The following is a 72,089-nucleotide window of genomic DNA, read 5'->3' as shown; positions in this document are numbered from 1 at the left end:
GTGTGAAATGATCCTCTGTGTGTACAGGATCTCATACACTTGTATGAGACTAGGCATCTTGCAGTGCCTTTGCAGGGTTCTTGATTGCATGGAGAAGTTCTTAGGCATGTACACGTGTATATATGTAGATTCATTTCAGATGATGTGATGAATTTGCATTGGTCGGGGTGGAACTGCCGCTGTGATGCTATCCACACACTGAGCCCCTTCTGGCAGGAAAGGGCTTTAGGGAAAGTGGGGAAGAAGGCTGCTAGCACTTACCTCCCTGCAGAAGATCCCTCTTCTCTTCCTGGTGGTGAGGCAAATCACCTGCTCACATGATTGCTGGTAGCAGCCGGCAGCATGGAGGGTCAGGATATTGGAAGTGGCGCCCCACTACTCTAATGCACTGCAACTCCTCTAATGCACTGCAACTCCTCTAACGCACTGCAACTGGGGCTGGCGGAGGACCAAGCAAATGAGGTTAAGAGAGCAAAATGCTCTCTTAATCTCACTTTGCACCAGGGCTCTGCAAGGGGGTTTGTTGGCGGCAGCCCTTTGCCTTCCACTGCTTCTCACAAGCATCTAAGAATGGGCTTGGCAGCCTTAGCCTGCTCTTGGCTGCTCGTGAGAACAGCCATATGTTCTTTTCGCACTGCAAAAGGGGCTGAAGTCTCACTCATAGGCCTTACCCAGACATTTGGGACACAGACAAGGATCACTGAGCTTGCTGGCTGCATGGGACTCGCCACTCTGTTGGTGCTTCTAGCAAAGGTGGAAGAGGGTCAGTGTGAACGAGGCTGTGCATCATCGCAGCTCCTAATGGTTGCTGGGAGCAGTAGCAATGACGCACAGCATTATTCACAGAGCCACTTCCATCTTTGGTGAACCTCACACATCCAGAAAGCCCACATCCTTCTTGGATGCACAGTACGCTGCACTGTATATAAGCCCCTGAGAGCATGTATGTGTAGTGCACATAGGGTGCCAACCACCCCCATACCCACAAGCCTGTGGGGTACTGGGTTTTGTTGTTTCTGAGGTGTTCATTGTAGGTTCTCTGGTAGCATATGAGATTTTCAGTGAAAAACAAGAATCCACTCTCATATGCTACCAGAGAATCTACACTCAGAACACCACAGAAACAGCAGAACCCAGCACCCCATGGGTTAGCAAGCCTTCCCCTGGCCAATGTGGGGTCAGTAAAGAGTGGGAAGAAGCAAAAGAGCCAATGCGGAACAAAGAGGGAATTGTCAACAGGTCAGCCCATGATTTAGGTCACCAATCAGAAGGCTGGAAGGGTGGGAAATTCGAAGAGATGTCAAACACAAAATGGAGACTGACTCAGAGATCACCACAAAATGGAGGTCCGAAACAACAAAACGTTTTGTAGCCGAAACAGGGGCGTTTTGTTTTGTATACAAAACTTTTGGATCTGGAAAATGGGTGTTTTGTTTTGTCTACAAAACACCCGAAACAGGCTGTTTTGGGTACAAAATGTTTTGTATCCGAAACATTTCGCACATCCCTACTGGAAATAATAAAGCAGCAAATAGCAGTGTCAAAGAAGATTAGCAGATATGAAGCCCGAATTACACAACACAGGCAGAATCTCCAATTCCAGTCGAATCAGAGACGTTTCTACCAAAGCATAGAAGGAGAAACTGCAAGAAACATAGAAACACCAAATAAAGAAGAAACAGTGCAATTCTGGGGGAAATTATGGGACAATCCAATAGATTATAATAAAAAAGCAGGCTGGATGAAAGAGGTCAAAAAATGTAACCAACAAATGCAAGATCTAATAATAACACCAGAATTAATAAGTGAAAGAGCAAAGAAAATTAAAAATTGGACTGCACCAGGTGATGATGAACTGCATGGCTTTTGGCTTAAACACCTAACAAGCCTTCATAAACAACTATCAAAACAGTTCAATCACATTATGCAAGGCGGTGATACTGAATAATGGCTAACAACTGGGAAAACTCATCTCATCATGAAAGACCCAGCAAAAGGTGCAGTTCCAAGTAATTATAGACCAATAACCTGCCTGCCAACCATGTTCAAATTATTAACTGGAATAATAGCAGATGAAGTCATGCAACACTTATTAACTAACAAACAGCTCCCAGTTGAACAGAAAGAAAATTGCCCGAACACCAGAGGCATAAAAGACCAGCTGCTGATTGACAAAATGATTTTAGAAAATTGCAAGAGAAGAAAAACCAATCTAAGTGTTGCTTGGATTGACTACAAGAAAGCCTTCGATTCATTGCCTCACACATGGATACTAAAATGTTTAGAAACAACTGGTGTCAGCAAAAACATTCAGATATTTATTAAAAAAGCAATGAGCATGTGGAGTACACAGTTAACAATCAGTGGCGAGACACTTGGACAGGTTAGCATTAGAAGAGGCATTTTCCAAGGGGACTCACTATCCCCTCTGTTGTTTGTAATCGCCATGACCCCACTTTCACAAATACTAAACAAAACAGGCCTCGGATACCAAACATCTAAAACATCCAGTCAAATCAACCATCTGCTGTACATGGACGATCTGAAGTTGTATGGAAAGTCCCAGTCAGAAATCGAATCACTGCTAAACACTGTCCGTATATTCAGTAGCGATATAGCAATGGAGTTTGGACTAGACAAGTGTGCTGCATTAATAATGAACAGAGGGAAAATAACAAAAACAGAAGGAATAGAACTGCCCAATGGAAGCAAGATCAAGAACCTGGAAGAGAAAGAACCTTACAAATACTTGGGCATTCTCCAGGATGATAACATTGCACACACTGAAGTTAAAAGAAAAATTGGAAGTGAATACATCAGGAGAGTTAGAAAAATCCTCAAGTCCAAACTCAATGGCGGGAACACCATACAAGCCATCAGGGTGGATTTGATTTAAATCAAACTGATTTAATTCACGATTTAAATCACGATTTAAATCACTAGTCAGTAAGGCTTGATTTAAATCATAGTTTTCTACATAAAGACTAATTCTTGCTGGTATAACTTTAATATGCAAGTAGATGAAGATTTTTAGAATAACAACTTTTCATATTAGTTTTTTTTATCCCCAGTTTAATAGGTTAATCATTCATATTTGGACAACTTTTCTGTTGTACTTAGGAAGGAGAAAAATAATCATTACCTTAATAATAACAATTTAAATAGATTTATTCAACTGAAACAATAACATTACAGCATATGTTATTTGCTTAAACAAACATCCATATTTGTTAACTAATTTGGCTAAACAAAATATATATATTTTAAGAAACTTAGACTGTCAGCCCAGCCTACACATGAAAAACTTAAATACTGTCCTCTGTAGCTCACTCGTCATCTTCATCTTCTTCTTTGTTCATAATCTGGAAAAGAAAAACAAGCTTTCCTGCTTTATCGGGTCCCAAACGATTTCTCAATTTAGAATGAATGAGTCCAAAGGAAGAGAATATTCTTTCAGCGCCTGCAGAAGAAGCTACTGCTGTTAAAAGTGAAATCATTACTTGAACAGTCTCTAAATCCAAGTGCTTAAGTGACTTCCACCAGTTCACTGGTGTGACTTTCTTTAAAATATCTTCAGCAAACATATATTTCTTGAATGGTTCCCCCTTAGCTTTGAAGTTTATTATAGTTGGCATTACAGATGGATGATTGCTGGATACCCATGTCATAGCTAACTCCTCTTCCTCAGCACTTAAGTTTTGACCCTGGTACTGGATATTGACAATATTTGCCAAAAAATGAGCTGGAGACAGTACTTGTCCCATTCGGTTTTTTAATGCTTGTAATTTAATTCTGTCCATGTGTAGTTCTGTTTTTAAGTGTTCACTCAGTTCCTTCCAAATTTCAACAGCATCAGCAATAAAACAGCTATTTTTCTGTATTTTGTTTAAAGATTCAGAGATGGGTTTCAGGATGCTCAGCATATGTTCAACATTTCTCTTAAGCCCAATGTTGAGGATTTTGGCCGTGACAGTGCCATCTATTTTATCTCGATTTTGTTTACAAACTGTCATCAGAATAGGCCAGTTCTTGATATACTGCTCAAAACAGTCCACCACAGAGTTCCATCTAACATCTTGTGGGAGCGTTAGCTTGGTTCCACCCATCCTTTTCAGAGCTGCTGCAGCAAAGTGATTGTTATGGAAGTATTTAGCAATTTCAACAACATTAGTCTTTATTTCTGGAACACTTAAGTCTTTGGCTAAGAGGTGCAGCAAATGAGCACTGCAACCATATGTTATTAGCTTTGTATTCCCTTCCTGCTCTTCTAAATTTCTTCTCATCTTGGATACATTTGCAGCATTGTCTGTGACCAAACTGCGTACTAGACATTTGAATTTTTGTTCACATGTTATTATAGCTTTTACTGCCACTTCTTGTAAGTATTCTGCTGTGTGTGCATTTCCTGACGTATCAATTGTTTGTGCAAGGAAGACTTTCCCTTCTTCTGTTGTTATACAAGCACATACAATAGGATCATTGTGGACATTACTCCACCCATCAGGTTAACAATTCTACCCTCCAGAGCTGTTGCACATTGCTCCATTTCTCTGTCATACACTTTATCCAGCAGTTTCCCTGCAACATCTGCTCTGCTGGGTGGACTGTAACCTGGTCTCAGTGACTGAACCATATTAATGAAATGTGGGTTCTCAGTCAGACGGAAAGAAGAGTTCGTTGCATAAACAAACTGGGCAATTTTTTCATCAATTAACTCTTTTTCTAATCTGCTAGTTTTTATCACAAACTTATCTATGGTGGTTCCAGGAGGGAAGGATTTTTTCTTTCTTTTAGGTGATAGTGATATGTGGCTGTGGGTGTCTGATGATGATGCTAATGAAGCACTATCCTGGATGGATAACTCTGAAACTGTAGAACAGGAGGATGGTGATCTTGAAGGTGGATAGTTTCCAGAATCCATGAATTCCCCTAAACAAAAAAGTCAATGCTGTTATTTTATTGTTTATACAATTTCTGCTTATTGTACACAGCACTGCCCCAAAAGGAATATTTGCTTTTCTTCATAACTGTACCAAATGACAGTAACATGCAGTAATAATAAGAAATATAATTTTGCTCAAACATGACAGTTCAAGGCAGTCTTTAGAAATATTATATGATTCAATAAAAATGTTTACCAACCTGAAGATCCTGCCTGTTCAAATGTGTTTCTTTGGTCATCTTCATCACAGCACTTCTCATGATGTTGCCTCATTCGGGCCACCAGGCCTTGCATTTCTTTGTTGCAGTGTTTGCATTTTGCACGCATGCCTGCCTTACCGATAGGTAAAGGAACTTCATTAAAATATTGCCAAACTGGGTCTCTTTTACGGCCTGCTGCCATTATAGGTTTTTTCCTCCAAGGAAAGAATGTGATAAACCTCAGGTCATACACACAAAAAGATCCAAAGACTTGTCTGTCTGTGGCTATGCAGTATTGTGCTCAGAAAGTTTCACTTTCATTTTGTACTGCTTGTCTGCTTGCCCCTCCCTCCTCACACTTAGTTTCACTTTCTTCTTGTGCAGATCTATTCCACTCCAAACAATCAGAAAAATATTGTTTCTATTCTATTTCACTGAACTTCTTGAAACTTAGCACTGAAGGGGTTGATTCTGTATTCATAGGTTTGTAGAACAATAGGATTAAGGTCTTTTTCTCAACTCTGTTCATGTCATAACATTTTTGCTGTGAAGAAGAGGCATGTGATCTCTGCTGAATCAAATTCAGTTTTGAGAACTGCAAAAGTAAACCAAGCATCTGTGATAATATCTTGTAGGCAGAGAAACTGCCCAATAATCTTACAAAAACCTCTGGAAGAGCATGACATTGTGAATGGATTAATGGAATTTATTTACCAAAAAAATTAAACATATACAGCCTTATTCTACATAATTAAAAAACTAATCTTTATTTCATGATGGAATAACCTTTGGATGGTAATATATTTTCCTCAAAAAGCATTTTGTTTAAAAAAATCCGATTTAAATCAAAAAAATCCGATTTAAATAAAAAAAATCTGATTTTGTTGATTTTTTTTAAAAAATCATTGATTTTTATCCACCCTGCAAGCCATAAACACCTGGGCTATACCTGTTATCAGATACACTGCAGGAATAATAGACTGGACCCAGGCAGAGCTAGAGACGCTGGATCGTAAGACCAGGAAAATAATGACCATCAATCATGCTCTGCACCCCCACAGTGATGTAGATAGGCTCTACCTCCCTCGCAGCTCAGGCTGAAGAGGAATGCTACAAGTCCATCAAACAGTAGAGGAGGAGAAAAGAGGCCTTGAAGAATATATCAAGGACAGTGAAGAAGATGCACTTCAAATGGTCAATAACGAGAAACTATTCAACACCAATGAAAGAAAGCAGGCCTACAAGAAAGAACAAGTCAAGAACCGAGCAGAAAAATGGAGAAATAAGCCCCTGCATGGTCAATATTTGCACAATATAAGTGGTCAGACATCACCATGGCCTGGCAATGGCTTAAGAATGGTTACTTGAAGAAAGAAACAGAGGGTTTAATACTGGCTGCGCAAGAACAGGCACTAAGAACAAATGCAATAAGAGCAAAAGTAGAAAAATCCACAACAAAAGCAAGTGCCGCCTTTGTAAAGAAGCAGATGAAACCGTGGACCACCTAATCAGCTGTTGTAAAAAGATTGCACAGACTGACTACAAACAAAGGCATGACAAGGTAGCAGGGATGATACACTGGAACATGTGCAAAAAATACAAGCTACCTGTAGCCAAAAATTGGTGGGACCATAAAATTGAAAAAGTTGAAGAAAATGAAGATGCAAAAATATTATGGGACTTCCGACTACAAACAGACCAACATCTGCCACACAATACACCAGATATAACTGTAGTCGAGAAGAAAGAAAAACAAGTCAAAATAATCGACATAGCAATACCAGGGGATAGCAGAATAGAAGAAAAAGAAATAGAAAAAATCACCAAATACAAAGATCTACCAATTGAAATTGAAAGGCTGTGGCAGAAAAAGACCAAAATAATCCCAGTGGTAATTGGCGCCCTGGGTACATTTCCAAAAGACCTTGAAGAGCACCTCAACACCATAGGGGCCACAGAAATCACCATCAGCCAATTACAAAAAGCAACTTTACTGGGAACAGCCTATATTCTGCGACAATATCTATAACAATTGACAATAAAATTCTGGCATCCCAGGTCCTTGGGAAGGACTTGATGTCTGGATAAAACAAACCAGTCAATAACACCTGTCTGACTGTGTAAACAAGAAATAATTTGGTTAAGATATCTGGCAGGACGTGTGTTCAGAATTTGATTTCCAGCACTACTCCCCTTGGAATGAAACTTTTGTCTGTCTGCTGTTCTGCATCTAAGATTCTTTGGGTAACCACCAACTTGGCCCGATCGTAGCCCATCATTGTTAGTACCTGCGGTGATAAATGGGAATTAGATACATTCCCTAAATGAGAATGCACATTTGAACAGAAACTGCTTACTTATGGCCTAAGAAAGCAGTTTCTGCTCAAATGTGCATTCCCATTTAGAGATAAATCCTTCCGCAAGCATTTTCGGAGTTAGCCCCAAAGGACAGAAATTTAGCTTGTGGCTTAAACAGTTTGGAGGGCCTGGATAAGGTTACTATGATGCTCTAAAATGTTGCTCTCCGGGCCAAATGTTGCTCTCCCATTTGCAAAGCATGAGGAGATCCTTTGGAGTAATGAAACAAGAACTCCTTATTGGTGGGGGAGCGAAAGGGAATCCTGTGGTAAGCCAGGAAGGGGGAAAGACAGGAACTGGCATACCCACTCTCAAGGGAAGGGAGGGTGGGGACCTGCTGCCCCCCTCTCTCCCCCCACTCCTATGACAACTTTGCTCCCAGCCCATCTACTCTCTCTCCCTCTCTTCCTCATCTCTCTGGAAATGTGTGCCATCTCTCCTGCTCTCCCCAAATGGAAACTCGTAGTTGCCTCAGCAGTAGCACCATGCAGCCTCCTTCACCTCCTCAGGCACTCCTCTAAGTCCATACTCCTCCTCGCTTTCCTGGCCACTTTTGCATGCCCCACCCCCACCCCAACTCGGCAGTTTCAGACTTGGGGCAAGAGGAGCCACCAGAGGGAAGGGGAGAGAGGCGAGGAGGAAGCAGAACACTTTGGAGGATAGCGAGGACAGGTGGCCTCACAAATGCGAATGGAATCAAAAAACCAAAAGCAGCACATGAAAATCGGGATGCACCCCTGTGCAAAAAACCTGGCTGGAATTTTTTTTTTTAAAATCATTTAGTGAGCAGGATGGAAAAATTATTCCATGAATGGAAAGGGGCAGTAAAAATCAGTAAATAAATGGGATTACACAGAAGTAAATAATTCAGTTCAATGGGCTTCCTCTTAACTAAGTGACCAATCTCTCATCACAGCCAGCTTAAAGTTGCATTTGCCCCCCCAATAGAATGCAGAAGGAAGCAACATGGAAGAAGAGGCACTGCTGCTGCACCGTGCAAAGGTCAGGCTGGGGACAAATAGTCACACACTGTGATTTGAACTGTCCACACCACACTGCACTGCACACCACACCACACCACACCACACCACATAAATAACAGGGCAAGCCTCTAAAAATTGAAAAAATACAGCTACTTTCCTGCAACACATTTACAACGTTGCAGGGCAACAACGCTTCAATCAAATCTGAAACAAGGCATGGGAAATATGAACGGCACCCTATTGAGAGTGCAGCGACTACAATGTCAAAGCACAGACAATATGGAGGGGCACTTAGTGGACATGTTGTGAAACTGTTGCAGCGCATAATCTGGAAAACACCCAGGTAGTTTTCCCCCATGCTTTTCAAGCACAGAACATGTGTGAACATTCTTAGAATCATCACTCCATTGAAAACAATAGCACTTAATTTAGGGGTGAGTGAAGGAATTAAAGTTCTAAGGTTCCAGTTTTATGTTGGGGAGTGGACATCAGGACTGAATTTCCTAAACCCCTAAATGTTCCAGAAAACGAGCAGAAGATGGGTTTCAGAGCATGAGAAACCAACCCATTGCACACACTTGGAAATTATATATATTAGGTAAGTTGTTTGTAGAATTTGTATGCTCTCAAGAATTAATAGGAGTATAGGAATGGAAATTGTATCAAGGCTATATACAAATAAATCATGCGTATATCACCTAATCTCACCTGTTAATTTTCATTTTAAAAAGAATAAAAAGAAAGTCAAGATCAGGAAATAGCTTTCAATGAAATCAGAACTCTAGAAGGACGCACACTATCATTATGCTGCACAGCAAAATGTAAATGATAATAACTTGCAAAAGCTTGGGAGTAGTCTATTATCTCAGTTCTATCATCCCTCCTCCTTTCAGGGTTTTCTGAATCTGAACATGTGACTCTTAACTAGTGCTAATGCAGTTAACGCCTTGATATGAAAACTGATTAGAAGGCTGGCTTTCTATCTGCAGATTCACTCGCTAGCTCAAGGTCATCTGAAAATTGAGGATTTTGGATTTATAAATATCTCTGATGGAGCGACACATCTTTATAGTAGAAGGTTAAGACATCAAACCCCAGGAGGGATTCAGTTCTTTGAAAATGACATGTGACTCCAAGATTTGCTTGAATTTCTTTCTAGTAACAACTTGGGATTTAGCTACAGTGTATTTCATACCATTTTGTAGAACCAGAGATTGCTTTATTTTCTTGCATAAATAACACAGATCTCTTGTACATTCCCCATTTCTTCCTTTAAGCTACAAGAATTGCAGCAGATCTGAGACTTCTGAGTACATATACTTGATTAAAGCTGCATCGTACAGTGGGAATAATAAGGTCTAAACTTCTTATAGACCTCTCTCATTAAAAGTCACCTTCAAAAGAAAACACACACAAACCATTCTTTCTCCCTTGTAATCAAATGGCATCTCATAACCACCTAACCATTTTTAATATCCCCTGGACTCTACTGTATTATGCCAAGGCTCAGACACTGTCAAGGAAAAGAGCCTACCGTCGTATTTAAAAGCAGTTATTGGGACAGGTTTTACAGGCAGTGGGCTAAGACAATTCAGAAACAATTGCTTATGTGATAGTTTGAGGATTTGTCCCTGTCAAACAGTTAATATTGCTCTAATACATGAAGTAGGCCGTATAAGACGGCAATAATGAAAAATGTCAGGAAAGACAATATCAATTGTTATTCAACATCCACATCAAAAGATTACTTTTTTGTCAGTAGCTTTCAGAAAATGTATTTTCCATCAGATCTGATTGCGTTCCTCTTTGAAGTGCTCCATCCTCCTGGTAGATTTAATGTGACATCCAGGCACTTTTTAGTCCCTGGGCCTCTGAGGCGATTCAAAGAGGCACAACAAGCCATCACAGGTTTATCCTCAAAGGCCGACACTGTCTGTCTGATTTATTGTAACTTTAAGAATCATCTCCAGCAAAGCATGAGCCTTCCTTACCCATCCGCAGCTTCAGACTTTTATCAGTTCATTGGTATGCAGCCTGTACGTCTTGGAACTGAGAGCCCTATAGCCACTCATGGAAAATGCATTCCCTGCTACTAATCCTTTTTATCTGTAAAGTCTGTATTTTTTATGTATAAGTCATTTTGGGTTATCATAAAATATACATAATTCTCACTTCCCCCTCCCTTCCTACCTAAGAGAGAGAGAGAGAAAGAGAGAGAGAGAAAGAAAGGAAAGGAAAGGAAAGAAGGAAATGGGAATGTATAATAAGTGATGTGCTCTTGGCGACCTTATCACCAAGGTTTCTAAATAAACAGCTCTCTTTATGTAAACACTGAGGGATGTAAAACCGTGATTACGTTCAATAGGGAATAGGAGGGTTTCCAGTTTTGTTCCTTGTTTCAAAGTGAAACACTGAGATAAATCATTTTAACCGTGTTTGGGAACAGCTTTCTTTTACACTTCATCGGTTTGTCGGGCCTAACAGTCATAGGGCTAAATAGTCTTTCATACTTTCTCTTCCATTATACACAATAGAGCAGGAGAAGCACCTTAACAGTTTCCCATTTGGCTGACTTGCTGACTGAATTCGTGGCCATTCTAAAATATTCACATCTTTATCTGAGACAACAAGAAGGGACCTTTTCCGGTTGTCAGCCTTTCCTAATTAACATAGGCATAGAGGCAGAAATTTAAATACTCCAGCACAAACATAAAATTAAATAAATTATATCTATATCATTGCTAGGCTTTCATCAGGAATTGCCAGGATTTTGTACCTTTAAAATTTACAAAAGAAGGAAAAAATCAGTTTGTCTCAGCTTCTCACATCAGAGATGCTCTGAAATATTTGAAATATTCAAATGCTGGGGAATATTTCTGATTGTGCAACTCTTAAAGATTTAGATGCCCTCTCAGAGTTTGGAGTTGGCAATGTATCACCATTTTGAAGGACGAACCACTTCAAAATGAGCCCCCCTCCCCCGAGCAATAGAAAACTAGCATATCAAGGAGCAGGCTTGCTGGAATTCATTTCCCTCTCCCGCTTGTTTTCAGGGAGCGTTTCAGCCATGGGAGAAGATTACTATAGAATGCCCTGCTGGCATTCTGGAGTAGTTCAATACAGAGACTCTACTGCTATGCTTTTTCTTAAGAACATGTAGATCAGCCCTGTAGCTTGTTATCCAAAGAAGCGCCTTAAGAACCTTGATGAAATGCTATTTTGTTAACACAGGGAACACAAAGTCGGGGGTAGGGGCAACAGAGTCACTAGAGCCGTACACAGAGAGCATTCCTGTTCTTTTAAACAAGGTGTATCAGAGGGAGGTTTAGCAGGAGAAACTTCCCCACTTTGTTGCAGTGACTTGGGGTCAAACTACACATTACATTAATATAGCACGTTAATTGCGGCCAATATTTGTGCAGAGGTGCTATATGTAATGCACCTTCACAACATTAAGTAATCCTGCTGCAGATGGGGGAGCAATTTTTTCTGATCTTTCCTCTTTCCAGAAGTGCTGTTTTAACACCCATAAATATTTCCTTGAGGACTATACAGCCTCTGGTATAGGCTATATGGGTGAGTGCATATGAGTTTGTTTTAAATGTACTTCTGCATAATGAAACTGAGATGCAAGCAATGGAAATAAAACTATAGCTTTCCCTGTGATCATATCTATATTTCATCATGTGGGGGCACGTTTATAACCATCTGTATAACAATTAGATATTAACCTTGTCTGACAGCTACCTGTGAAATGTACAGTATTATATAAAATTAATCTTAGTTTTAGGGGAATTACAATTTCATAGTTTTTGGTGAGTGTCATAATTTTAATAGATAGTCCTACCATCTAAGATCTGAAAAAGATAATAGGTGGCCAACTATGCTTCATTCTCACATTCTAATATCACAGTTTCAGCCCTTTCCCTCAACTCTCGATGGTCATCCATCTTTTTTCCAAAAATAGTTCTTAATTTTTTCTTTCTTTATAGAATTATATCAAACTTTTGTAAGTTTATCAAGTGTGCACTTTTTCATGTTTTTCACAAGGCACATTCCACTGACATATTAATTCAGCTGAAATGATAATTGTAAGAGTGTAATTGCTAAAACTGCCCTCAGCCATTTTGGAAGTGTGGTATACAAATCAAATCAAATAAAATAAAATCAATCAATCAATCAATCAATAGGATGAGCACAGATCAACTATCCTGGATAGTGTGTTTGTTTCTTAAACGGGCAACCAGGCTTCTGACAATAGGAGGCAAGCTGGAATGTGATAAGCCTATCTCAAGTTAACAGCAACTTCTGCTGCTTGCTTGAATCCAGTTCTGCTTTGAGCTTTTCAATAGCCTTTCGTGGGTGGACACATCCATCTCATATGTATCCACTCAGTCATCTTCTATCAGTCTGTTTTAGTCTTAGATTCTTTCCCACTCCCAAAGCTTAAAACTGGTTAGCCTGTGTTCCTGTCATCCCCACAGTAAATCATTCTGCACCATGATCCAAAGTTATTATCACTGTAGCCCAATAGATCTAATTCATCTTCCACAATTTTGCTCATCCGCATCTATGCTTCTCCTTCTGTTCATAGACCTTCGTCTGCATTCACATTGACTCAAGGGACACTGGCTGACCTACTGCACAAGACTCAAGTCAGTTTAGGAACAGAGCATTTGTGCCGCTGCGCAAGAGTGCTCCTGTGCCAGACTGCACAATTGCTTAAATGCAGTTTTGCCAAAAATATTGCAGTTATAGAGAAAAAAGACAGTCACAATGGATACAAAAGAAGGAATAAGTCATATTGCCAGGGCCCTCAGAGTGTCAAATCAAGCCCTTCGTTCAGCCCCACCATTGACACAGATTCGGTTGATGGGAGGGGACCAGGGATAGGACTTTTCCAGTAGTGCCCCCCCCCGCTTTGGAATTCCCTCCCACAGGGGCTTTATATCATTCTCCTTCTTTGACTAATTTTAAAAAGAACTTCTAAAATTTTCTTTTTAAAAAGAAGCATTTAAAAACTGGCTGTAATTAGGTCTCTTGTATTAATTTGTTTTTAGTCCTGACTACTGTTTTACTTTGTGCATTACTTACATTATTTGCTGCAGTCTTATTGTGGTTTTTAACGTTGTTTTATTGTGGATATTATGTTTTTACTCTTTTATTGTAAGCCGCCCCGAGCAATGATGTGCTGAAGGGACAAGATATACAGTAAATACTATAAACAAACAAACAAACAAACAAACAAACAAATAAAATATCTATCCATGCAAGTGATAAAAAACATGGGGTGCAAACTCCCCCCCCCCCGCATTTAGGGAGTGCCTTCCTTATTCTACTGAACTCCCCCCACCACAACCCAATAACCCGTAAGGCTCTCCAGATGAGCAGTGTTGAGAGCACTGAGGGGGTTTGCGAAGAGAGCGGGCTTGGCCTGCTCTCCCTGCACATGAGCAAACAGCTTGCCCTGGGTGGCTGGATCAGCTGCCCACATGATTACTGGCTCCATCACAGAGCCAGTTGGGGTGGTGGGTAAGGGGGCCTCCTTGTCACCGGAAGTCCCAAAATGCCCCACGTGAGTGTGCAGGGCATTCTGGGGAGCTCCCTGATGCCAGGAGGCTTGTTGTAGCCCCCCCAGCCGAGGTCTCCTCATGAGTAGCCATGGTGTGGAGCCACGCTGTGGCAACACATGATCCTCTCTGTCTCTGATCCAAGTTATCTCCTCTCCTGAGGCACAAAAGCAATGACTCTCTCTGCCTCCAAGCAGCCCCTTATATATATATATTGAAAATCCCTCCTTTGGCCTCCCCTCTCCCTACTCCCTCCCCCCAGCCAATGGGGGCACAATTGCCCATGCCAACCCTTGATTTAAAAGACAGCAAGTCGACCAAGAAGCAAGGAGATCTCAAGCTAATCAGAAGCCAGTGCCAGGAAACCAATCAGGAATCAGAAAACACAGAGACAAAATGGCATCCTCTAACTAATCGATTCACAACTAATAGGGTGTGATTCGATGTCAAATCAGCCCTTTCATTTAAGGGGAAATTCGATTCATGAACAAATCTGTCAGTTGCCTCAGATCTACGGTGAATCACATTGCACATCCCTAGTGTTTAGAATCCTACTTTACCTTCCTTTCACAGATGCAAGCTTATTACTCCCCTCTCTCTATTAGGGATGTGCCTGGTCTGGAGCAGTCCGGACTGGCACCGAAGGGGGGCCTTTCTTTTAGGGTGGGGAGCGCTTACTTACCCCTCCCGCCTCTTTGCCCCCTCCAGTGCCTGTATTTTACTGTGTAATTGGGGCGCTGGAAACCAGCTGCCCTCGCCGCCGCCCCGGCGAGCGGATTAGGGCCAAAAGTAAACTACTGCTGCCGTCGCCTGATCTCCCTCCCTCCCTCCCAGCCGCCCGCCCGAGTCCTCAGCACATGTTTTTCCAAAAAAGAGAGGAGCTTGCGAACAGAGCTCCTCTCTCGGCAAAGTCTCGGCTCCAACCGGGGCCTTGGGCGCGCGCGCGCCGCAAAGGATGACTGGGAGTTCCGCCGGAGGCCTGGTCTACCCACCGGCAGGGGAAGAGGCCGGGTAGACCGGGCCTCTGGCGATCAGAGGCCCGGTCTACCCGCTGGCAGGGGAAGAGGCCGGTAAGTCCGGGCCTCAGGCGATCGGAGGCCTGGTCTACCCGCCGGCAGGGGAAGAGGCCGGGTAGACGAGGCCTCCGGCGATCGGAGGCCCGGTCTACCCGGCCTCTTCCCCTGCCGGCGGGTAGACCGGGCCTCCGATCGCCAGAGGCCCGGTCTACCCGGCCTCTTCCCCTGCCGGCAGGTAGACCGGGCCTCCGGCGGAACTCCCAGTCGTCCTTTGCGGCGCGTGCGCGCCCAAGGCCCCGGTTGGAGCCGAGACTTTGCCAAGAGAGGAGCTCTGTTCGCAAGCTCCTCTCTTTTTTGGAAAATCATGTGCTGAGGACTCAGGTGGGCGGCTGGGAGGGAGGGAGAGCGGGCGACGGCTGCAGTAGTTTACTTTTGGCCCTAATCCGCTCGCGGGGGGGCCGGTGGGGGCGGCTGGTTTCCAGCACCCCAATTACACAGTAAAATATGGGCACTGGAGGGGGCAAAGAGGCGGGAGGGGTAAGTAAGCCCTCCCCACCCTTAAAGGAAGACCCCCCACCCGGACCCGAACCGGCCAGGTCCGAACCGGTCTGGACAGTTCGGAGGCCTTTAGAATGGCCTCCAGACCGGTTCGGACACACCCCTACTCTCTATGGTTCCCAGGTTTTCTGTGTTGTATTTTCTGCTTCAAACACAGCACCTTCCCATAGATACAAGTACATGAAATGATAGAGTCATGCACAATGTTCAGCTGTTGGAATTCTTTTCCGAAGCAGAATTGAGAGATTTGGTTCCTTTGTCTTATATGGAGACATGTTGACCTGCCTGCTAGCATGAAGTACACAAATTAAATGGGCATGTTTTGAGATCTCAGGGTGCACCCCGGTTATATATATTAGTAAAAGGGCTTGCAGTTTGCAAGCATTCTTCCAAATATCAACTCCTTATCTCTCTTTGTGACTCAGTTTCCTACCTCTATTAGGTTTCATTGGCCATGCTTTTCAATGGGAATGTTTCCATGCATTTTCTGGGAAATTAATGCATTTTTGTGGGGTTTGGTGGGTTTTTTTTTTTTTTAGTTTGGGCAAGGTCTGGAACCTACCTGAAAAAACTAGATAGATGTTTCTATCTTTTATGTGTTGGTCTGGGAGTTTCATAACAGTGAGTGATGTCCCAGCTGCTTCAGACAGACAGACTAGATAGATAAATAGATATTAGTGAGCAATATTGCGAGCTCCAAACTGGGGAAACCCTATTTATAGGATAGAATCCTCACAATTTCCAAGCCCACAACCCCAAGTTTCTGCTGAAGAATGAAAAGACAGAGGGGCTATTCTTACGATCACAAAAATCAGGCTAGGAAAATCCTAGCCCGATTTTTGTGATCGTTAGAACCACCGGGCTCGCAGCCGAGCCCGGTGGTTCCAGAGCGGCTAACCCACTCCTGTAGACCACCTCTTAGCCCGGGTTTGCGGAGCGAGTGCTCCGCAAACCCAGGCTAACTGCTCGTGAGTAGACCCCCGGCTGGGAGGCTTAAAAGCAGCCTCCTGGCTCGGGGGTCTCCCCAGTATGCCCTGCACGCTCGCGCAGGGCATACTGGGGCTTCTGGGGGCTGCGCGGCCCCTGAGCTCCCCAGCCCCACCAGCTCCGTTTCGGAGCTGGCCATTGTGTGGGCGGCCGATCCAGCCACCCAGGGCTCCCTTCCCGCTCAGCAACTGAAACCGGGTCTCACGGATCGTGAGACCCGGCTCAGAGAGGTCATTCACACAATCGAAAACTGTGTTCTACCCAGGTTTGGAAGCTGTGTGTACTCCCAATTTTTGATTGTGTGGAAGCAAGGTTAGAGGAAAACCTGGGTAGGAGTGATTGTGTGGAAGCAAGGTAGGAGGAAAAGCTACCCAGGTTTTCCTCTAACCTTGCTTCCACACAATCAAAAATTGGGAGTACACACAGCTTCCAAACCTGGGTAGAACACAGTTTTCGATTGTGTGAATGACCTCATAGTTTTGCAGCTGTAAGTGGGGTGCTAGAAGGTAGGAAGAGAAGGCAAGGACCAGGGGTGACCCCTATGCCTTAATTGACATGCCTGGTGGTCTGTCATCTCGCAGACCACCTTGACCTCTCCTCTCTTGCAACCTCTCTGTGTCCACCCCCAGCCTGACTGGTATCTTCCTGGGCAAAATGCTCTGTCAGATCCCAGCAGGGAGAAATGTGAGGGGAAGCTGACTGAATGTGACTGAAGAGGCTGTAAATGGGGCTTTGGAACATGGGGGAGCAAAGACAAGGGACTTGGAAGGTAAAACCTTTTTTTCTTGTCACAGCAAAAGAAAATAAAAAAAATAAAAAATCATGTTTGAAACTCATCCACAGTTTTTCACATTTATTTTATACCAGAGAGTGGGTGAAACTTGTAAACAGCACACTTGTCTTGTAACAGCATGTATTCCACCTATGTAAGTTAGTGTGACAGAGGTTAAAAGATCTCTATCACAACTCTCCACCTCAGGCAGGAATAAAAAAATTATGCCAAAAGTAAGTTCCGCCTGCATAACTGGATGATCCAGTCCTGGCCTCTCTCCCGTTTACAAAGCAAACTCTATGGTTAAGCGGGGGGCAGGGGGACACACTACGTTGCAATTCAATCATCTAATCACATGATAGTGACTATCCCATATTCTAAATCCTACATTACATCTAGTATTTAAATCCAGCATGTATGGTTTTCCATTCGGTTATCTTACGTACACCAGTAGAGGAATCTAATCATGCGCTGAAAGTAACCTGAACTGGCCCATTCTTGTAGATTTAAAAAAGGGCATTTCCAGTTTGTATATGTAGTCAGGTCTTTTAGAGAATGCTTGTATTGCCTGGCCTCACACAAGGCAAGATGCTTTTTTCTGATTTTTCTCAACATGTTGCCCTTCCTATTTATGATTCTTTGAGAGGGGAAAGGCATTTTCTAGTATTTAAAAAAAATTCTTTTTGAAAGCCCTCCAAAGGTGACAGTTTAGGCAGATACAATATCTTTCATTCTTGCGTATGTAAGGCTGTTGGTTTACTTCAAGATGAAATATGTCACTTCTACAAGCATCTTAGTTTTGTGATCCCGAGTCAAATAGACTGAACTGTTGTTCCCCACTTTTAAAAAGTAGATTAATATTGTGTCTGTGGAAAATTCAGAAGGATTTTGAAATTTACCTCCTTGTATACTGTATATCTTCATTTGAAGTGCTCTTTTTAGAACTATTCTGAGACACAGTTGTCAGAGTGATGTAATAAAGGCAAATATCCAACCAATAATTGGAAGCTAAGTAAACGAGTATGTTTAAGCACTATTGTATGCAGGGGAGTACATTAAAGTAGATCTAAAAGATACTTTAATGGATTTAACATTAGCAATCAGACCTGAGTTCAGTATAAATCAAACAGCATTGCATCTCTTCCTAATGCACACCCACTCATTCATTAGCATCATTCAATGTAGATTATAAATATTAGTAGTGAAAACTTCAGTACCTGAAGAGTCTTTCCTCTAACACAGCAATAATTGAACAATAATGATGACAGCCTTATTTTTATGAATCACAATGACTTGTATTGATTTGTACTTGGGGACTGCAGAAAGCTTTTTCAGCCAGTTTACAACAGGAAATGATTACATTATCAGACAACTAATAGGGAGGGGGTTGAAGGAGAAGACAGAATTGACTACATGCTGATGTAAGCATTAGGCCTTTTTCTTACTAAGCACCAAGCACTAAATACTGCAAAACCTTTCTTATCTGGATTTCCCAGGTTTTCCCAGACACCCTATTATGCTGGCACCTGTTAAGACTCAGTCATATGACTCTGGGAGCTGATTTGAGGCAGAAGAAGCAGAGATTATACTCCTTACCACCCGGGATAACTCTGCCGTACGCGAACCCACAGATGCAATGTGCGCCAACCAAAAACGCTTTTTTGCTGCATGCACTGCCATCGCGTAGGTCTTCAAATGGGTTCTATACGGCATCCTGTCAGATTCGAGCCGAGTTCTTCTCCACTTGCGTTCCAGTCGCCTACCAAGCCATTTCATCCCCCGCAACTCCTCCGTGTACCAGGGGGCCATCTTAGCAGCATGCCTGGAGGGACACTTAGGAGCAATAATATCTACTGCCCTGGTGAGTTCTCTATTCCAGGTTCCCACCAGGGCATCGGCAGAATCACTGTCCGCACCAACATTGAAACCCTCCAAGGCCTTTTGGAAACCCGCTGGGTCCAGCAGCCTTTTTGGGCAGACCATCCTAATAGGTCCATCACCCCTGCAGGGGTGGATTGTGACCGTGATACCAACCTTAACCAGGTAGTGGTCCATCCATGACAATGGGGCAACCACCGTATCCCCCACCCACGTAACACCCCCCTGATCTGAACAGAAGACCAAATCCAGTATTTGGCCAGCAACATGAGATGGTTCAAAAATTAATTGGGATAGGCCCATAGTTGTCATGGCTGCTTTGAATTCCTGAGCCGCACCAGACAAGCCAGTCCCAAAGTGGATATTGAAGTCCCCCAGCACCAAGAGCCTGGTATAGGCCTGGTAGGATTGGGACTGAAATGGAAGTGAGGTTCTAGAATGTCTGGTTTATAGATCTTGCAAAAATCATGGCAGAGGGGAATTAAGGCCTTCCTAAGCCCACCATCAGGAATGATCAGGTAAGTGCACATATATTAAACAAATATCTATTCTGACCTCAGCCAGTGTTGGGTAAATTGTGCTGTCTGCAAATTGGAGGGAAGCAAGGTACTCACACATACATACACACCAACCCCGCTCCCCCCCTGCAAAAACTCCTGCAGAATGAGTAAAATGTCCCTGGATGCTCCAATAATAAATGAAAATGTTCTTTTATCTACTAAAGATATCATGTTGTTGTATTCTTCACTGCCTTCTCTGAATCAAATAATAGAGTTTCTTCGTTATACAAAGTGTGTTCCATAATTTAGTTGTATATGTGATATATAATTTTTACTTTTATCATAAGTTGTTAGTTTTCCCATTTTTATTTAACTGTATGCACAGTTGTGATAACTCATTTTAACAATACTGAATGTGACAGATTATAACATTATTATTTGCTCATTAAATAAATAGATGCAAACATCTGCCTAAAAACAGGCCACAGTCATCATGCCCTGATTTCTGAAATCACCTTACACTTCTGAGGTCCCTGACCTATTGATAGGGTAACCACCATTTTGTCTTCTGTGCCTTTGACAACAGTATGAAGTACAGCAATTTAGCTAGTGAAGCTTTTTCTCCCACTCATCTCCATGCCAGAACATCTGTTAAGTTTCTCTGTGTTGGGCTATTGTTCAACAGTTAGTTTTTAACCCAGGAATACGGCCAATAAAAAGTTGGCAAGCCTGCTGATAGCCTCACAACTGTATGTATTCTAACAGTTGTTGTCCCAAGAAACTGGGAATATCCAGTCCCTTTCACACTTGCCAAATAGGTGTGTGAGGATCACTCCACTAGGGATGGCCCAAGATCTGGTCCCTGAAGTAGGGATCCACATGCTTCACCCTCTCATCATCATTCCTTCACCCTGCCATGAGGCAGCAGCAATCTGTTGTACTGAGTCAGTAGGTAGGTAAATAGCCATTCCCCCGCCCCCCTGCATTGAATTTGAAGGGGGGAAAAGAGGGGGAGAGAGATGAAGAGGAAGGGCAGGAAAGTGGTGGGCGAGAACATTTCCTCTCTCCCCTTTTCACAGCAGTAGCAGCAAGTGGGTGGGCAAATGAGCAGATGCAATGGAGTGGCAGGATGCTTCTTCACCCCTAATATTTGCTGTCTTATGCAGCCTGCTACAGCTCACTGCATGAACAGGGTGGTTTGCTTCTCTCCCACATATAATGCTATGTAAATCCATGGTTCTTAGATTTAAGACAATTTAAGCTCACTACAGCTTGATTAGTTTATGGATTGGCCTTTTTATTTTTCCAATATTAGCACAATTATTTGCAAAGTAACCTCCCTGCATAGTCTTGCAGCCTTTTAATTTGGCAAGAAAGAATGTCCTTCAAGTTGCTAAGACAAGAGTAATTCAAACTATACGTATAACACAAATATTTCTTTCTATATAAGAGGGTGAGCTATAGGGAATGTATTGAACTCCAGAGTGGATAGCATGATAGGTCAGTTTCATCTTCTTCACTAATGGTAAAGGTAAAGTGTGCTGTCGAGTCGGTGTCGAGTCCTGGCAACCACAGAGCACTGTGGTTGTCTTAGGTAGAATACAAGAGGGGTTTACCATTGCCATCTCTCGTGCAGTATGAGATGATGCCTTTCAGCATCTTCCTATATCGCTGCTGCCTGATATTGGTGTTTCCATAATCTGAGAAACATAGCAGCGGGGATTCGAACTGGCAACCTCTGGCTTGATAGTCAAGTCATTTCCCTGCTGCGCTGCACGACTTCCCTCTAATACAGGGGTTTTCAACCCTTTTAAACAATTGTGTGTTGGAGATGGACTTGCAGTGCATCAACCTTTTGCACCAACTATCCTAATGACCACCGGGGCATTGGGAGTAGAGATAGTGAGTAAGGGTCTCCCTAACTGTTCTACCCCTCTCCACTCTATGACCCCTGATCTGACTCTTCAGCACTTCCTGTGCGGAGTAACAATCCTTCCTTTCCTCCTGGAGAGCAGATGGAAACATCTCTCTCCCTCCTTACCTATTCATTATGTAGTTCTTTAGATTAGTTTTAGGTCTTTCCCATCCAAGTGTACTTAACCAATAAATGTTGGGAATTCTCTCTGGTAAGAGATACCCTTCTATTACAGCAGAGTGCACAGAGGCAAAACACAGCAGAGTGTGCCCAGGCATGCGTGTTTGCTGACAGCAAAAGAAACTTGGAGCCAGTTCATAGTTTCAAATCAATATGAGGAGTTTTTATTGGAGAACTCCATTCTAGATAGGAAAGTGGAGAGATAGAATCTCTAATCTATCTATCTAGCTGGATGCAGAGAGATGCTGTCTGCATCTCTGCACAGCACACATGGTGCAGAGAGAGAGAGGCGAGCGTGTGTGATAGGGAGAAGAAGAAGGAAGAGAGGAAGGGAGGCAGGAAGTAAGTCAGTCCCTGAAAGTAGCAATCTACATATCAAAGGGATAGTGTCAGAGCAGTAGATAGGAGGAATGACCAATGTCTTGACCCCTCTAGCCCTCTGACTCACTATTCTGTCCCACTCTGTCATCGAGGCATGAGGCAGCACAGAGTTCTTCACTTCCAACAATAAATACTTAGTGTTTAGTTATCAAATCTCTTTATTTCGGTCAGTGACCAGCATGAGTGTTTAGTTCTACAAGGATATCCATGTGTTTTCTCTAAACAGCTGCAACAACTAAACCATCCTCTGCTATCTACTCTGTAACTGGAGTGTGTGCCCATTCCTTAGTGCTCTGCTGTTTTACCCACTGGGGTAAAAATTAACAACCTCTAACAGTGTGCCCCTTCTGTCTCATGATCTGATGTGATATAATAATATAATATAATATAATATAATATAATATAATATAATATAATATAATATAATATAATATAATATAATATGCAAGCAGTCAAGGATTGGGACGCACAGAAGTAAATACAAGCCTTTGAATTAGGCCTCCAAACCCCAGACCTCTAACTCTAAATGCTAGTTGATGCTCAATGATAACATCTCCCTCACTGCTAAGGCTGTTAATCTGGCTGAGGGGGTGTGCTGAACCTCAGCAACTAGCTAGCCAATCATAAGGAGAGGAGGAGGGAGAGATGCTGTCTGATACTCCTCCTCTCTCCCCCTCTCCTGAGGACTTCTCTGCGTGCAAAATGAATCATCTGATGGGGAGCCAACGGCATGGTGTGCCAGTGAGTTGGCGGATGTGGTAGGGCTCTGTGTCCCACCCACCCCCATGCAGTTTGCATACCCCCAGTTGAAAATCCCTGCTTTAATAGAAACAGTGCTTGAATTACAGAGGGAGGGGGGATAGGGGGTCTTTTGTGATGGCTTCTTTAGCTAATATTTTTGGAAGATTGCAAGGGGGGGGCATGATTTGGTTAAAACTTCGGTTAAAAAGAAATCAGGGTCTGGATCTTGTGGATTTTATTAAGGGGCCTCTCTCTTTTGCCCCATACTTCAAACACCAAATGAAAGGGGAAAACCCTAAAATGACAGCTATAGCAGCAGGGGTGTGTGTGTGTGTTTGTCTGTGTTGGGGCCTTTCAGAATTAGTGAGTCTGTCGTTTCCCCTCAGATTTTCTGACATATAATTGAAGGCATGTGCACTTGCCTTTAAATTATATGCTGCAGGAGAAAAATAGTTTAGGACCTTGCTCTGCTTTAAATGAGGGTTTACTTGGGTGAACTATGCTTTAAATGGAGTTCCATGTGCATTAACTTTCCAGTTTGTTTTCTGCTGTGAAGCAAAGAAATGGCTGGAGACAAATGTGTCTACTTAATGCAATACTTTATGTGTGTGGGTGAAAATGCAGTAGGATGTCGACTTTATCTGGCTCCTTTGGTGATATATTGCTACTAAATAGCAAAGGCAATGTAACATTCGGAAAATATGTGATCAATTACTGTGGAAAAAGCACAGAACTCTTGATGCTATCCCATCTTCTGCATGTGCATATGTGAGCAAGAGTCCCCCCTCCATATTCTGCATCTCTCAGAGGCAGAAAATTAAATAGCCCCACAGTTAAGGATTCAAGGCATTTTTACACAGAGAGCAATCCTAAAAAGGGAGGGGGGGCATTGTCTATTTCTTGGTTTTATTGTCTTGTTTTTGTAAGAGATTGTAAAAAGTCTGATTTTAAGAAGGAAAACAAATAAAAACGAAGTTGCTCATGCAGTTCTACTCCGCTGAAACTGCACCATTATTTTAAAAGAACTAGCTCTCTGAGAATCGACCACAAATTCAGTGTATGCTTGCAATTTTGCCAGGAAGTCAGGAATTTGCCTTTGTATAAGGCAGATAAAAACAAAAAATGTTTTGCTAACATTTAATAGTGTAAAATGCCATGTACATAGATTGTGCTACATAAATCACTGATAATCAATTAAAATGTATGCTGTTTGGACACATATCGTTGTGGGTTTGGCTGGCTTGATCATGGCAAGTGAGTAGATGTTTCTTAATGTCTGTATCTGGTGTCCTTTATGGGCAATCCATCTGGAAGAGTGGATGCTCAGTCTTGTGCTCTGCAGATGGATGTGTGAGGGTCAAACAAGACATGTCAGTATATGTGTTGTTAACTTGAAACCATGAGAAATGTAATGGTGGAGGGTCTGATCCAGATTGGGACTGTGGTGTGGGGGAGGATATAGACTTTCTTTTTGTGCCACAGTCCTGATCTGGACTGGGGCCCAAATTGCTATTTGCCTCAAGAAAGGCAGCTTCCCTTGTGGGGCAAATAAGAGTTTTGGTGGTCTGATTTGGATCTTTTTTCAAGAAGTACAAACAATGGGAATATGTTGAGCCTTTAATGGCATGGCTGTTTTGATTATGAGTAACAGCAGTTTGCTGTTTTTGAATTTTGGAGAAAGAGATAGAGAGAGCTGAAGACCTTTGAGTTGGCTGAAAGTGAAACACCTTAAGGTGAAGTGCTTCTCTCTTTTGGGGGATTTATTTTTAGGAGTCTGCTTCCATATTTGTATATTTGTCAACAGAGCAAGTATTTCAGAGACTTCATAATTCTTACCCCAAAGAAACAGATTTTGTAATCCTCTGCAGCATTTACTAGAGTAAGGCTCAGTGGCTGACATCTAAAGTTAGGATGCAGCAGGAGGCCATGTCCTCAGAACTAAGGCTTCTCAATCAGTGGAGTGTGTTCAGTGGGATGGAATGGTTTTTGTGGATCTCCGAGGCCTCCAGAAGTTCTCTATGCCTTTCAGAAATATGTCCCTGAGGGTTCTGCAGTGTGCTTCACTGCACAGGAAGTCTCTGGCTCCATTAAGAGCAGCTCCTGGTTGCAAGGACGCGGCTCCTGCTGTGTCCTCAGTATGTTGCTTTGGATGTCAGCTGCTGAATATAGTGGGTATTTACTATATAGATAAAATATATAGCTTTCTTTTGAGTCAAGATGCTTCAAATTGCGCGGTATACTTGATAACGTTGCTCTTGGAGCTTCTCACACTTCAGGAAATGAGAAACACATAAAAATATTACTCAAGATTTGTTTTTTGCAGAATTCTTGGAAGGCAGACAAGTGAAGAACAGGTGATACAGAAGCAACCAGTCATCATTATACCAAGATGGGTTCCCCCCCCACCCCGGCCTAAAAGTCCTCTATGTTAACTGAAGTTATATGCCAGGCAATACCTATTGTAAATTACATTAACTGAAACTTACATTGCAAAGGAAGGGACTAGCTAGGAAAGGTTAGAGAAATATACAGTGGGAATGCAGGGTGACTTGAAAATATTGCCTAACTTTAAGGGGCCTGGTGAAGCACCAGCAAAGAATTATTATTGGGATGGGTAGCACTTATTTTAATATTTTGATTTATAGGACAACATGGTAATAAATTCACTAGGAATAGAAGAAGAGGACTGGGTTTTGTTACCTTGCTAGATAACAGCTTACTGCTGAAGCAATGATAATTCTGTACATATGTATCATAGGGCAAGACTCAGAGATGTTATTTTTTTTAGCAAGCTTGTTTTGCAATGATAGAAAATTATGGTCCCAGAGAAAGCTGATAGTTATGCAACCTGCAAGATTGACTGCCATGTTAGATCATCATTCCTAAGTTGATGTGCCAGGTGGGTTCCCTTCTGTCAAGTGTTGTCCCTTGTTTCAGGTAATTGCAACCTGATAAATGTTAACACATAAGTATTCACTAGGCAGCTTCAGGTCTTCATTACTTGCTCCTCCTCTTGTCATGTTATCCAGACAGCCTTATGTGACAGTTGAGCATAAGATGCTTAAAGCACTTTAAAGTGTTTATGGATGTCTGAGGAAGTTTTGTCTGGGTGAGGGCTGATGTTTTCAGAGGAGAAGGATGCTTTCAAATGGGAACAGAAGTAATGAGAGAGACTATAAAGATTCTGACTAAGATTCTGACTAAAGATTCAGACTAATGAAGTGCGTCTGCAACAAAGGAAGCTCATGCACCATGTGCTGCATTTCAGACTAAAGTTGTGTGGGTGCCCATGTGTGCCTGGAGTCAGTCTTTTGGCAACCACCAACTCAACGGCACACTTTACCTTTACCTGAAGTGCTCTGTGCCAACTGAAAATATGTCACTGATGGTCATGCAGCCCTTAGGGACATGTTTTCAGGAGGCACAGAGCACTTCAGAGGGAAGCAGAGGTTGGTGAAAACCGAGCTTCCTGAATGAGCACCTGCGGTGTTTTAGTCTGGAATACAGTATGCTGCATTCACACTTTGTTAATCTGGATGTCAGCCATCAAAGAAATGTGTCCATGCAGATGGATTTGTGAGTGTCAAACCCACTGAATTAGTGCAGTCCACATAGAAATGGTGCTAAACATCTCCAGCTCAAATCCATGTGTATGTGTCTGTGTTCAGATCAGCTGTTTTGTTGTATGAGAAGCTGTTGAAGTTCATACTGCATCTGTCACGTCTAAGCTCTATTTCTTGTTGGGTTTTCTGTTTTATTTTGGGGTGCAGTGGTTTGTACTGCATTAAGAGGCTTTAATGTGATTGGTCAGGATAGTGCGATTTTCTTACCACCCTCCCCACTTGATGATTGGGATATGGTGTTTAGCAATTTCCGAAGAGCTATCAAGATAGAGTATATAGCTTTTATCAAGCAAACCACTTTTCTCTGCTTGAAATTTTGTATGGAGGAAGAGCATTTTCAGGAAACAGATGTCCTGATAGAGGGCGTTACAGAGTATATATAGAAGCCAGCTTCCATGTTCATATCCATAACTGGATGAATTCCATGGTGCTTTCTTTGAAGATGGTTCAAAAGCTTCAGCTACTGCAGAATGCAACCAATCACTTGTTGCAGGGGCGTAACTACTATTAGGCAAGGGGAGGCGGCTGCCTGGGGGCCCCCACGCCTCGAGGGGCCCCCGCAGAGGCAAGTCACATGACTATATATTGTGAAGTGTGTGTCTGTGTGTATCAGCGAGGGGCCCATTTTAAAATTTTGTCTGTGGGCCCACTCCAGCCTTGTTATGCCCCTGACTTGTTGGATATCACCTGTTTCGAGACATCTACCTTGGCTGCCATTTCATTTCCAGGATCAATTTAAAGAGCTGTTTTTGGCCTTTAAGAAACTGAATGGCTTGTGTTCCAATTATCTCAGGGATTGTGTCCTCTTTAATGTGAGTTGTGAGCAATTAGACTAAAAAAAAAAAAAAAAAGGTAAAAAAAAAAAGGAACTATTTCCCCCAAACTTAGAAAACAGCTTAGTTTTTCCAAACTCAATTCCAAGCCTGTCACAGTCCATTAATGCCATTTGGAGTGGAACAGGGTCTGAACCTTCCTCAGCCCCTATGAATGTCTAATGCTGTCTCCACTCACCTGTCTCTTCTCCAAGTCTCTTCTTCTCCCGCCCCCACCCCCAATTTTTGTTGGTTGCTTGACTGCATGCCATACGTAAGGAGCACAGGAACATGTAGTTTTCCTAATATGGCTATCATGTATCACAGTGCTTATTGTGTCTAGCATGCAACGGTAGCAATGTGTAAAACATCAAAGAGGAGATTGGGGTGAGAGATCCCCATCCCTTCTTTCCCTTCTAGAGCAGCAAAAAGGATAAGGGTGTGAGAGGAAGCTTGGCGGCAATGGGTAGATGAAGGATGGGAGGGAGGGTACAAGTTCCTTTTCAGCTTGGATTTTGATTTGAACTAAAAGAAAGAAGATCTAGGCCTTTTTCTATCGTCTTGAAGAAGGCATTATGAGTATGCCTAGATTCGTAATATGAACTGTGCTTGGACAGTGTTCAGACCATTCACGAATACAAATACGAATATGACAAATATTTATATACTGCTTTTCAACAAAAGTTCCCAAAGCAGTTTACATAAATATAAATAAAATTTTTAAATGGCTCCCTGTCCCCAAATGGCTCACAATCTTAAAAAGAAAAAGAAAAAGGAAAAAAAAAGCAGCCTAAGAGAGACACCAGCAACAGCCACTGGAGGGATGCTGTGCTGGGGATGGATAGAGCCGGTTGCTCTCCCCCTGCTAAATAAAGAGAATCAGCACTTTAAAATGGTGCCTTTTTGCTCAGGTTGCCATGGATGACTCCTATATGAGTCACTCTGGCACAAGAGCTTGTAGAGGTCCCTTCCTGTTCCAGGTCATATTTTGGGGGAGGTTAGATAAGCCACCAAGGAGAACAAAGCAGTCTCAGTGGCAACCTTGATCTCAGGAATTGTTTTCTGAAAGTGATATGTACAGCCTCATCTCTGCTGTCTTGAAGATAAATTAAAGATTTTCTTTTCCCAAAGCCCTTCATTTATTGATCTGCTTTATGCTATTTTGCTCCTGTTCTGTTGTTCCAGTAGGTATTTTATTTTGTTTCAATATTGCTTAATATTGCTTTTGAATTTTTGTTCACTACTGTGAAATTTGCATGAATACAAGTATGAAAATCTTTTAGATTTTAGATGTGCACAATGATGAGTGAAATGAGGAATCTCATCCATGGGAGTACTTATGAGCATGGTACCAAGAATATGCTCATTGCACTGGTCTAAACAACATGGATGCTGAAGTGAGATCTTAATGTAGGGCTCAAATGTTGGAGAGTTTGGTCACTACTATTCAATTCTATTCCCTAAAAAGTGAGATTTGAGGCCGAAGTATGTAAGACATATAAATAAAAACTATATTAGTACCATGTAAGAAAAGATTGAGTATGGGGAGTAGCAATGCAAATTCCTCTTTTCACTTCTGCCATCACAGACTTCAAGAAGTTACCTCTAGGGCTGAGGTTTATACACTGCATTCCCCCTGAGGTGCAACTGGCATAATGTATTCAATTAGTGCTAATGTTGTTATGATAGGCTTTTGGAGATCACTAATCCACATAGGAACAGAACACACAGTCGGAAGATGATTTCTAGTCGCTTCTAACCCTGGAGTGATTTGAATGACTTGGGAACATGTTTGTGTCAGCACATCACTGCCATCAGCCTTTGCTCCCAACAACAGGGAGACAGGTTTTCAATCTAAACCTCTGACTGGATGTATGATGGATTTTATTTTTTTTAAGATATGTTCAGCATTTTCCTGACATGGGTTCTGACAGGAATCCAGCCAATGCCATGAAGGATGGAGGTAGCTTGAATAAGAACGGGTTGACCTTCAGCAGAATGGAATGCCTGTGGGGAAATTCCTGCATATAAATTCATGTTAGCTTGATAATGCTTTTTTAATTTCTGAGGAGAATCAAAGAGTTGACGGCTCTTCTGCAGTACGAATGACATATGTCCCATCAGGACCTTGCTGAAGGGGTGGGTGGATGCTTGAGAAGATTGGACTTTTTTCCTGGTGTCTTGATTGTTAAAATGACAAATACTTGATAGGCACCTTTGCTCTCACATGAGAGTCTACGGGTCTCTCTCTCTCTCTCTCTCTCTCTCTCTGAATCTTCTTACCTGTATCTTGTTCTCCTGTCAGTGGATACTGTCCTTGAACTACACAAAACCTTGCAAGCTGTGCAGTGAGTTGAGTCGCTTACCTCTGTTTCCAGAGAAGTTTATCTCCCTTGACAAGGTTTCGCTAGTTTTAGTGGCACGGTTAGTGACAGCCCATGCATGCAGCAGCATGTGACCTGAGCTGCTTGCATCAGACTGTGTAGTCGTCAGAACTGTCACACAGTCAGAACAAGTTAATTCAACATGAGGAGAGGTGCAGGCTGTAATAATATCAGGCCTCTGGAGAGGGTGCTGTCATGCAGTGTGTACAAACAGCTGCCCCGGCTGGCTGCTTGCTCGTGTGTTCGAGAATGCAGGGTGACAGGCAGCAGGATTCTTTACAGAGAGTAACTTGGCAAATGTGCATGTTAATTGTCTGTCTGCTTGGTGGGAGAGGTCACTCCAATTTCTTATGGTTTGGGAAAGGTGCCTTTTGCTTTTTGCCTGAAGAGGTATGATGAAAGGTCAGAATATATTTATTATGAATAGGGTAGTGTAAAGACGGGTCTTAAATTGTTGTCTTTGGCCTGTTCTACGGATGCAGTTCAGTTATGCATCTAAGACTGCAACCTTTCTTTAAGGCTGCAGTTCTGTGCATTCTTGCCTGGGAGTCAGTCCTATTGACATCAGTCAGACTTCCAGTGCGTAATTTCTAGATAAAGACATAATTTCTAGATAAAAACACTTAAGTCTGGAAATGTCACTCTCTGATTTAGAGGCCTTGGGCCCTAATCGCTAGCCATTCTCTGCCATTATTCTGTGCTACGAAGAATGCACTCTGTTCCTGCTCAGAGGCATTCTTATCCATTCTTACCAAGTATTGTCCAGAACTGAGCCCTGACTTTGAAGCAGATGCCAGGGCTGAGCCTGACACAAGTTAATTACTCAACTTGTTTCCAAGTAAACATGCCTCAGCTTGCACAGTATTTAATTTCAAAAGGTAAGAACCTTACAGATGTTACAGATACAAGTGGGTGTAATCGTATTATAACTGGCAAGGAGAAAGTTAATAGAGAAGAATGTCTCTCTCAGTAGTAAAACTCAGGTTCTCCTACTGAAATTGATTGCTTATATTCACAACAGACTAAGGGACAGAGTTTTCACACTATACACCATTAATTTGAGTTCATGACTACAAAGTGAGGCGATGGCACTGGGTATACTACTTTATCTGGCTCTAAAAAAGAAGAATTAAACAAGTTCATGAGGAGAGGTCTGTCAATATCTATTAGCTATGAGAACTAAATGGAATTCCCATGTTCAGAGGCTGAATGGCTAAGTCTCAGATGCTAGGGATGAATAACAGAGAACAGCCATTACTGGGATGCCCTGCTTGTGAACCATGAAAGGCATTTGGCCACTGTTGGAAACAGAATGCTGGACTAGATGGAAAGCTCAGTATGAAAGCTCAGAAGCCAAAGTTAGGCTGGCCAACTCTTTCAGTGGTCAGGCTATAGGATTTCAGCATTCCACATAGTTTTTCCTTTGCCATGGATATTGTTTTATTGCCCTTACTGTTTGTGTAGTCACCTTAAGTGGTGCAGCAGGGAAATGCTTGACTAACAAGCAGAAGGTTTTCGAATCCCCGCTGGTACTATATCGGGCAGCAGCGATATAGGAAGACGCTGAAAGGCATCATCTCACACTGCGCGGGAGGAGGCAGTGGTAAACCCCTCCTGTTTTCTACCAAAAGAAAACCGCTCCAGAAGTCAAAAATTGACTTGACGGCTTGCTTATCCCTACACTCCAGTCCTTCCTTCTCAGATCTCTGCCACCATGATCATTGCCAAAATACTCTCAAAAGCTTTGCCACCATGTATTTTGGAAGCAGAATAAATGATGGACATTAACTGCAGACATGCAACATGACTTAATTTGTAAATTTCATTATGAGTGCAGATCATGATTGTTCCTGACCCAGGATTTCAAATTTTTGGTACTCCAAATATTTAAAGTATTAGTCCTTTTCAGATGACATGTTTGCATTTATTAAATGCATGGCAGGGAAGACTGGGATCATGACTGCTGGTCCTGATCCACTCTCCATTCAGACAAATGTGTGTATAGTAGTATGGATGTAGACACTGTACATGGGATTGGGGACCTGCCTTTTGCAGGGGTTCCCATTCCACAGAGAACCTAGGTGCATACAACTCCTATTTACTAAGGATCTATTGACAGCTTCACTTTAATGTATGGAGATTGGGAGAGAGATCGACAGGTGTGATTCAAATTCTCCCTTTCATGCACTCACTGGATGTTTTGAAAAGGCGGTGGATGGCACCTTTCTCAAACCACCCAGTGACTCCATAGCTGTTCGGTTATTTGAGCCCATGTTTTCTGGCATCTTGTCTGATACTTTATCCACCGGGACCACATGAGTTCTTAACACTGGTTCTATGCTTTTGTGTATTTTAGTTTTTCTAGCAACATTCCTCATGGCAAAAAAAGATGAATACTTTGTCTGTGCTTTCTTTCTTTTTTCCCCTTCCGGAAGCAATTGAATCTAAGCTCCAGGTGCCATTAAAGAACATCTAAGTGTATTGACCTTAGCAAATCCAGCATCTTTGATGCCAGGAAAGCAATTTCTATGAGATGAACAGTTTCCAGCTCTTGATAAGAGGTGAGGAGGGGCTACTTCTTGTATATGAATAATTTCTTACAGAAAAGTGAAAGCTAACCATTCATTTTAGGCAGATGAATTCTCTTATAATGTAGATATTCCTTTTTAAAAAGAAATGAGACCACTGGTAAAGAATCTGAAGCTTCATAATTACCTGATCAAGAATATCCTAAATTAAAATATAATGAAACAAACAGCAAAATCAGAAATGCCCAATTCAGGAAAACCGCAGTTATGAGTTTCTTTTGGTACAAAGCCATTTTCTTAATTGGTTGGATCAATATTGATATCAGAATTAAGATGTGAGAACAGCAGTGCAGACCAATAGATAATTTCCCTGCATTCAAATTATGCTTCATAGTGGAATAGTGTGAATACTTTTGACAAAATAAGTTCAAAAAACCTTAAAATGCTCACCTGGCACAATGGTTTTCTCTATAGAGAAAGCAAGGTAATTTGGGTTTCAATGAAAGGTTGTCTTTTTAAGAGCTACCATGAGCCCCTGGTGGCGCAGTGGTAAAACTGCTGCCCTGTAACCAGAAGGTTACAAGTTCAATCCTGACCAGGGGCTCAAGGTTGACTCAGCCTTCCATCCTTCCGAGGTCGGTAAAATGAGTACCCAGAATGTTGGGGGGCAATATGCTAAATCATTGTAATAGAGAGCTCTGGCTATAAAGCGGTATATAAATGTAAGTGCTATTGCTACCAAGGGCAGGCTGTTTAGAGATAGAAATACTACTATCCCACAGGTATATGGGAATCCATATGGATTTTTCATGTTCTGTGCTAATTTTGATAGATCCTTTCAGTATTAAGTTTGCTGTGTGATGTCAAACTGTATGAGACACCTGTAAAAAGGGTTCTAATGTAATGCAACTTTGTTCATAGTTATTTTCTAGCCTCTGAATGAATGTAGATGACCAGTTTGCAACATGGAAGGGTTTTCTAGAAACATGTTGTAATTTTTGTCTGTCACTCTTGTGTGGTATAGCTTGGCATCTTTACCAAATGTAAAGCCTTGCCCAGATTCCTATGTGGTTAAATAATCATTTGTATGAGTAGTCTGTTGTGCATTATGAGTGGCTTTTAACTCCATCATCCATGATTTGTGCTGAGAAAGACAGGAACATACCTTGCTGCTGGTAGCATTCATCTGCAATGGAATGAAACTCTGGAAATGAGGACCTAATGCCTGACAAAGTGCTGTTGACATCTCTGATGCAATTATGCATTATGCAATGAAAATGTTTCCCTAAAACCTGTTCTCCTGAATGTCAGTGTCATTTCCCATAAGAACCATAAGAACAGCCTTGCTGGACCAGGCCCAAGGCCTTTCTATTCCAGCATCCTGTTTCACACAGTGGCCCACCAGATGCCTCCGAGAAGCCCACAGGGGGTGAAGGTTTGCCCCCTCTCCTGCTGTTGCTCCTCTGCAACTGGTATTTAGCAGCATCTTGCCTCTGAGGCTGGAGGTGGCCGATAGAAATCAGACCAATGTTCCCTCTAACAGGGATTCCCAGATGTTATTGACTACAACTCCCAGAATCCCCAAGCAAAAGCCACTGCAGCAGGGGATCCTGGGAGTTGTAGTCAACAACATCTGGGGAACACTGTCTCAGACTAGTAGCCATTGATAGACCTGTCCGCCATGACTTTGTCTAAGCCCGTTTTAAAGCCATCCAAGCTAGTGGCCATCACCACATTCTGTGGCAGAGAATTCCATAGGTTAATTATTAATTAATTAGAATTCCATAGGTTAATTATATAGGTTAATTCAATTGTAGTTTAGTGTTACCACCAGAAAAGTATACTGGCTAACATACGCACAACCTTTAGTGCACACAGTAACTCATCACACACACTGTTGTACATGTGCGCTCTTGTGCACACACAAAAATGGCACAAATTGGAAATAATGACCATATTACCACACAACCACGTTTGCACAATTTTACGTGTGCACAAGAGCACACTTGCGCAACTGCATGCACGTTGTGTTATAGTGTGCATGGAGATTTGTGCAGTAGGTCAGCTACTGTCCCCATTCTCATCATGATGTGTGGGTGGAGACAGAGCCAGGCCCCTTTGAGAATGCATGTCAGGGTAGCAATCAGCAGGACAATGCCGGGACTAAAGCAAGAACAAAACAGAACAACAGCAGAACACCTTTCTGCAGATGTCTCCTACAGTTTTATGAGAAAATCAGTTTTCATTTTTTAAAAAACCATCTAGCTCTCACAGTTTTAGAAAATGATTTTGAAAATGAGAAAACATAGCTTATAAGCAGAAGAGAATGAAAAAAGAAAGACCCTTTTGCATTATCTGAGAGACACAAAAAGAGTGGGTTAAAAACGTGTATCTTACAGAATATGAAATATGTCGAGCTGCTTGGTTTTAGGAGGAAGACAACACTAGAAAAGAATTGCCACAGAAAAATTAAAAGTGAAAAACTAGTGGGCACATTGAATAGCATTCCCTGCTACTGCATGGAGAAAAAAATAACAGAAGATGAGCTATTATAGATGTTATGCCAAAGGAAAAGGCAGGCAGCCTTCATAAAGTGGCTATAATTCTCAAAGGAAATGAAAGTGTATAGCTCCAAGTACCTAGTAATTTGGAGGCTAATTCTCCTTCAGACTTCAGGTCAGTGTTCCTAAAGTTTCACATGTATGAATCCAGCTCTCAAAGGGCTGGATAATGATATGTCTGTGCAAAGGAGGCAGGAGATGGCAATAGTTTCTCCCCTGCTCTCCCAAGTACAGGCTGAGAATGACTGCAGTTCTCATTTGAGTAACTGCTATTACCACTTCCAGTCTCTCTGCTGGCTTCACGATAGCACCAGGAACAGAATGGATGCACTGGAAAGCACACAACCCAGAATCACAGGGCTATGACACCCTTTTACAACAGTGTGTCCCATGAGCTTCAATTTATTGTGCAGCTTTGATCACAGCATTACTTTAGAACACCATAGTATAAATCAGTCTAAATGGCTATTAATTTGTTTTGCAGTTCAGAATGCTTTACAATTCTTATTTCATGCAGCCTAGAATCAGCTCTGTGTGGCAGTTCATTATGAAACGTGTTGAAAAACAGTCTGTGGATCCTGCAAGCGACTTGCCCAAGGCCAGTGGCCACTTGCCATCTGACAGTGGCTGAAATGAGTGCCAAACCTTGGTCTCCCTGGACTAAAAAGAGTCCAAGCAGGAAAATCCTCCAGAGCTTTCATGAATCCATTAGCATCCATAATCCTCAGGGGATAGACCATCCTAACTAGTCACCATCCCTGCAAAGATCTCTTAGTCCAGTCTTTACCAAGTAGTGGTCCTTCCATAACAACAACACTACATGGATGTTCCTTTTGAATTGAACCTATATTAAGTCCTGGGTTGTTTTCGTGTAAAGTTGGAGCATTTATTCTCACTGACCCCCATCTCTGATCCTAGTTTCTTGCTCACATGGAAGATTCCACCGCGAATCAGAGCTGACTTGATCAAATCTAGACAGATGGCAGGTCTCGTTGCAGCCCCTTGAGCAGCTGCCTCTGCTGACAAAGATGCTCTACGTCTCCTCAGCTGAAAGAACAAGAGAAGGTTGGCAAAGCCATTGAATATTTCATCTGACATGAAGTGATGAAGTGATTTTACAACTTACTTATGGTGATTAAATTAAATGGGTTCCCCTTCATGTATATTTTATCAGTTGCTTGACTTTCTTTTCTTCCTTTCTTGGCCCCCTTGCCATTCTCTCCAGCTGTCTCCCTTCTCCCACTGAGACATAAATTGTGTGCGTTTGTGTGTGTGTGTGATCTGTGGAAAGACAACATATACAATGATATATTCCGGATGGATGTTTATTGTTAAGCCCTTGCCTGAACTAGGAGGGATGTTACAGTACCATATATTATGTTATGGTGGTTCACTCCCCCCTCCACCCACTGCTCTTAGCCTCTAGCCATTTAGAAAGCACTCAGAAGGTGTAGGGAAGTTCTGATTTAAAAAAAACTCTGACGCTTGTGCACTACTGCCTTGTCAATGTAGATCATGTTCCAACTGATCAAATCAGCCCTTCAGGCAGGAGCTAGTAGATAGCTCTCCTCTTTCGCCTGCTGCTGGAAGGCTTTAGCAGAGTGGGAGTCGGAGCATTTTCTTTAGTTCAGCCTCAGTATGAAGCTACTGGCAATTTTACATTTGCAAATTAATTAAATTCACATTCATGCATACGTGTAATAGCTGCTTCCCTTCCCCCTTCAAGAGAAGGTGGCAAGCATAAAGACAAGAAAGCTGACGTATCCTTCCCTGCTGCTTTTTTTCCTTTTGACTCAACACACTCATGATATCTGCCAGCTGCTGAACAGCTGTGCAATAAGAATGGAAGAAACAGCTGCTTATAGTATAGAGACAGAGATGTTGTGTGGCTTTCCCATCCACAGGCATTCTATCTATCTATCTATCTATCTATCTATCTATCTATCTATCTATCTATCGGATTTGATTTATATACCACCCTTCCTAAAGTGGCTCAGGGTGGTTTACAAAAACAATCAAAAACACATAACAAAACAATTAATTTTTTAAAGAAATATTTAAACCAGATTAATATTAAAACTTTGTACTTTGCCCAGAAAAAGTGCCCAGTACAAAGTGCTGGAAACAGATTAGCAGCCACTGAAACTGTTTAAGAATAGGCATAATATGATCTCTCTGGGATACCCCAGAGACCAATCTGTCTGCCACATTTTGGACTAACTGAAGTTTCCAAACTACATACAAAGGTAGCCCTACATAGAGCACATTGCAGTAATCCAACCTGGATGTTACCAGCTTTGTTTTCAGGTCATTTCCCTCAAGGAATGAGCAGAGTTGTCAAATAAATCACAGCTGGTAAAAAGCGCTCCTGGCCATAGCCTCAACCTGAGGCATCAGGTGAGACCTGGGTCCAAGAGCACTCCCAAGCTATAAACCTGTTCTTTCTGGGGGAGAGTAACTTCATCTAGAACAGGAAGTTCTATCCTGTCTTTCAGATTGTGACTCCCAACAATGAGCACCTCCATCTTGCTTGGATTCAGCTTCAGTTTATTATCCCTCACCCAGCCATTACTGCCTGTAGGCAGGCATTTAAGGGGCTAATGCCATTTCCTGATATTGATGATAAGGTAAAATAGATTTGGATGTCATCAGCATATTGATAACACCCAGCACCAAACCCCCTGATGACCTCACCCAGCACTTTCATGTAGATGTTAAAAAGCATTGGTGACAGAATGGAACCCTGAGGGACTCCATATAGCAGCTCCCATTTTGCAGAGCAACTGTCACCAAGTGCCACCATCTGAAATCTACCCGAGACATAGGAGCGGAACCACTTTAAAACAATGCCTCCTATCCCCAAATCCCTCAGATGATCCTGAAGGATATCATGGTTGGTGATATCAAAAGCTGCTGTGAGATCCAAAAGAACTAGCAGAGTTACACTCCCTCTGTCAATTCCCTGGTGAAGGTCATCTGTCAGGCCGACTAAGGCTGCCTCAACCCCTGCTTGGAGGTGGTCAGACATCACCCTCTCAATTATCTTACCCAACCATGGGAGGTTGGAGACTGGCCTGTAATTATCCATCACCAGGGGATTCAGAGTGGGATTCTTAAGAAGGGGTCTACTCACAGCTTCCTCCAAACAAGGTGGCATCCTGCCCTTCCTCATAGGCCAGCTACAACAACCTCCCTGCAAGATGAAATCAGTCATGTTGGGCAAGGATTAAAAAAACAGGTTGTAGGCTGTACCACTCCAACAACTTGTTCACATCCTTAGGAGTCACAAACTGAAACTGATCCAATTTAATATTGCAAGAGGGATTGCAATAATATATTTTAAGATGCCATTCCCCGCTATTCCTTCCATATTACTGAGAACTAGAAAGAAGCTTTTTTTAAAAAACGAGTTACCCAGGTAAAAGAAAAGTCTGTAAAAGGAAGATGTGGAAGAACCTAATGTCTCCCTTCCAAGGAACAGAAACTTCTGCTGCTAAAATCCTAAATGCCTTCACAACACCCACATGATTTATTTTCATTTACACATCATATACATGTAACAGCTGCTTACAGCATAGTGATAGAGATGTTGTGTGGCTTCTGTGAAAGGCATGCTTTGAAGATCATGGCTGCAGCATGCAAATGTAAGTTTGAGTGGTTTGAGGGATTAAAAGAATATGCTAAAAAGCAAGGTGGTGGCTTAGAAAGACAGTGAAGATGAAGAAGGAAGATGTATAGAAGAAAGACTGATAGCTGGAGCAGATGTTTAGGACAGACCAATGAAAGACTGTTTCTGAAGAGTTTAATGACAAGAAGAGAGACAGTATATATGGTTTACATATTTTGAGAGAAAAGGGATATTTCCAGAGGGAGGACTTTTTTGTGCAAGCTTCCATGGGCTTGCACAGGAGCTGCAAGGGAAGTTATAGCTAGGTGTCTATACAGGTACTGAATTCCTAGCAATTCTTGTCACCCCACTATTTTCTGGGTGCACCAGCAGCTGAGTGTTGGGGAACAGTGCAGGTTGGGAATCCCTCCCTTGCCCCTCTGATTGAAGTTCATTAAAAAAAAAAGTTGCTCTTGTGGACATGTAGTTAAGTGTACTTCTGACTTATTGAACTTCTGTGGCATTTCTCTGGCCCACTTCTGCCAAGACTTTTGAGGAGCTTGGACTGGAGGAAACCATGTTTGAATTTGGTTTTTAGGGGCTCATTCGTCTCTTAATAAATCACTTCCTGAAAATCCCACTTAATAATCGGTTCCTGAAATTGTGCTGAGTTATTCCCCTTTCCTCCTGCCAATTATTCAAAATGATTTGGCTGCAATTCTGTGCACACTTTCCTGAGAGTACGTCCCATTGAACTTGGTGGAACTTACTTCCAAGTTAATATGCATCTGTTCGCTGCTGCAACCATAAGGTTGCCCTTCTAATTTTCTGATGTTTATAGTGCACACTTGTTGGGGTGGAAATCAGCGATATTGTGCAAATACTACTTATAGATTATAATGGCCATAGACTATAATGCGAAATCATTAAAATGCTTATAGCTGGTTTGTTTCTTGTCTGAATGGGATGAAAAGCTTATGCACAGTAGACTCTTGTGGTGCCATTATACCATCACAGTTTCAGACACACAAGTGTGGGGGTTTTGTGCAAGCATGCATTATTCCTTTGGGGTCTTTTAAATTCCTGTAATCTCTGTGATTTGGGAGGAGTGAGAGGGAAACAATGGTTTACATTTAGTCTTGAGTAAGCATCATTGAAATCAATGGGACAAGTTAGTCAGGAATAATTTAACTACAATTGATTTAAATGGGATTAGTCATCACTAACTTAGTCAATATCAAAGCCAATTTGGTATGGCTTTGAGTTCAATATAGGATGCAACATTGAATCAAAAACAGCAATAATAATTTGGAAGGAGAGAGAGTGAGAGTGAGCGAGCGAGCAAAGTGCTCTTGTACTCCTCCTGCTACATGTACTGTTGCACAAAGTCACTATTGCTGCCATAGCACTGTTTTAATCCAAGGATGTACTAGCTGAAATCCCAAATCTCTCTGCTCCAAAAAGCAGAACGTTCCCATTTTTGGTGATCTTTTTGTGTGACTGTCACTGGCACCTATTGGACAGTGCCTCTAGCCCTGTACAGATGGTCAAACAGGATAGAAATGAATGTGTGGAGGGAAAACCTGGATCAAGTCTGCTGGCACAACTCAAGACCTCTGTGCATTGACAAAAAGTTGACACAGAGACCTATCCTAATGCAGAATGGCACTGAAGGCCTGATCAATCTGTATCCTGCAAAAAATCAAGGGTACAGATAATATGACTAGAGTCTATTATTGGAATAGATCCCTGTCTGTGCATAAGTTCGTCTCAACTCATGGAGGTCAGGGTGGAAGAAGCAGGTGTGATTCTTTTCTCCTCCTCCACACATTCATTTCTGCACCATCTGATGCTCTGCACAGGGCTTAGAACATCATCAAAGATAATACAATTCCCAGTAATTCAGTCTGGAATTCTTTTCAAAGGTTGCTATTTTTAGAAGTTGTTATTGGTTTGGTAAAGGGTGAGTGCTTATCTGCTTTCACATGCAGACTTTAAAGGTGCATGTAGCTTTTAAAAGAAAAAAAGTGCAAGACTGTCAACTTCCCTCACAGGAACACCTTGCTATTTCAAGAAGCTTTCCTGATTTTTTTTTTAAGGGAATGGTTCTTCTTTGAAGCACGTGTGCTCCTTTGGTAAATCCTCCTTTAAAAAAACAAGCAAGAAAACTCCCTCCCCCCCTACTGTAAGTCCATCCCCATCTGCTCCATGACTTCTGCCCCTATTATATTTATGCAGGGAGATCTATACAGATCCTACTGTTGCAGGAGCTGAGCTTTAGCACCAAAGGGGGAATTGCTTCTGTTCACCCCCTGCCAACATTTGTCTATAAAGCCTGAGAGTGATAATGTCTCTTAATATCAAAACAGCAGCAGGTGGTCCTCAAATATGTAAATTCTATGTTGGCCCTGGAAATACCTTAGGAGACTGTTGGTGGTGGGCTGCTAGTTTTTAGAAGGACACATGCCTGAATCTCTTTGTTGGAGATTTTCCTTACTGCTCTGGAGCTTGGGTGTCACTTCATTTTAGATGAACCCAGATGAACCCTTCGATGTCAGGAGATGCCACAGAAGCCCTGTCCTCTACATCACTGCTCCTATTTAGCATATAACCTAGCTAAATCTCTATTGGAGATGTGTCTCCTCAAGCTTCGGTTCTCTGCACCTGTTTATCCTACTGACCACTAGGGGCTTTAGAAGAAGAGGTAGCAAATAAGGGGACTCCTCTTGATTACACTCTTTTCTATGTTCTGAGTCCACCTGACAGGTAGACAGATATTCCCAAGCTACTTCCTTCCTGTTTCTTCCTTCTCTCTCCCTGAGCACCATGAGGCAGCTAGCTGAAGGGACACAGGATTTCTATCCTAGCATGCAATTTTCCCAATTCACCTTTTGGACCTTAAGCATCAGTCTCCAGGTACTTTTAAGGAACTGCTCTATCCTCACACACACATCTTTTGCTGCATAAAACTCTTCCCTCCAACATGCTTCCCATTAATTTCCACAGATTTCCATTGACTTTTCATAAGTTCAGGAGGGCTAACATGTAGAGCATGGCTAACAAGTAGAGTCAGGGAAGCTGTAAAAGGGAAGAAGACTTGCACCACCAGGCCCCAGTGAAGAAAGGACATGCTTAGTTGGAATAAATAAGGGCCACTTTATACAGCAAATAACAAACTTGCAATGAGGTCCCTAACTAATCAGAGTGCAGATACTCCTCCCGTTCATGGCCACCTCCAAGTTAGGGCCATCCCACACCAGGGCAAAGGGCCGGGTACTGATTCAGTCAGGCGCCATGTCCTGACCTCCTCTCACCATGAGGCGTCACCCCACTGAGCGGGGAGTGGCCTGACCCACCCCAAACCCAGCTGCCAAAGCTCTGAGCCAGTGAGTTGTGCCACCCCTTGAGTGGGGGCCATTCCCAGCCTGCTGGGCTGCCAAAACCCTGAAGGGCCGTTCCTTGACCCCCCTTCCATATGGCCCTCCAGCTGAACACTGATACTGAATCTACCTACCCCTAACCCGCACTCTCCTGCCACAGAAGAGGGGCAAACCTCAGGCCAAGCTTCTGGGGAGCTGTGTGGCTGCTGGGGAAGTCTCTCCCTGAACCCTCAGGTAATTGGTAAATTGGCTGGCCCTGGCCATGTGGAGGGGGACTAAAATGGCAGGCCCTGTGCCTACTTCATATGTCAAAGGCACAACCCCGCTCCCGCCTCACTGTGTGGGCACAGGGGTAGGGAGCAGAATTCTTTGAGGAAATGGAAGTCCTGCCCAAATGAAGAGAACAGGAAGGAACATAAACTCTGGCAAAAGAAATGCAAGGAGATATTGGGATGCAAAAAAAGAGTTTGAGGAGCATATAGCTAGAAGTGGGAATAAGAAAAACCTATTTAAAAATGTCAGAAACAGAAAACCTGCCAGGGAGGCAGTTGGACCCTTAGATGATGAGGGCATGAAAGGGATTCTTAGGAAGGATGAGATTGCAGAGAAGCTAAATGAGTTCTTTGTGTTTGTCTTCATGGCGGAGGACACTGACCATATACCCTCTCTGGAACTGAGCTTCTCAGGCTTGGAAGCTGGAGAACTGGGACAATTTGAGGTGATGAAGTAAGATGTTCTAAACTGTCTTGATAAACTGAAAATAAACAGATTGCCAGCACCAGATGGCATCTATCCAAGAATTCTGAAGCAACTCATATGTGAAATTGCTGATCTCTTAGCACAAATATATAACTTGTCTCTACAATCAGGCTCTGTACAGAGGACTGGAAAGTAGTGAATGTAACTCTGATTTTTAAGAAGGGATCTGGGGTGGATCCAGGAAATTACAGGCCAATTAGCTTAACTTCTGTGCTGGGTAAATTAATGGAAAGCATACTTAAGGACAAAATTGTTAAACACATAGACAAATGGGCATTGCTGAAGGAGAACCGGCATGGCTTCTTCAAGGGCAAGTCTTACCTCATTAAACTTTTGGAGTACTTTCAGAGTGTCAACAGGCACGTGGATAAAGGTGATCCAGTTGACATTGTATACTTGGACTTCCAAAAAGCTTTTGGCAAAGTTCAACCATGTAGCAGAAGTGAAAAAGGCAAATTTGATGCTAGGGATCATTAGGAAGGGGATTGGGAAAAAAAAGAATGCTAGCATTATAATGCTTTTATATAAATCTATGGTGCGGCCAAATTTGGAGTACTGTGTTCAGTTCTGGTCACTGTATCTTAAGAAGGATATTGTAGAACTGGAAAAGGTGCAGAATGTTGGAAGTTAAAGGACTTTGCGCTGTCTCTTTGCCTCAGACAGTGGAGGACAGACTAGTAAGTCAGAGGGCTAGAGGGTCAACACATTTGTCATCCCTTCTCCACTGCTCTGATGCTATCCCTTTGAAATGTAGATTGCTAATCTTAGGGGATTCAACTTCCTTCCTCCTTCTCTCTCTCTTGCTACCTGGCCGTCTACCTTGCAACATGGCAAGCCTCTCTCCCTGCACCATATGTGCAGAAAGGATGCAGAATCCATCTGCATCCAGCTAGATAGATAGATTAGAGAGCCTAAATCCTCACTTTCCTATCTAGAATGAAGTTCCTTAATAAATTCCTTTTATATTGATTTGAAACTATGAATTGGCTCCAAGTTACTTTACTCTCAGCACACATGCATGCCTAACTTAACTAATCCGCTGTGTTATGCCTCTGTGCACTCTGCTATAATGAGAAAGGAATTCTCTCACCACAGAGAATTTCCAACACAGAAGAAGGCCAGCAAAATGATGAAAGGTCTAGAGCAACTTCGTTATGTGGCAAAGCAACATCATCTGGGGCTCTTTAGTTTGGAAAAGAGACAACTACAGCAAGACATGAGAGAGGTCTATAAAATTATGCATGCAGTAGAGTGGACAGAGATAAATCTCTCTCTCTCTCTCTCTCTCTCTCTCTCTCTCTCTCTCTCACACACACACACACACACACACACACACACACTACTATAACCAGGGCCATCCCATGAAACTGAATGTCGGGAAATATAGGACTGACAAAAGGAAGCACTTTTTCATACCATGCATAATTAATCTATGGAATTCTCTGCCATGGGATGTGGTGATGGCCACTAACTTGGATGGCTTTAAAAGGGCTTAGACAAATTCATGAAGGACAGGTCTATCAATGGTTATTAGTCTGGTGGCTATAGGCCACATCCAGCTGTAGAGGCATGATGCCTCTCAATACCAGTTGCAGGTGAGCAACAGCAAGAGAGAGGGTATGCCGCCCTCACTGCTTGCTTGTGGGCTTTCCAGAGGCATCTGGTGGGCCACTGTGTCAGACAGGATGCTGGACCTGATAGACCTTGGGCCTGATCCAGCAGGCCTCTTCTTATGTTCTAACCTTTGCCACACATGAGGTTGGGTTCTGGTGATGCAAATATTTCATCCAGAACTAAAAACAAAACACAAAAAACAACAACCTCACACCAAGCAAACTACCTAAGACAGCCAAATAACCATGACCCTATAAGAGAATATGACTGTGAAAATTGTGCTGAAAAAGAGCAATCATAGGCCAGTCAGTTTATTTTAAGGCAATAAGTGGAAACAGACACCAGAAGGGCAATAGAGGAAGTAGTAATACGCTACTGATGGGACTTGTTTCTTATGAAAGATGCAAGTCTGTAAGAATTGTTACAGAGAGTAAATTACAGTGGATTTCCAATATTGAACAAATATGTCAAGTGACCTTTCCCCCATTCAACATTTTGTTAATGAAACAGCTTTATGTGATGTTCCCCCGCCCCTAGTCCATTGCCTGTGTTGCCTGAGCATCTTTGTCTCCATTTTTTAGGATTTTAAAAATAAAAAGATAATTTTCTTAATTTCAATAAACCAGTAAGTTATAATTGATCATATTGAGGAGAGCTGGTCTTGTGGTAGCAAGCATGACTTGTCCCCTTAGCTAAGCAGGGTCTGCCCTGGATGCATATGAATGGGAGACTTGATGTGTGAGCACTGCAAGATAATTCCCCTTAGGGGATGGAGTCACTCTGGGAAGAGTAGGAGGTTCCAAGTTCCCTCCCTGCCATTTCCAAGATAGGGCTGAGAGAGATTCCTGCCTGCAGCCTTGGAGAAGCTGCTGCCAGTCTTTGTAGACAGTACTGAGCTAGACGGACCTATGGTCTGACTCAGTACAGTATATGGCAGCTTCCTATGTTCCTGTGGCTTAGTCTATAGTCAATATTTTTCATTTTTCTGTGAATTGGTGGCAAAGTAGAATTGTTCAGCTAGATTGAAATGTCTCTGTTTATAATGTTGGATCTTCCCAAAAGAGCCTATTAAATGGTACTATCAGTTGTGCTTGTGTAGTGGCGCTGAAAGTAGTATGTGGCGTCCTTGCAGACTCTTGCTGGCAGGTGTTGCATGGCAGCAGTGAAGGCTGAGAGCATCTGAGGAGAGCACCATACTGGCACATGGCTGGTGTCTTTGGTATGTGCTGGCATGCCCCAGCCACTCTTGCCTCCTTGGCTACTGCATGATGCCTGCTGGCAAGTGTGTGGAGTCCTTTCTGTCTTAGCATCCAGTAGGAGAAGCTGCATACTTGAGCCCACCTCACAACTGCTACTGAATTGAAGAATGACAGGAGGAGGAAGATAGAGTTTAAAAATAATTAACATCTCAAACCTGAACACAATTACTGGAAACAAGTAGTGGGGCTTACTTCCATGTCAGTACTGGGAAATAAACATTGATATAAATTGGGTTTAAATAGTCCCTGGTTTGTGGCCAATAAAGTTGGGCTGGGGAAACACCATACTCTTATTTGTAGCTGGTTGCCGGAGTTGGGAGTATGTCTTTTCTCACTCCCCCTTCTGCTTCGGTAAGCATCCCACTTCAACAGGACATGCCCAGGGATGCCGAGCCAGAAGTGATGTCATTGACACATACTGGCAGGTCACGGATTGAGGGGGAAGGAAGGCCACCAATACAGGAAGAAAGGAGGAAAAAATGTCAATGGAGCACAGCATATCCTGCTAGTGTTTTCAATTTAAAACTTCATCAGCAACACTATAGGGAACAGGCACTCTCTCCTCCACAATTTCTGTTGCAAAAAAGAAATGGGTTGGTCCAGAAGAGACCATTCCTCCCCAAAAGATATGTGGGCAGATTACTTGAAAGCCCTTAGGAAAACATTTGAGCTCAAGATCAGAATAGACCTGCTTGGAGATTGATAACTGGGGATTGGGTGAAGAAAACAGTTGTTTTCAGTTCTGTTGGTGTGTATACATTAGAATTTGCTGTGGCTCATATGCTGTGCAGGATTCCATGTGCATTTTGGGCACCATGGGCACTGCTGTGTCTTCTAAATGCAAGTTCCGCTATAGCACACTTACACAAATGCTGAAATTGTATGAAGGAGTTGTACAATCACATTGCCATTATTTCCAATGGCCACGTAATCACAATTGTGCAATGTTGGCATTTGCACACGTGTGTCCTAGTGCAACTTTTATGTGGAAGATGAAGCAGCATCTGTGGTGTGCAAATGGCCCATGGAACACGGCATGGTATGTGAACCAAGGAATTCATTTGCAGTAAATGCATTCATGTAATAATTTTATTTGGTCTCGGAGAGGAAGACAGCCAGTCCACAGTCACAGTTACCATAAGGAATAGAAACTTACTTGCAACTATCACCCCAAATAATTAGGTTCCCATTACAGGCTTACAAATAAAAGATTAAATGAGGCCAAAAATTACAAGATTTTTAAAAAATGCATTGGTACTCTATTTTAGTTCTGGACAGTTTTGTAGAGTGTGGAGCAAATTCTGATGGTCAGGCAAATTTCCATCTCATCTTTTGGTTTTTTATTTTGCCAATCACTGCAGAGGTAGCCCTTAAAATTCCATGTTTGATTCATAAGATTGAACCTCTGATTTGTTCAAGTAAATACTCTCCTGTTTCCAAAGTTATAAAGAATAGAATAGAAATAAACTTTCAGAACCTACTTCTTAGAATCTCTTTTTTAGCCTACTTTCCAGTAGGCTTATGAGATCACCAGGCATTGTGTGTGTGTGTGTCCATCTGTGTATCCGTCCATCCATGTGTGTGTCCCCCGCTATCAACTTAGCAATGCCTGGACCAATATGAACCAAATTGGGTACAGTTGTAGGGACACAAAGGAGGGACACTACCTCAACTGTGTAGTTTGTGATGATGTCATCCACCCCAATCCAAGATGGTGGATGCGTAAACTTTTGAGACGCAAGTGGGCTAACTTATGAACCACAAAATCCAAATTTGCTACAGCTGTAGGGACACATAGGGATGCCCAAATGGCGTGGTGTGTGATGATGTCATTCATTCCAATTCAAGATGGCAGCCACATGAACAACTGAGGTGAAAGTGGGCTAATTTGTGGATTGTCTAACTGTTGGGATGCCATGTTACCTGGCCACTTGGATGGCCCTGTGGGGTCTGGAGAAGGGCGTGGCATCCCTCCTCTGGGGCTTTCATTCCCTTTAGGGGGCAGTGGGGATGAGAAGGGCCCAGGCTGGTTGGATCCCAGTGGGGTTGAGAGGGGAAGGCAGGGAGAGCTGCAGGAAAGAGGAAGCAAGGTCTGGAAGGGGGCGGGGCTGGAAATAGGCTTTAAGCCCTGTCAGCTCTGTGTTGGGGTATTTAAAGACAAGGCAGCTGATGATGATGAGCTGCTTCTGAGTATGGGAACCAGGAGTTCTCCAGGAGGGGGAACTGGCTGAATCCAGCAAGTCAGGAGGAGGGCTCAGGTGACAAGCTAACCTCCTCCCCTGGCTGTTCTTGAGGCTGACCTTTTTAGGGGTGCTCCAGTCATTCTAGAGTTCAAGAATGACTGGAGCACTGGAGGCCGTTAAAGGTTGGATGTGGGCTAATAAACTGAAATTGAATCCGGACAAGACGGAGGTACTGTTGGTCAGTAGGAGAGCCAATCGGGATGAGGAGTTTTTGCCGGTTCTGGATGGGGTTGCACTCCCCTTGAAGGAGCAAGTACGCAGCTTGGGGGTACTACTGGACCCGGCTCTGCTTTTGGAGGCTCAGGTGGAGGTGGTGGCCAGGGATGCCTTTGCACGGCTTCGGCTAGTGTGCCAGCTTCTTGAGAAAGCAGATCTGGGCATGGTTACCCATGCCTTAGTCACATCACGGCTGGATTACTGTAATGCGCTCTACATGGGGCTGCCCTTGAAGAATATCCGGAAACTCCAGCTAGTGCAAAACGCGGCAGCTAGGGTTTTGTCCGGAGCTGCCCGGTGGGAGCACATCACACCCATCCTGAAAGAGCTGCATTGGCTGCCAGTTCCTTTCTGGGTCCAATTCAAGGTGCTGTTTTTGACCTTTAAAGCCCTTAATGGTTTGGGCCCGGGGTATTTGAGGGACCACCTGCTCCCAAGGGTTGCTGCCTGCTTGACGAGGACATCTGAGGGGGCTCTGCTCCAGGTGCCTACAATGAAGGAGGCTCGTCTGTCGTGTACTCGGGACAGGGCCTTCTTTGTTGCTGCCCCCAGACTTTGGAATGCTCTCCCAGTGGCCATTCGCTCCTCAGACTCCATCACAGTTTTTAGAAAACTTCTTAAATCTTGGCTTTTTACCCAGGCTTTTACATGACTGTTTCTACTGCTGCTTCGATGTGTTTTTACTCATTTATAGTTTTTATGCTTGTATTTTATAGTTTTTAAATTAGATTTGTTTTATATTTTTAGTTTAATATTTTAATTATCATTTTTATTGTATGTTTTTAACTTTTGTAAACCACCTTGCGGTTGTTTTTAATGAAAGGTGGTATAGAAATTCAACAATAAATAAAAAAATAAAGAAGGGCTAGGAGCCCACCCCATGCCCTGGGAGTCTGACACTAACCAATTTAAACCAAATTAGGTACAGTTGCAGTGAGTGATACACAGGGACACCTCAATGGCGTAGGTTGTGATGATGTTATACACACCAGTTCAAGATGGTGGAAGGATAAACCTGAGGTGCAAGTAAGCTAACTTGTGAACCACCTAACCAATTTGAACCAAATTTGCTACAGCTGTAGGAATACATAGGGATGCCCAAATGGCATGGTGGGTGATGATGTCATCCACTCCAATTCAAGATGACGGCCACATGAACATCTGAAGCGCAAGTGGGCTAATATGTGGATTGTCTAACCAATTTAAACCAAATTAGGTACAGTTGCAGTGAGTGACACACAGGGACACCGCAATGACATAGGTTGTGATGATGTCATACACTCCGATTCAAGATGGTGAAACCATAAACCTTTGAGGCACAAGTGAGCTAACGTGAACCATTTGATTTGAACCAAATTTGCTACAGCTGTAGGGAAACATAAGGTCACCTCAACAGCAAAGATTGTGATGATGTCATCCACCCCAGTTCAAGATGGTGGACATGTAAACTTTGGAGGTGCAAGTGCCCTAACCTGTGGATAGTCTAACCCATTTGAACCAAATTTGCTACAGCTGAATGGACACATAGAGATGCCCCAATAGTGTAGTTTGCACCCACCTGATGCAAGATGGTGGGTGCAAAAACTTTTGAGGTGCAAGTGCACTAACTTGAGGACTGTCTAACCAATTTTAATCAAATTTGGAACAGCTGTAGTGAATGACACACAGGGACACCTCAATGGTGCAGTTTGTAATGATGACATCCACCCCAATCCAAGATGGTGGACACATGAATATTTGAAGTGCCAGAGATCTAACTTGTGGGCCTTGATTTGCACAAAATTTAGTAGAGACAGTGAAAGGAAAGTAGGCTTATTAGTTCTTACTAGAACAACAACAACAACAAATATTTATTCCACTTTTCAACAAAAGTTTCTAAAGCAGTTTACATACAGAAATAATAAATAAACAAAATGGCTCCCTGTCCCCAAAGGGCTCACAATCTAAAAAGAAACATAAGACAGACACCAGCAACAGTCACTGGAAGTACTGTGCTGGGGGTGGATAGGGTCAGTTACTCTCCCCCTGCTAAATGAAGAGAATCACCACGTTTAAAAGGTGCCTTTTTACCCAGTTAGCAGGGGTCCAAAAATGTGTATACAAATGCAGGATTATTGAATGCTCAGACATTTTTTAATGCATTTTCTGAACTCCTCAAAGAAATGGAAGAAGTGTAGGGAACATGAAGATGAACAATGATTTGCTGAATATGTCACTTAGATACTCTAGGACAAATGAATGAACATAAAATGGCAATTCCAGCGTAAAATGCCCAGTGTGCAAGTATATCACCAGAGAATTCATGGCTATATTTGGGATATGAATCCATGAATTTCAAAACCAAGTGAAAGATTCCATACAGTCATCCCTCTTCACTGATTTCATTGTGGTTGCTTTTATTGACATACAGAGCAGTTCATTGACATTAATGGGATCATTTGGGGGTTTCATTGAGTTCAGTGGAACAATGCTGTAATGTATAACCACATCTGCCCTCCTTCCTGCTGAATGGGTTCATTAGCTATATCAATAACTTGGATGCAGATCTAGATACCTGAAATGGAAACTACTGTGGTGGAATGAGATCATTCTGTTTATAACTCCACATTGTTTGAAATATATTTCTGGCTGCAGACAACAACAACAACAACAACAACAACATAAAAATCCTGCTTAGACTAGAAAGCTGGTACAAGAGTGAAACTCCTTTTCTGGCGGAAAGGGCTATGTTTTCCTATGCAAATGTAGCAAAGCCCAGAAATTAGCAATGACTGCTAAATTAACACACTTGAAGAGCTTGGCTGGTTCTAATAGGCAGTCAAATGGTCTTGTTACATTGTAATGGTGCCAAGCTAATTGAAGTGATTACTGTTGCTCATGAGCAGCCCTTTTGAAGTAGAAGTCTTTGAATTTATCCATAGACATTAAATGTCAGACACTATTGTGTAATTATACTTTGTAAATGCTGAATGTCATAAGGCATCACAGGTAATTGAGGTTTACAGAGAAGAGCTTTATCTAAACCTAATTGGGCATCAACGCTTTGTCACTCTTTCTAAACCTAATTGGGCATCAACTTTTTTTTTTAACCAAGGGACACTCTCATTGCTTCACAGCAGCCTTCCCTGACATTGTCATCAGATGGGAGCAACACACAAATAGAAAACAGAATCCCTTGGCCCCCAAATCTTTCTCAGTCCATCACAAACTTTACTAATGGGGCAGCCTGGAATTGGTGGGGGAAAACCTATTTCAGTTGGTTGCAGAACTAATACAACTGAAATATATCTACAGGAGAGAGGAGCCTCTGGAGTTTGTACAAGGAAAGTTAGCCTTGGGATGGACAAGGAATGCAGATCTGTCACGTGGTTATGGGCTTCTGTATATGGTCACCTGAAAGTCATAGTTCTCGAGCCCCAGACTCCAAGATGTGAGACAGTGACCTTCAAAGCATTGTGTAGCAGTTTCCTAGGTCACCAATGTTTTGAATGAAAAGTAAACTACAATTCATATCTTATTTAGGTGGGTTCAGACATCATACAGACCTATCGTTTATTTTGATTAAGGGTTATTGAACAATCCTGGATTGGCACCACCGACGATCCCCAAATCTTGGTTTGTGTTACCATTCCATTGTTTGTTCAGGTCTTGCTCATTCTCCTTACATCCTAGGTCCAGGTTTGCCTCTCTGTGTGTGCAAGCTCTGAAAGGGTGGAACTATTGAAACAAACCATTTAAACCACAATCATGAGTTCAGACATCACACAAAAAACCTGACTGTTTATGTACCATGAAAAAATTATTTTGTATTAGTGAACAAGTTACCACCCTTCAAGGATAATCTTACCACTTAGTGGGATGTGCTCTCCTTACAACTAGAACATAGCACAAGACACCCAGAGCTTTTCAGAGGGAGGAGAAAACTGAAAGAATACTTGTGTGATCGAGGGCAGATGAAATGAGACTTTTCTATTGGCACAGTCATGGATCTTAATGACTGCAGATTCTTGTGTGTATCAGCTGTATAGATTCAATGCAACTGCTACCCATTATGTACTGCCAAATCATACCTGAGCATCATGGACAGCTGAATCTAAATGAAGTGGGGTTCTAATGCTAGAACTTCCTTTAGTTTCAGTATAGATTTTCATTTTGTAGACTAGAAACCTTTTCTTATGACCACAGGTTCCTGGGTAGGAGGGGGTTTGCCCGGGAATTTGTGGTTGTCTGGGGTACCAGGAATCCTTCCGACCCAGCAGCTTAAAACCTGGGTAGCCCAGATTCACTACCCAGGTTAAAAGTGAGGTAGGACACAAAAAGAACCATCCTACCCTTTTCTTGTGGTTGTTTGCACTGCTGCTGTATTTCAAAGTGCTCCTGGGAGCTGACAGCCATGTTTACCAAAGAATGCTGTGGCTTGCAGGGTCAGGCAGAGCAGAGCTGTTGCAGTACTGAGGGCTGCCTCTCTGCTGCTTACATAATGCATTGTGGGATTCTGGAGGACCCAACTTGGGTTTTCTTCCCTCATGGAATGTGCAGCAGCTCAATCCTGTGTGGTTTGAGTAAACCCCCACACACTGACTACATGGAGACCTGGAGATATTGCTAGCAAGCATGGTTTAGGCGACATGACTATTTTAATGATCAGCCTCCCTTCCCCTTAAAGTGTTAACAGGGAGTGAAACCTTGTCCTGACTGACATGCTGGTGAATTCCAGGTCAGCCAATAAGTACACCAGGTGGGTGGGACCTAGAGAGCGGTTGCTGGGAATTCTGGGAACAAGAAGGGCGGTCTTTGTTGGAGAGAAGCACATGCAGAAAGGCTTAGTGAGGGGTGAATGGAGTTTTTCTCTCATGGAATAACTCTGTATGGTTCTCATCAGGAACCGGGTGAGTTCAAGGAAGGGAATTTAGCATAGGGAACAATTTGTTTAGTCAGACTGTGCTTTAGAAACTTATATTTATTTGTATGTGTGTGCTTTTGCATATTCCTGATACTGTTCTATTATTGTTTACCTGTATGGTAATTAAAATAAGAAACACTAGCCTATGCCCACCCTACCTAGGGCATTGCAAAAGTCTCTATAGACATTTAAGTGTGCCTAAGACAGCCTATTTTTGTAACCTACTAAGTATTTTTGAGTGTATCTGAGAAAGCTAGAAGCTCGGATGGAAGCAGTTTGTAGTAATTGAATAAAACTGTTTTTTGTTCTTTTCTTTTTACAAGTCTCTCACAGTTGGTTTTTAACTGAGCAAAAGTGGGGGAGCAGAAAAGGGGATATCTCTGGTGCAAAAGCATCCTCAAGCACAAAGCAGCTATAAGTTTTCTCATCCCGTGTAGGCCTACACATGGAAGGTGGTGTTTTGTTTTGTTTTGTAAAGGTAAAGTGTGCCGTCCAGTCAGTTTCAACTCCCGGCACTCACAGAACCCTGTGGTTGTCTTTGGTAGAATACAGGAGGGGTTTACCATTGCCTTCTCCCGCGCAGTATGAGATGATGCCTTTCAGCATCTTCCTATATCACTGCTGCCCAATATAGATGTTTCCCATAGTCTGGGAAACATACCAGTGGGGATTTGAACTGGGAACCTCTGGCATGATAATCAAGTCATTTCTCCACTGCGCCATTAGGTGGACTGTATTTGCCCTGTATTTATGAGAAGTCCACTCAGGCAGCTCAGCAGAGATGACTTGGCATTTTCTTTCCCTCATGTGAGGTGAGCGAGCTCTGAGACAAAGGCTTTAATCCACTACAGCTATCCAGTGCACTATCATTTGCATTGAATTCACATGGCAGCTCTCTCTCTAGTGCGCGCTCTCTCTCTCTCTCTCTCTCTCGCGCGCACACACACACACACGGAATTCCATTCCATTGCATGGAATGCATTTTTTTTCTTGCCAGAAAGCCATTTCATCCTCATATGCTCAAAGGAAACCACATGAGATCTCTAGCAATGAAATTAAATTTGATGGCTACTCTGGCTTCCATAGGGCAAGAAAGCTCATTTCACTTAAATCAGAATAGGCCAATCTACTGCATTAGCAACTTGCCAACACTTGTTAAATCAGATTTTTTTTTCTTAAATGGAATAAAGTGCGGCACAAGGAGAAGGTGGAAGGAGAGCAGAACTAACGGAACACAAAGAAATGGATGCTGAGTAATGACTTGGGGGCTCTTCTTTCAAAAATCTTGGCTCATGGCAGCTGTGGGAATGTCAGTTTCTCCTGACATCCAGCCATGCCAGCCTGTGCTGAGGCAGCTATGTGCAGGATTCATCCCAGATTGGCTTTTGGCACAACATAAACAGTATTCAGATGAAAGTGGTGCCCAAAGCTAATCTGTGCTGAATCCTATGTGTGTTGTTGGCATGCTCACAACCATCTTGTCACAGGCTGATGTGGCTGGAAGTTGGAACAGGCTTTTTCCTGCAGCTGCCGTGGGCTAAGATGGCTGCAGCAAAGAGGACCTATATCCTTTTTAACATAGCATAACAAGGGATAAAAGCTTTTCCAAAGGACAATGCAGAGAGAGAATTATTATTCGTTCAGTTCAAGATCCAATGTTCCCTGTTCCTGCTGTATGGTTCTTCTCATGAGTAACACACAGCTTAAAACCTGCTTGCAATCTTGGTTATTCAGGTGTCCATGATTGTGTGAACTCATCCTATGGTAGAAACCGCATGTTCCCTTGGGGTGGGAATCCTAGATGTGTAATCAAGAATTGAAGTTGGCTTGTCATCCCTACTAATGTTGCCCCTTAGATTCATTGTACATCTGAATCCATACTCTTTGTAAACCCCTTGTTTGTTCAAGGTGAGCTAGCCCCTTTTGCAGTTGGAACCAATGGCTGTGAAGTGGATGGCATAGGGAAGGCTTACCAGTCTAAGGGCCATGCAATGCAGACTAGGATAGTATCCAGGGCCTCACTGGGAGGCACAGACAGGGGGCATACCTCTGGCTCAAGTTGGCCACATCCAACAATCCATGATATGTGACTGGCCACATTTGCACATTTGTAATGGCAAACTGTGGGTAGCCGAACCTGAGGTTAATTTTTGTAACCGTGAATTGCATTGCAGACGTTCATCCAACCATAGTTCAGCAACCTCCAGTTTCAGGGTAGGGGAACCATTCCCTTTTCTTGGTCTGCCAAGGCCTAATCCAAGCAAACTCTGTAGTGCTCGCATTGCCTCATTGTGGACAAGGCATCAAAATGTCTGCAAGGTGCCAGGCATTGGCCACGATCTTCAAGGGGGCATGGCGAGCATGATCATACCTTTTCAGAATGGACCGCCCACCCTTGGCAGGGAAAGGGCATTTAAATCCCCTTTAATGCAATTGCACCGCCACCCTAGTAAGAGCCCTGCAGCAAAACAGTCTCGCACAAGCACAATTATTGCCACTGGGGGGATGCAGAGAGACACTAGTTTTCTGTCACACCACGAAGTGATCATGATAACTTCCTATTTTATTTATTTTATTTTATTTATTCAATTTCTCTACCACCCTTTCAAAAATGGCTCAGGGCGGTTTGCATTAAAACAAAACAATTAAAATCAATTAACAATTGAAAACAGAGCCTATAAAATGCCATAAAACAATTAACAGTTAAAACATTCAAACCAGTTTAAAAATCCTGGAAAACCAGTTTACAGCAAATTAAAAACATTTACAACAAATTAAAAACCCTGGAAGGCCAGGCCAGGTTTTGAGGGCTCTCCTGAAGGCCAATAAAGAATTCAGACTACAGATTTCTGCAGGGAGTGCATTCCACAGCTCAGGAGCAGTTACAGAGAAGGCCTGCCTCTGAGTCACCACCAGATGTAGCGGCGGTAATTGGAGACAGACCTCCTCATATGACCTTAATGTGCGGCGGGGATTTTGAGAATATGATCATATTCCTAGGTGAGAATATGTATATGAGGGATGGCAAAGGATCCTCGGGTGCGGTCCACTGTGACTAAGGATGCTCTTGCGATGGCAGACCCTGGCAAAGCAGTCTAGGAACACCCAAGCACATTCCTGCCCCAGTGTCAGCTTGATGCCCAGGGATTAGCCCTCTTATGGGATGGTCAGTCCACTGGGGAGGACCAGAGGCTTTGGGCCTCCATTGGACTGTGCTCTCATGAGGTAGGCCATCCAAATCGAGGGGGCCCTGCTTGTGTGAGGCCCCCATTCTCTCTGGTAAATAATAGAATTTGTACACTGTGACCCCCTTTTTTCCAGGCAACTCTTTCATATACGCAAGTAATAGTGACCACTGCATGTGTCTGGGTGGTATCAGGTTGGAAGATTAGGGAAACACCGGGACCAGGGATAGATCTTTAGTCTCATTCAAATTTCCTGGGTTTGGACAGGAATTACAGCGTATGCAGACCGACCACCACGGGGAATCACGGGAGAAGGCAGCCCTGATCATCAGTGATCCCAAGACAACAGGGTGGCCATACCAGACAAAAACAAAAATAGATGTGTGTCTATGGACAGACAGACTGGCAGAGGGACTGCTTGGACTGCTTCTTTGCGGCAGTCACCATGTCTGGGGAAAGCGTTGCTTGGGTACCTGTGTCTGCTGTTTGCTTGTGTCAATCAACTAGGCTGGGCAGCAGCTGCCATCTGGCCCACATGGGTGTCTCCATGGCCTTTCACTCTCATGAGAGAACAGTCTGATCTAGAGCAGCCTCCTTTGTCATCACACAGGAAGACTCTCTCCATTGACTGGAGGCAATACTGCTCCTGCTGGATGGTTCTTCTCATGAGTAACGCCAGAGACTGAGTGGTTTTTCCCAAGGAGGAAAGGGCTGGGACCTCCTTCCCCATCTTCATTGTACAAAAAATAGAGCAGAGCCATTCAAGAAATTCAGGGTGGGGCTGCCTTTTAAACCCAGCCCTGGGTATCACTGCCCTGCCATCTGTTGTCTTTGCAGAAATCTAACTGGGTTGCCCGGTTTATGGTGCTACCGTGACTGCATGTGCTTGTGAATATCCGATTCATTTTTGGAGACCAAAACATATAGTTCTCATCTTGCCATTCCATCCCCTTTCTCTTCTGATTGCCAGAGGGGAGAACAAAAAACACAGTGGAAAGTGGGCATCCCCCAGTGTGACTTTTCACTTTGACAGGCTGAGAAGCTTGGGATGGGACAACACAGCATCCCTGTTGTCGGGCAATGGCTTGAGGAGAGTGGAGTAGGGGGGCAAGGCAAGTGCTTGGAGAGCTGGCCAGCAAGAAGAGCAACAGGCATGGAGTGGGGTGCATTCCTGGTGGTTCTGGGCCACCCTCTCTATGATATTGGTTCAAGAAACAGCACAAAACCACGGTTATGGCAGCATCTGTGTTTGGGCTTAATGCTGCTACCATCAAACCTCAGGGTGGAACGGCAAAATTTACTACAAACTGAAGGTTCAAATTGGAGTTTTGTGAAGGAAACCACAGGCCGCTTTCCCCATGAAACCATGGCTTCATGCATCCAGACATACATGAATTCCAACCTCTTCCTCATTCAACTCTGGTTTGGCATTACGTGCGAATGGGTCTGTGGCATCAGTTTCAGATTCAAGCTACAGCTTGGGCTGTTTCAACCATAGTTTCCTTGCTATTTGTGAACCCACCCATAATAGTGAGCCAAAGCCATTCACCAAGTATCACCAATGTTTTCCATCACTTTTGGGAGAATCAATTTTATCAAGATTTTTTTTTACTGGGGGCCATGGAGTCCCTGAACAATAGAGCAAGTTTAATGAAATTTGAAAGCCTTGGTTGACACAGCAGGACCCCTAATCCCTGTGGTCAAAAGTCCCACATTTGAACCCTTTAATCCAAAACTGGGTAAGATCTTAGCTAGTGTCCCTTTATCTACTCTGTAAGCCCAACCCCAAGCCATGGGGCTGTTAGTTGCCTTCACTGGGCCCTGCTAAAAGTTTTTAACAGGACATACAAAGAGAGACTATTGGAATTCTGAGGACGAAAATCCATGTTACATTTCATGTATTTCATGATTGGAGCTCCTCATGTTTTTTTTAAAAAACACAAAAGCAACTGTAGAGGGCAATTTGGACTGGCGCAGGGACTAAGGGGGGAGGGAGGGTATAATGCAGGCCTGCTCAACTTAGACCCCCCTGCTGTTTTTGGACTACAACTCCCATAATCCCCAGCCACAGTGACTAATAGCCAGGAATTATGGGAGTTATAGGCCAACATCTGCAGGAGGGCAGAAGTTGAGCAGCCCTGGTCCAACATTTCCCGTCAGGCTGTAGACCTGATCCAAATCACTCTCCCAATGCCTCTATGAACTGTGGAGGGGAAAACATACAGGTACAATTTCCTTTTTAATGGCAGCTGGTGATTATTGATTTAAGTTGGTGAATCAGCAGGGGGCAAAGGGTTAGACTCCCTCCCCCTGCATTGTGGCCGTGGTCCAAATGCCATACCACCATGGTTGTTTTTTTAAAGACAGAAAAAACATGTGAACTTCCATATTATGTCTTGTTTACCCCTAACTCAGTTGGATTGCACAACTTTTTTCAGCTGAGGCTGGGGAGCTTTTTTGGGTTTAAAATATATCTCTTTTAAATATATCACAGCTCCAAGGCTTAGAGACTGTCTGCCCCACTCCTTTTCAAGCAGCCTGAAAAACATCAGTGTTTTGCATAGAGTTTTGCCTTTTTAAAAAAGTTATATTTTATTTAAATGACAACTTTTGATATGCAAAAAGTTCAGGTTAGCCCTATTGAGTATTGAAAAATCAGTTATATGAATGGAAAGGAAGCCTTCTCATCTTCTTCTTTCTCTCACCACCTTTTCTGAAAAGGCAATTCACACATTGCACAGGTAGGCATGTTGAAAGAAAGACCTTGCCATTTATTTGCCTTCAATTATTTGTTTTATTTACTGTATTACAGTGGATTTTTAAAGTCCAATGAATATTTTATAAATCTGTTCAGTGTACATTTAAAAAAAAGATTTGTTTGGTCCTTTCAGCAAGCAGTTGTATCAGCACTGCATCTCATTCCAGACCTGTTGATTGGCCAGAACACACACACACGGGGGTGGGGGGTGGGGAGAATGGAGAGCCTCCTACTCAGAGATGGATAAATTAGCATGCCTGAGTCTCCTTTATCTCTGCAAGACTTCAAATGCACTTTCAAAAGCAGCCCTGGCTTATATGCTGCTTGTATTATGCTGAAGGGTTCCAAGTATGTTATTATGTTATAAAATGCCATAGAATTCATTCAGGGTTTTTTTTAAAATATAAAAAATGCATTGTTAGCAAAACTTCTGTATTGATATACTTCCTTACAGATGTTTACAACATTTGTTCATTCATTCATTCATCTACCCACCCACCCATCCATTCCCCCCTGTACATACAGCTCCCATGCATATGGCTCTTAGTCAGGAAGTTTGGTGTAATCTGCATGGAGAAGCCCCTACATCAGAGGCGTAACTATAGGGGGGGCAGGGGGGGCACGTGCCCCGGGCGCCATCTTTTCTGGTCACGTGGGGGGCGCCGCCATGACAAAAAAATTTTTTAAAAAAATTTTCTTTAACATTTTTTGTTAATACAAATGTTTCCTGCTCAGTGCAGCAGTGCTGCAGCAGTCAAGGGAGCACGTCGGTGCCCCCTCCCCCATGAGCGGTCCCTTCTGCGCCGCCTGTGCCCCCCCCATTGCTTTGCTGGCGCCTGGCGGCCAGTCAGTGGCCTGGCTTGGCGGCGGCGGCGGGCGCTTGTGAGGAAAAACCTAAGTATAATGTAGTATGGTGGGGGGGGGGCGCCATTTCAGTGCTTGCCCCGGGTGCCGTTTTCCCTAGTTACGCCTCTGCCCTACATCCATATGGTTGTGAGTCCAGCATTGAATTTGTAGATGTTGCAGTGTGCAAAAAGCACAGACAATGGGGAACATGGCCTGAGGTCAAATGCAGTAAGTGTAAAGTGCTGCAAATTGGGGCAAACAAATCCCAACTTTACATACTGTATATGTTGATGAGGTCTGAGTTGGAAAGTGACTGACCATGAAAGGGATCTTGGTGTTGCAGTGGACAGCTCATTGAATATTGATACAAATCTGTTCCTGATGATTGCATAGCTCTCAGTGGAGAAGATTTTTGGAGAGAAAGGAGCGAGGCAAAAATCACTTCCCCCTCCATCTCCACTGTAGTCTCCTTGTGTATCCGCAGTTCTCCACCCATTGCTGGAGGGCTGTACATCATGTAAGCCAATAACAACAACAACAACAACAACAACAACAGACAAACATCTGCCACACAATACACCAGATATAACTGTAGTAGAGAAGCAAGAAAAACAAGTTAAAATAATTGACATAGCAATACCAGGGAATAGCAGAATAGAAGAAAAAGAAATAGAAAAAATAACAAAGTACAAAGATCTACAAATTGAAATTTAAAGGCTGTGGCAGAAAAATACCAAAATAATGCCAGTGGTAATTGGCACCCTAGGTGCAATTCCAAAACAACTTGAAGAACACCTCAACACCATAGGGGCCACAGAAATCACCATCAGCCATCAAAAAGCAACTTTAGTGGGAACAGTCTATATTCTGCGACGATATCTATAACAACAGCAACAACATTGATAATAAAATTCATCCATCCCAGGTCCTTGGGAAGGACTCGATGTCTGGATAAAACAAACCAGTCAATAACACCTGTCTGACTGTGTAAACAACAATAATAAAAATAATAATATCATCATCATCAGTATTATTATGCTGCTTTTCAACAAAAAGTGCTCAAAACTATTCCAGGCCTAACTTGTCTAATTGATGTCCATACCTGGAGCAGGGGAAGATGGAGGCTCAGTGACAGAGGAGGCAGTGATGGGGAGCATGGTCCCTCAACATCACCTCCTACTTTGTCCAAACAAGGTTAAAGTTGGGGATGGGAGAGAGGACAGGTAGTCAGGCAAGAGGTTTGGGGCAACCAGCCAGACATTTGGGGCATGTGCCCCTTGTGTCCAGTGCTAGCAACACCACTGCATAACACATCAGCATTTTGTGGCTTATTTTTGAGGCAACCCAGCCCTAATTAAGAAGAGAATACTTGTCTGTCTGTGATCTAGTGCAGGGAAAAACCAAGTTGCCGACTATTGCATCTTCAGAGTAATATTATTTCTCTCCCCCTTTTAAGAGCATAAACAGGTAGATCTGTACAAGGATTGGAAGATCAGAGAGAGAGAGAGAGAGAGAGAGAGAGAGAGAGAGAGAGAGAGCAGATGGCTACCATTCTTGGTTTTATATTCTGCCCACTTTTCTATTAAAAGAAAAAAAATAAGCAGAGATATAAGCAAGGCAAACCATAGTAATCTGGGTCTATTTCTGTGGCAGCTCCCTCTACACTCCCTCACTTTATCTTTCCTATTTCCTTGCTTATCAAATATTTATTGTCAACAATGGGCAGTTCTATCTGCACACATTGCAATTGGATAATGAGATAGTTAGGTTTACTTCTGTTATTGATGGCGAGTGCTGATGGCATGAATAATTTCCTGTCTTTTATAAATGGGAATTTAATTATTGATGCTTTGTTTGGTCAGTGATAAAGGTGTTAGCACACTACTACCACAGCTGTATGGCTGCAGTGATACCTGGAGTCCTAGCTGTAGTGCTTTGGCTAAATTTCTTCTCCGGTGCATTCATGTGAATTGGAAGTAACCCTGTTGACATTTTAGATTTCCTCCAGCCTGGCTGTAACAAAATGGATGCCTCCATGATCCAAATTTTCTCCATGGCATGGAAGTTCACATTCTGTTCAGCATGCTGTGGCAGCCAGAAGCTGTGAGCTTAGTTAGGCTGGCTATCTACCCAGACAACAATTGCAGGAGCAAGGGAATAGAGTTGGTTGGGAGAGGTGGGGGCGGGGGAAGAGAAAAGGGGGAAATGAAGATAAGGTTGCCACCCAATTAAAGAAAATTTGGTTAATTAGTTGTAAATGACTAATCAAATAATTTTGTATACGACTGCACATATGTAAACAAAGTTGTGGACATGATGAGCTGTTTCAATGTCCAGAATGTGTCGAAATTGTGGCACTGCTGCGGCATACTGGCAATAGAACTACTAGCATTATTATTTATTTATTTACATTTATAATCTGCTCTTCCTCCAGAGAGCCCAGAGCGGTGTACATAGGTAAGTTTCTCGCCACAACAACGCTATGATGTAGGTTAGGCTGAGAGAGAAGTGACTGGCCCAAAGTCACCCAGCAAGTTTCCCATTGTAGCAAATTGGGAAAAGTGTAGTAATGCTGGTAGCACTATTGCCAGTTCTCTAGAGTGGCATTGCTGCTGCTTCCAGGTCTGCAGCAGCGGTGCCACTAGTTCTGAGGAAGATGTTAAGAACTGCACATCATGTCATCCAATAGTTTAGAATCAAGAGAGGCACACTGTCTTTGCCTTTAGATGATGATAATGATACATGCATGTGTCGTAGCAGGTATCAGCTTAGAAAAACTATTCCCTTCTATGTGTGACAAAAGGGAGAATGTCTCTTAAGAATATGCTTGCCATCTGCAGTTTTTATAAGAACTTTTATTAAAAACAAGGATATGTCTAACATATCTGCTGCCTGATTAATTACAGACATCCAATTTTGTTGGACAATTTGTTAAAATAGATACATCAAATGAGGGCTGAACTGGCATTTCACACAAATTAAAAGTCTGTCAAAAATTTAATAATTCTAATTTGATTTTTTTTGAATTTGTCAATTTTCAAACATTTGCTTTGAGGGTTACTTTGCAAATGTCTAGCATCAGTTTGTTAAAATAGATACATCAATGAGGGCTGAGGGCATCAAATTTAGGAGGAGAGCTGTTCTTGTGGTAGCAAGCATGACTTGTCCCCTTAGCTAAGCAGGGTCTGCCCTGGTTGCATATGAATGGGAGACTAGAAGTGTGAGCACTGGAAGATATTCCCCTCAGGAGATGGAACTGCTCTGGGAAAAGCATCAACATTCCAAGTTCCCTCCCTGGTTTCTCCAAGATAGGGCTGAGAGAGATTCCTGCCTGCAACCTTGGAGAAGCCGCTGCCAGTCTGTGAAGGCAATACTGAGCTAGATGGATCAATGGTCTGACTCAGTATATGGCAGCTTCCTATGTTCCTATGTAATTTTACTTAATTTTTAGCATTATGATTAAAAATAATGTTACGCCATTAAATACTTCTAATGTAGAGAAAGTTGTGTGCCCCACAAGTAATGCATGGAGAATAAACCCATGCAACTTCATCTCAAATAGCATAAGTAGGGATGTGGTTCAGTTAACATTAAGAAATGGAGGTTCATGTGGGTGGCTCTGGATGGAATTGTAATCCTGACTATTTTTCCATCTGTGCTATTAATTTCAATTTGGCTATGTTGTGCTTTTTAAACGAGTTTTTCAGCTTCTTAGATCCTCTGTGGATTGGTTAGCTAAAAAGCTAAATGAATAAAACCCAGTACACAGAACATAGTAGATAGATGCCCCATTTACAGTGAGTCTGTAAGGCAGATAAAGAGCTATGAGTCAGTTTACATTATTTCTATGACTGAAATAATGTGGTGCAGGAGAGGTCCCCATGTGACAATATTTGAGCCCTCAAAGTGGTGCAATAGCATCAGCAGTCACATGAGTTACCACTGAGATTCCCCAGGAAGCTAGTGGATGCCCCATTGCCCCAGGAGAAGGCACCTGTTCTGAAGAGCCCTGATCCAAAGCCTGCTAGCCTCCAAATGCACTTGGTCACAGAACTGGCATGGGTAGATAAAAGACACAATGAAACCATCTCTTCCCTAGTCACAGTTAATAAATCTCACATATATCATGCAGTCCTTCAGCCTTCTGTGCTTTTCCCCTTTTCTGTTTTAGAGTTGGGGAGAGACTGTCAGTGAAGCTACCCACCATATTCCTGAAGATCAAGTACATGCAAGATCAATAATGTAAAAAAAAGAAGAAGAAGAAGAAGAGGGGGGAGAGAAGAGAAAAGAAGATCTCAGACCAATTATTTTTCTACAAAATACTTTATATGACAACAGGGGCAGCTCCCAAAGGGCAGCGTGTAACAACTGAGCCTAATTAGAATGATTTCAGTGTAATCATTAACTAGCATCTAACACCTACGAGAGTATTTCTGTTTAAACTAAAACATGACCTGCATGGTGGAGAGGCCTTGTAAACTGTCTACGAAATAAAAATGTGACAGTAAAGGTCAGAGCGACACTCATTTGAATTTCAAGCAGGAAGCAGACTCCACGGTTGGTGTGTATAGCAAGAGTGGTGGCTCTTTTTCTGAGCTCTCCTTGCCAACAGTAGCAGTTGGAGAAATCCTCCAGGACTAATTACTGAGGCTGCAAAACAAGTATTATTCTTTTGTCTCTCTCCCCAATTTGGTAAAATGCTTGCATCCTAATTGCACCGTGTCAAAAGATATGGTTTTTATTTGTTGCTGTTTCAGGAGTGAAGGTCATGAATGGGAAAAGCAAAGTGGCACCTTTCAACTCGCTCCAGCCACCTGCCGACAGCTTCCTTGGTGGTCCTTCTAATCACATCTCCTTGTCAGTAAAGGAGTAGAAGGTTGGCTAATAAACTCTCCTCCCAGCAAGAGCGATGCTAACACATTGCCTTCCACTGAGCTGTGTAAAAGCAACCATCAAATCAGCAAGATGCAACTTGATTTGCAGGTCTCTGGTGAAATTTAAGAAGAGAAAACTGTAAAACATTCAGGGGGGAAAGAAGTGTGAAAACAGTTTGTTTGTTTTTAAGGCAAGGCATTTAAAAAGCCATACACAGATATCAGAATAAAAAAAGTTGATGGAGATAGTTCTATTTATTCATTGGGAAGGATGAAAACACACACACATCTCTGACAGAGGAGGCTCCTCATTTGGGATAGAGGGAGCATTGCCCTCTTTCCCATATCCACATTCTTGCCCCTCATTCTTTCACTAAACATATCATTTCTTCCTCTTTGTCTTTCTCTCTGTATGTCTGTCTCTCCTGCTTGAATGTTTCTCTTGCATTTCCATGCTTGCCAGTAGATGGTGCTGGTGTTGGGTCTTTTTTCTAAATTCCTTTGTAAAGCCATTCCCTCCCTCCCAGGGTGTTCAGTGTGATCCCTTGCCCATAAATGAAGTAATTTACCATACTTATTCACTAACCAAATTGCATATTTAGTGCTTCAGCACCAATCAGGATGTGCCTTTCTTTTCTTCCCTTTCCCAAGAGTGGGCAGGGGCTAGTCCTGCCCCCAAACAATCAGAATAGCTTACAGGCATCTCTTATAATCCATAGCCAGCAAACAAGGCCAGACCAGTCATTTGATTTCCCTGGATTCTTCCAGGCATGTTGAGCGAACTCTTTGGAGATCTCTGTGCAAAATGGGAGCACTCTGCCTGCAAGCAAATGGAGTTCAGAACAGGTAGGGGCCCTTACTCCTCTTCTCCAGAGGGAAGCCAGCTTTTTTCTCCTCACTTAGCACCCCAACCAAGCCCTCAGAAGCATTGGATTTCTCCAGCATTTGCTGCAAGCTCTTTTTAGGGTTGCTAGATGATGACTTTCTCCCAGGAATTGCAAGTATTTTCAACCCCCTCCAACTATTCTTGTATTGGAGGCAGTGTCTGACGTCCTAGTCATAATTTGTCTGCCTCCTCCTGTCTACTTTGCACTTTTCTTCTTGGCAGCTGACTGCCAAGGGTTAAAAACCAGCCCTGTCTTGTCTCAGCAGCAGCAGCTGCCTGATTGGTCCTCCTGGTCTTGTCCTCCTGCCCAGATCAGCAATTGAATGCAGCTGCTGAGTGAGGAAGCCATGAGGAGCTGGAGGTAGCAGTTGTTTGCTGGGTTTGTCTCCCTCAAGGAAAGTAAAGTAAAACAAAACAAACAACCCTTATCTGTTTGTTCTCTGTGTGTGATTTCTTTCTTCACACTTAGAAGCCAATGTATGTTTCCCACCTTCCCACATTTATGAACAGTGCAGGGGGGTAGTGAAAATAGAGCAAGGGAAGACAATTGTCCCCAGGCCCACAGGGTTTGGTGGGGGCAAGGCCCCTGCAGCCTACCCTGCTCTCTTTCTCAGTCCCAGTCACTCCCAGTCTGGTCCCAGCACAGCCAAGAACCGACCTTCCCCCCCCCTCTGCCTCTCAGCTGTTCAGTGGGTGGGTGGGGCTTCCAGAGAGACCTCTAGTACAGGCCTCGCTGAAGCCTGTACTCTAGTGCCGGCTGGCTGCCTGCTGTAGGAAGGAAGGAAGGAGGCAGAGTGGCCAGTGCTGGCTGTCCTTGCCCACCACAGCTCTGTGCAGATCCTCTGCCCAGTCCAGCCCAGCCTTTAACTGCTCTGTAATGGAGGTATAATCTGATTTCCTTTTTGTGGTTATCCGCCCACCCCAGATATTTAGAGATCAGCTTGCCTTAGGGCTTTGATATGGGGGAGGAGGAGGTAGGGCAGATTGAGAAGACACTGGATATTTAATTTGAAACTGATTGGGGAATTTGTTGGTTTTTAATATATATATTTTATTTTAAAAAATTAAAAAATAAAAAGTCCTATAAGTGGCTTGTTTCATGGCAGAAAATTACAAAAATGTCAGGACCTGAAGCCCCCCCCCGCCCAGACCATCATTCCACCCCCATATGGAAGAAATCTGCCTTCATAAAAAAGGGTAAAACACCCCCCCCCTTTCTGATCCAGCCTTTAAATCACCTGGAATGACTTGGCATAGGGATTTGGTATTGAGCAGAGATGTAGGGCAGGGTAGGAAGAATAAGTATATTTAAATTGAAGTGGATTGGACAAATTGTTAGTTTTTAATATTTTTTGAACTTAAAAAAAAAAACACCATCAAAAAGGTCCTATAAGTGGCTTGTTTTATGGCAGAAGATTACAAAAACGTCTGGAATTATCTATCTATCTATCTATCTATCTATCTATCTATCTATCTATCTACATGAACTATGCTCAAGTTGGTTGTAACCCAGAAGGTCTGAGTAAGAACTATGAAGTATATGTTGTGCTTCTTATTTTTGTTCTTTAGAAATGCACTATATGTCCAAGCTTGTTGGACATGTCCGAAAACTTCACTCACACTGTTTACACCATATGTCATCAATCAGTATGATTCTGTAAGGATACGAAATGTTAAGGAGGCCTCGCATATGCTGATTCAGGCCCAGCCCCGCAGCTCCCTAGGGATGGCCCTGCTCAAAGCAGAAAGCAACGAGGAGGGAATGTGCCAGGCAGCCAAGAAGTGTGGCAAGACCTGCGGCAGGGCCCCGCCAGCCTGCCTGATCTCTGTTCCAGTTGAGGGGGCCAGCGGGTGTGGCTGCGCCATGGGAGCTGCACCACCGAAGGTGCGCCTTCGCTAGCCCGCCTCATCTCTATTCCACACAGGGGCAGGGGGGGGGTGGCTGGGCCATGGCAGCCTGCCTACGTGCTCAGCGAGGCACCCACTTTAAAATCTCGTCCCCAGGCCCATTCCAACCTTGCTATGCCCCTGGAACTCTCTCTCTCTCTCTCTCTGTGTGTGTGTGTGATATCCCACCCCCCAAATGAAAGCCTCTGTTTGTGTGTATGTGTTTCTGCCTCGCCCCTTGTTTGTGCCTGAGTGAGAGAACTTAAATTTTTAAAAATGATTTCCCAAGCAGTACAAGATGCCAACAAGCATAAGCTAAAACTATTACCGTGCAAATGTGTAAGAAAAACTCTCCTTGTCCCCACAATACACTTTCTTAAAGTTGCTACAAAAGAATTAAAAAGCTCCAAAAATAAAAGGAGAGAGAGAAGAAGAAATGCTCTAGCACAATTGATCTATTTTTGTTTTCTCTTTCTGCTTTTGGTTTACGATGTAGTGGCTGCTGGATATGAAGATATTAGACTGTTGACTAGCTTTAATTTTTCTAATTCTGTTTTTTTTCTTGTGCTTTTGCCATCATTATTGTTTATTAGAAATATTTATATGCTGCATTTTAAGGAACAAAGTTCTCAAAATAGCTTACATATCAGAAGATATGAGAAAAATTGTTCTTTACCCCCAGATGGTTCTTCTTATATGATTTAGTGGCTATTTTATTTTGCTCTGTGCTTATAACAGTAGCTCATATTTTACATATTGTCCTTTAAAAATAAACTTTTAGTGGACCAAAATATCCCCAAATTCTTGCATGTGGCTTCACTCTTCACAAATTGCTAAAATAATCATTCCCACTCCCCACATCAAAAGTACATTTTTGGGCCCATTTTTATGCACTTGCTTCAAAATAAGAACTCCCTTGCTCTTGAATTGCTTGCTTATCTTTAAACCCTAAGCAATTGGGGTAATTCCACATATACCTTTCTGCTCTCCTGTTTAAAACCATAGTGGTGAATATACAGATCTACACTGACGGTAAATTGGTTACTTTCCCTTCTGTTACCTATGCACTATAAATGTGCAATTTTGCTTAAACGTAGTTCATAGAAGGGATCAAACTGGGCTGCTTACTACTGTGATAGCTGCTGTGTTTTTTAACACTGAGTTTTCATCTGAGTTTACATGGTTAGGATTGGCGTGTATGCAGCTAAGAGAAACCATAAATATGCATAGGAACATAGGAAGCTGCCTTATACTGAGTCAGATCATTGGTCCATTAAGCTCAGTGTTATGTACACTGATTGGCAGCGGATCTCCAAGGTTTCAGGCTGGAGTGTCTCTCAGCCCTATCTGGAGATGCTGCTAGAGAGTGAACCTGGGATCTTTTGCATGCAAAGTAGATGCTCTTCCACTGAGCTACAAGGGGAATATTTTACAGTGTTCACAAGTAGTCTCCCATTCAAATGCAGACTATGCAGCACCCTTTACCTACTTACAAATGTGATCCATAGGAAGGTGTTTGAACTGTAGAGAAGGGGGCATGTGTGGTGGCTTTCATTTTTTCCTTGCAAATGCACCAGATTTGTCCAAATATGCAAAATGTGCATATATTATACCAATTAACATATGCAATTTTTAATGCAAAGTGGAGATTTTTTGGATACGTTTTGGTGAATAGAACCTACTACTGTATATCCACTTTTTTGTGACGGATTACAAATGTTTTCACCATCTGGACCTGACAACCCTAACCCTTTTCCTTAAAAAATAAAAAATAAGATAAGATAAGATAAAATGCCACTAGCAACACACATTCACAGATCTAGGGAAGAGGGGATATGATGGACTGGCACTTCCTCTGAGTAGTTCTTTTGCTCACAGGCAAGCAAACAGCTCTCCTTACCCTTCTTCTGGGACTTTAAACAAAGTCTATTGCTAGCTCCCTTATCTTTCTCTCACTCTCTTTTCTCTATGTCTCTTGAGGGTGAGAGGGAGTGAGTGAGTTATGCCTTCCAAATAAAACAAGGCATTTTAACTAAAATTACTAATTGGACAACTTCAACTTCAAACTAATTTGACAACTTCAAACTGTCTGAAATGTATGTCTTTAATGCAGAACTGTTTTTGTTTTTGTTTTAAGAATTATGAGATTATTGCCTTCTGTTTATGGGCAACCTAACAGACAGAGCTTGAAAATCAGGCCAGTCCAAAACAACCTAGTAGCTCCATCACTCTACAGTCATTATGCCAGGTTTTGTGTGTTGCTGGATTATTTTTGTTTTGTTTTGTTGGGTGGTAGTATTGAAAGAAGAGGTGCTCAGCATACGTTGTGTCATGAGAGCTCAGAGGAAGGCAGCCAGTATAGGCTAAGACTACTTTATTGTGTAACAGGAAGAGAAAAGTTCAACAAGAAGTACAGGCAGGAAGTAGGGAGGGACTCTGCTTCCAATAAGGATCACTACTAGCAAATGCTAGTGCCACCTACTGGCTGGACATATTAGAGCAACATTTCCAGACATCTCCCCCCCCCTTAAACCAACAAAAATTAATTAATTTCTTATTGTTGTTATTATTATTAAAACAGCACATCTAAACAATTGGCAATTCATAGGTTTATTATCTCAAAACCTCAGGGGTTTCCAGATAATTTGACCAGAACGAATAGTGAGCTGAGTACTGGTATCATTGTCATTTTTGGTGGCTGGCCCCGGCATAGTCTCTATAGATGAACTTGGGGTTGCAGGTGCTGTTTCCTCTTCTGAAGGTTATACATTATCAGGTATGACAAGGAGATGCCTGCGCTTATTGTTTAATGTTCCACTATCCGTCTCGACTGAATATGATCTGGGTGGTTCTCTCCTCCCTACAACTATAGTAGGAGTCTGCCATGACTTTTCTCTATCATGTTTTATATAGACTCTGTTTCCAGACTCTAAGTTTGGTAGCGGTTGTACTGGATGTTGGCTATTGTAGAAACACCCTTGGCTTTGCGATCTGAAGATGCAACTTTGTGCAGATTAGGCCACCCTGGAGCCATATCTTTCTCTAGAGTTGGAACAGGTGTCCTGATTTGTCTGCCGATTAACAATTCTGCCTGGCTATCCAGTAGCTATCAATAGTGTGGATCTGTAGCTCAGGAGAGCAAGATGCAGATCATCCTGGCGCAAAATTTTCTTAGCAGTCTGTACTGCCCTTTCTGCTTCCCCATATCCCTGAGGGTAGTGAGGACTCGTAGTAACATAGTTAAAGTTAAATGACATGCAAAACAGCTTGAATTTCGCTGCTATAAACTGAGGTAACCTCCAAGTCCTGCTATGATGACTCATTGTGGTGGGGTGGGGTGGGGGGCTGTTCATGGGAGGATGAGCTTAGTATGCCAGGAGATATACTCTCAGTAGGGTCACCCAAAGCGTAGCCATCCCAGCTGAGCATCTAAGGCAAGCAGGCACCTATACTGGGCAGCAACAATATAGGAAGGTGATGGAGGCAGACAGTCACTTCAGTGACAATGACAAAGGAATAATTTCATACTGCCTGGGAGAAGGCAATGGTAAATCACTCCTGTATTTTACCAAGGAAACCACATGGATAGACAAGATAGAATGATTGTCAATGTAGTGCCAGACGATGGGCCCCTCAGGTTGGATGGTACTCAATATGCTACTGAGCTGAGGATCTCTCTGACTCCCAATGGCATTTATGATGCGCTTAGATTAAAGCCTTTTGGATGTCTAGTGGCTGATGTTGCCATGCGGGTAAAGAAAATCCGAAGCTGCAAACAGAATTATAATGGGAATGTGGAACATAAGAAGCATGAATATGGGAAAACTCAATACAGTGAAAGATAAAATGAGTCGGCTACAGATTGACATCTTGGGCAGCAGTGAATTAAAATGGACTAGAATAGGACACTTTCAGTCAGAAAATCATACCATTCACTACTGAGGAGACAAAAAACAAAGAAAGAACGGTGTTCCTTTCATAGTCAGGAAGGATATATCAATGACAGTACTTGGGTACAATGTGGTCAGTGACTGACTAATATCAATTAGATTTCGTAGACAACCCTTTAACATGACAATTTTTCAAGTCTATGCCCCAATGACTGATGCAGAAGAAGAGGAAGTTGATGGGTTTTATGCTCAAGTTCAGTTTGAAATTGACAGAACATGCAAGCAAGATGTGCTGCTGGTGACTGGAGACTGGAATGCCAAAGATGGAAATGGTAAGGAGGAAAACACGGTTAGACTGTATGGCCTAGGAAATAGAAATGAAGCAGAAGAATGACTTATTAGTTTCTGCCAAACCAATGATCTCTTCATTGCTAACACATTCTTCAAACAACCAAAGCGGAACCTACACAGATGGACATCACCAGATGGAGTACACAGAAATCAAATTGATTACATTATTGGTGCACGGAGCTGGAAGAGCTCAGTTATAACAGCAAAGACGTGTCCGGGGGCCAATTGTGAAACACTCATAAGTGGAACGTGCACAAGTTCCAAGTCAAGCTAAAGCGGAAAAACAAAGCTATCCAGTTTCCATAATATGATCTTGAGAATGTACCCACCATCTCAAGGAGAACATCAGGAACCACTTTGAAGTTCTGAACCTCATTGATAGGGAACCAGAGGAACTGCGGAATGAAATCAAGGTACGAATGTGAAAAGAGACTGCCAAAGACCAAAAGACAGAAGAAAGCAAAATGGATGTCAGAACAGTTGGTAGAAATTGCCAAGAAGAGGAGAGAAGCCAAAGTCAAGAAAGATAAAGACCTCGGGAA

At 42.7% G+C, this 72,089-nt stretch overlaps 1 long non-coding RNA gene across 1 annotated transcript; it reads left to right on the top strand.

Annotated features, from left to right (window-relative positions):
• Positions 1-18,919: 18,919 nt before the first annotated feature.
• On the top strand, positions 18,920-64,779 carry LOC128342092 (uncharacterized). The gene is made up of 4 exons (XR_008314769.1): positions 18,920-19,247; positions 32,236-32,361; positions 35,808-35,954; positions 63,831-64,779. It is a non-coding gene; the product is annotated as an uncharacterized LOC128342092 (long non-coding RNA).
• Positions 64,780-72,089: the final 7,310 nt, after the last annotated feature.

The sequence above is a fragment of the Hemicordylus capensis genome, chromosome 2, assembly GCF_027244095.1.
Source record: "Hemicordylus capensis ecotype Gifberg chromosome 2, rHemCap1.1.pri, whole genome shotgun sequence".
Lineage (NCBI taxonomy): Eukaryota > Metazoa > Chordata > Lepidosauria > Squamata > Cordylidae > Hemicordylus > Hemicordylus capensis.
This window is presented reverse-complemented; position numbering and strand designations above follow the sequence as displayed.